At 37.8% G+C, this 72,089-nt stretch overlaps 2 protein-coding genes, 4 long non-coding RNA genes and 1 pseudogene across 16 annotated transcripts in view; 5 read left to right on the forward strand and 2 right to left on the reverse strand.

The window, feature by feature from the left end:
- Window positions 1-1,651, reverse strand: part of LOC122009970 — a 3,728-nt gene extending 2,077 nt beyond the window's left edge. For 2 of the 4 annotated variants that reach the window (XR_006119743.1, XR_006119741.1), the window contains exons 1-2: window positions 1,322-1,651; window positions 918-1,117 (exon numbers count right to left, since the gene is read on the reverse strand). This is a non-coding gene — a long non-coding RNA (uncharacterized LOC122009970). Of the gene's footprint in view, window positions 52-917; window positions 1,118-1,321 lie in introns of all 4 variants that reach the window. The other 2 variants (XR_006119742.1, XR_006119740.1) reach the window with 2 other exon arrangements.
- Window positions 1,652-2,518: 867 nt separating this feature from the next.
- On the forward strand, window positions 2,519-6,901 carry LOC122009969 (elongation factor-like GTPase 1). Of its 6 annotated transcripts, none has more exons than XM_042566295.1 (3): window positions 2,519-2,837; window positions 3,315-3,437; window positions 3,639-6,901. In XM_042566295.1, the coding sequence occupies exon 3, from the start codon at window positions 3,722-3,724 to the stop codon at window positions 6,812-6,814; it is 3,093 nt and encodes a 1,030-aa protein (XP_042422229.1). In that variant the 5' UTR covers window positions 2,519-2,837; window positions 3,315-3,437; window positions 3,639-3,721; the 3' UTR covers window positions 6,815-6,901. The 6 variants fall into 6 exon arrangements, with proteins under 6 accessions (XP_042422229.1, XP_042422228.1, XP_042422231.1 ...); XM_042566294.1 differs by having other exon boundaries at window positions 3,644-6,901; XM_042566297.1 differs by having other exon boundaries at window positions 3,337-3,437.
- An 18,193-nt stretch (window positions 6,902-25,094) lies between these two features.
- On the forward strand, window positions 25,095-26,146 carry LOC122009973. The gene is made up of 3 exons (XR_006119747.1): window positions 25,095-25,723; window positions 25,823-25,907; window positions 26,101-26,146. It is a non-coding gene; the product is annotated as an uncharacterized LOC122009973 (long non-coding RNA).
- Window positions 26,147-27,191: 1,045 nt separating this feature from the next.
- Window positions 27,192-30,009, forward strand: LOC122009971. Of its 3 annotated transcripts, none has more exons than XR_006119745.1 (5): window positions 27,192-27,996; window positions 28,081-28,209; window positions 28,342-28,402; window positions 28,576-28,626; window positions 29,837-30,009. It is a non-coding gene; the product is annotated as an uncharacterized LOC122009971 (long non-coding RNA). The 3 variants fall into 3 exon arrangements; XR_006119746.1 differs by having other exon boundaries at window positions 27,192-27,255; window positions 27,730-27,996; window positions 28,081-28,402; window positions 29,837-30,007; XR_006119744.1 differs by having other exon boundaries at window positions 28,081-28,402.
- A 1,059-nt stretch (window positions 30,010-31,068) lies between these two features.
- LOC122011139 lies at window positions 31,069-32,670 on the forward strand (annotated as a pseudogene).
- Window positions 32,671-33,219: 549 nt separating this feature from the next.
- LOC122012496 lies at window positions 33,220-34,354 on the forward strand. The gene is made up of 3 exons (XR_006120236.1): window positions 33,220-33,488; window positions 33,616-33,693; window positions 34,091-34,354. It is a non-coding gene; the product is annotated as an uncharacterized LOC122012496 (long non-coding RNA).
- A 9,330-nt stretch (window positions 34,355-43,684) lies between these two features.
- On the reverse strand, window positions 43,685-49,527 carry LOC122011140. The gene is made up of 3 exons (XM_042567565.1): window positions 49,214-49,527; window positions 44,664-44,903; window positions 43,685-44,573 (listed from the first exon to the last, which is right to left on the reverse strand). The coding sequence occupies exons 1-3, from the start codon at window positions 49,525-49,527 to the stop codon at window positions 43,685-43,687; spliced, it is 1,443 nt and encodes a 480-aa protein (XP_042423499.1).
- Window positions 49,528-72,089: the final 22,562 nt, after the last annotated feature.

A 72,089-nucleotide genomic window follows, 5' to 3' on the forward strand; every position in this document is an offset into this window, starting at 1 on the left:
CACCATATCCTCTTCAATACTGCAGAAATGCAATGTCGTAGGAAGTCTCATCTACAGTGAATGACAAGGTTATATATGAGAACGAAGCATACATGAAGGCTTGCATCAACTTCTAGTGCCAGATTGTCTAACCGTGAGAATCTAGAAAACTCAAGATACATAGTGTCAGAAAGAAAGTTTGCACTGTGATGTGAGGTTGATATAAAGTATAACTATTAAGTGATTAAATAGTTGCACATTGCAGCTTTGCCCATTTGCAATTTGGCAGACCATTTAAACGATTATTAAAAACATTATCAAAATGGGGCTAGAAAATTTGTTTATTCAAGATGATCAACAGACAGTATAGGGATCCTATTTCGGAGGTATGTCGCAACATCCTACAAAAGTATACCTTATTCAAGCAAAGCTTGACACATTTAAGCAATGCTTCTCGAGTATCAACTAAACATTGAGTATGGAGTTATGCTTCAATTCTTTCCTACAGAGATTTCCTATCGAGCTTGATACTTAATTAAGAGTATTATGCCTCTGAACAATTATTTATTCACCAAATCATTCAGGAATCATTTGGTGAGAAAATAAATATTCTAGGAACCAAATTAAAATAGGGAGGTTGAACAATTATCCCATTTCAACAAATTGCAATACTAATACATAGTTTGTTTTCAAGTTCAGGCACAATAATTACAATCATCAACCTTTGAGAGACAGTTTGTGCTTATTATATCATCAACATAGGAAAATAAAAGAAACACAACCAATACATATGAAAACAAAATAAATGGCATGTTACCAAGAAAAGTTTGGTTCTCTTTTTGATAGGAACCAAAGTACAAAATAAGAATTAGCAGCTAAAGTCTATGATTAAAGAAGAAGACCATTGGCCCGTAACTAAAATAGAAGATAGTTCTCACCCTCCAACATATTGTAAGAGTTCCTTCTGCTTTGGGGCCACTGCCTCCCTATCTCTTTGCTGGATAATGCCTTCAAGCTCTTGCATCCCAACAGCCAGCTTTTCAAGCAATTCCTTCCCATGCTCTTTCTTTGTTTCAGATACACCTTTTAGAATCAAAGCCTTCCCTTGTCCTAGAGCACGAGAAGCTTGTCTCACATTCTACCAATAAAGTAGGGAAAAGAATTAGCAAGGAATCCATGAGCAAGAGATTACTTTGAATTAGATCCGCAAGCAAATCCAGACATCAAAATCATGAGTGCCTATATTTCTCATACAAATAAACACATCGCCGAAGTCGTGAGTTGCAGGATTGAAAGTAGCAAATTCAAATAAAACATAAATGCCTGTGCCAAATCAACTTACTCGCTCAGCCGTGTCCAATGCCCTAACGCTAGAAATCTTGAGAGGGCCAGTGCGAGTAGAAGGGTGCGTGCACCGCGGCAGAGAGGGCCAGCACCACCCACAACACCGGCTGGAGTCACGCGTGCCATGACGAGGAGACGTAGCGGAGGTAATCGAGCGCTACATACGAGATCGCCACAAGGCCGAGACCGGCATGCCGGCGGTGAAGATGGAGGAGGATGAACGTCGACCGGCAGATTGAGGTCGACGTTCGGCATGAGAGGGGTGGCGACGTTCGACGTTCAATGTTCGGCGTGAGAGAGGAGACGCACGAAGAGAAGTTGTCTAAAGCCCTAGGCTTCTCTCTTCTCTTCTATAGTGTGACATCCAACGGTCCAGATCTTTCGAAATTTAAAAACATGGTCTTTGATAAAAAAAAAAAAAACATCAATAGACAATGCTTTCCACTCTTTGAAAAAAAAAATACAACTCTTTTCATTAAAAGCATTATAAAAAAGAAAATAATAACGTTTTTTAAAAAAATGTTATCTTTTAAATGTTATAAAATCTCAATTTCCTTGTAGTGAATATTTAATTATAGATTATAGCTTAGTTGGAATTTTTATTATTAATTTTTAATAAATAAATTAATATATTATATATATAAATATATATTATTACATGTTTGTTTGGCTCGACAAACTATCAGTCGGTAATAATTAAACTCAAGTTCGACTTGATTTCTAAAAGCTAGTTCAAATGTGGCTCGAGTTTGATCAACTTTGAGCTCGACTCAAGTTTTGACCGAGCTCTTACCAACGACTTAACTATTACAGATGTATATTATAATAATTATAAATTATAATTTGTACAGCATATAAGTATATAAGTATTGATTAAAGTTGAAGTGTTATTATAATACAATGTTAAGTGTTCATATTTGTTATGGTACAGTTTGTTTAGAATTGATCAGAGTTGCAGTGATGCTATAGTAATTATAACTATAACTATTACCATATCAATTATTTATATTGATTTCATGTTGTAAAAACAAGGATGCCTTTTTAATTTTTGTCAAACTTATTTGGAACTTTTTGCAAATAGTGTAGAATATTTATAGTATTACTTGAGGAATTAACTAAATAATTTTATGAAACTTAAAGAATAAAAAAACCCGGTTCAGCCCTCCGCTAAAATCCCTAATCCATTAGTGGAACGCCTACTTTTCCCCCTCCCCTCAACTCTATTTTGTTCTACAACGCCCCCTTCGCCGCCGCTGGTGGTGCGCCCCCACGCACGGTCCCGAGACGCCCCGTAATCGACCTCTCCTCTCCCTCTTTTGGTCTGCCTCACCTCCTCACTGCTTGAACTCGGCGGCGTTCACATCCATCCACGCGGTGGCGAGTTCGTGTCTGCGGCCACAGAATCGCTGTTGCACTTTTCCTCTATATTCCTTGTATTCATCTTCAGATCGCCGCCTATTTCCACTTGGGCAATCCCACTCACAGGAGAGATTCTGCGCGGGTGCCACTAGTTGGTAAAGCAAACTTCTGTTCTCTGTCACCGCTTCTTGCTTAAAATTTTCGAACATGATATTCTGAAAATTGATCATGGCTGTATGCGAAAATGATTTTTTTGACATTGTACCATTCAATTTTCGTCATCATGCTGAACTTCCAAAACACATCCAAACAATTCTGAGTTATTGAATTCATTGTATATAGTTAATTTCAGTTGATGTTTAAGACGTGACCTCAATTATTTGAAAATTCAGCTCAATTATGAACCAGCTTTGTAACAATCTACATTTCTTTTATATTTTTCTTTTCAATTTTTATTCAACAATGTTATAACTTTTTTTTTTTTTTCCATTTTTTTGTTTGCGTTTTCAGATTCTTTCTGATATAACAGACATTAAAATAATTATGAAAAATTTGGTAATGTACATCACCAGTTGACTTAGAACCACAATCAAACTACATGTTGAATTTACAAACATTACTCTTTCTTACAGATTTAAATTATGGGTTGTGTAGAGTTTAGCACATGCTGAGCAAGTAGTTGAGAAGCATTTTCTGATTTATACAGGAAGAAGCCCCACCTACAGTTTGCACAAGCATCTTAAGCGTCCAAGAAGGTACTCTCATATTGACTGAAGTTATTTGCTATATTGTTTCCCTTTGGATGCTTATTGATCAGAATTTCCATTTATTGTGATATGGCCAATCATCTTCCAAATTCTGTTCTTTTTTTTTTTGTCTCTGATTAACCTTAGATTTAGTTGAAAATATGGATATATATGAATACTTATTTAGCTCTCTGTTTTCATTGATTCAAGTGTAGTCTGCAGTTGAGAGAGGAAGCTGCTGTTGTTTTTCTGCTAATAATCCATATCAAGTCCTATTATTTAACTTCAGATAGATGGGTGATTTGAGCTGCAGTAAGATCCGAAACATTTGCATCCTTGCCCATGTTGATCATGGAAAGACAACCCTTGCTGACCATCTGATTGCTGCATGTGGTGGTGGGGTCCTCCACCCAAAGCTTGCCGGTCGACTGAGGTATATGGACTACCTTGATGAGGAGCAACGACGGGCTATCACTATGAAAAGTTCTTCCATTGCTCTCCACTACAAGGACTACAATATTAATCTTATTGACTCCCCTGGGCACATGGATTTCTGTAGTGAGGTATCAACGGCTGCACGTTTGAGTGATGGGGCCTTAGTTTTGGTTGATGCAGTTGAAGGAGTTCATATCCAGACACATGCAGTCCTTCGGCAGGCTTGGGTGGAGAAGTTGACTCCTTGCTTGGTCTTGAACAAGATTGACAGGCTAATTACTGAACTTAAATTGAGTCCAATGGAAGCTTATAACAGACTACAGAGGATAGTTCATGAAGTCAATGCAATAGTAAGTGCATATAAGTCTGAAAAGTATCTTTCTGATGTCGATTCTCTTCTTGCTGGGACATCTGGGGATGTGGATCAAGGGTTGGTTGAAGTGGAAGATGATGAGGAAGACATGTTCCAACCCCAAAAGGGGAACGTTGCATTTGTTTGTGCATTGGATGGTTGGGGTTTCTGCATAAACCATTTTGCTGAATTTTATGCTTCTAAGCTTCAATTCAGTATGTCAGCTTTGATAAAGGGGTTATGGGGACCATGGTATTACCATACAAAGAAAATGATGATCGTGGGGAAAAAGGGGATAGAAGGTGTTAGTAAAGATCCTCAACCAATGTTTGTGAAGTTTGTGCTTAACCCTCTGTGGCAGGTCTACCAGGCTGCTCTAGAAGCTGATGGAGATATAAGGATGCTTTCCAAGGTTATAAGTTCCTTCAATTTATCTGTACCACAAAGGGAGCTTGAAAACAAGGACAAAAAGGTGGTTCTTCAGGCTGTCATGAGCCGTTGGCTTCCGTTGTCGGACACAATTCTATCAATGGTAGTCAAGTGCATGCCTGACCCTGTTTCTGCCCAAGCCACTCGCATTTGCAGGTTGCTTCCTAAGAGGGAGTTAGTGATAAATAATTCCAGTCTATATGATATATTTTCTGAAGCCGAGAATGTGAGGAAATGTGTTGAGTATTGTGACTCTAGGGCTGATGCTCCATGTATGGCATTTGTTTCTAAAATGTTTGCTCTACCATTTAAGATGCTACCAACAAAGGGTCCAAATGGAGAGTTTTTAAACAATCAACTTACTGGTGAAGCCGGGGAATCTGGTGAGTGTTTCCTTGCATTTGCAAGAATTTTTAGTGGGGTACTGCACTCAGGGCAGAAAGTCTTTGTGCTCTCATCTGTATATGATCCGCTGAAAGGAGAATCCATGAACAGACATGTACAAGAGGCTGAGCTTCAATCTATGTATTTAATGATGGGCCAGGGTTTGTTACCAGTTTCATCAGCAAGTGCAGGAAATGTCATTGCAATTCAAGGACTAGGTCAATATATTTTGAAGAGTGCAACTCTCTCATCTACAAGAAACTGTTGGCCTTTTTCTAGTATGATGTTTCAAGTGGCACCTACTCTTAGGGTTGCTATTGAGCCTTCAAATCCAGCAGACATGGGTGCACTTTTGAAGGGACTAAAGCTTCTCAATCGTGCAGATCCTTTTGTAGAAATAACTGTTTCTTCCAGAGGTGAGCAAGTGCTTGCAGCCGCTGGAGAGGTTCACCTCGATAGATGCATAAAGGACTTGAAAGAAAGATTTGCCAAGGTTAGCTTGGAAGTTTCACCCCCTCTTGTCTCATTTAAAGAGACCATTGAAGGGGAGGGCATTAATTTAATAGAGAATTCAAAGGTCTCTTTATGTTCTACTGAATATGTTGAGAGAACTACCCCAAATGGTAGATGTGTTTTAAGGGTGCAAGTCATGAAACTTCCTAAAACTCTAACAAAGGTTCTTGAGGAATGTTCTGATATGTTGGGAGATTTTCTAGAAGGGCAATCTAGAAAGAGAGATGGAACCTTAGGCTCTCACATTGCTCAGGATGACGGTGAAGTTGTTGGAGTTGTCCGAAAGAGAATACTTGATGCTTTAGAAAGTGAATTAGGTGTTTCTGTGAAAAATGATCAAGATAGAGTTGAAAGGTATCGCAAAATGTGGTCTGAATATTTAGGGAGGTTATGGTCACTTGGTCCTTCACACGTGGGGCCAAATGTTCTTCTTGCACCAGATTCCAAAGCAAGCAACATTTCTAATGTCAGTCTAGGTCAAAAGGGTATTCTTATACAGGGTTCATGTGATGTTTCTAAAAGATTAGGGTTCTTTAGTGATGCTGGTCTAGAATCTGGTACAAGTTCTCTGAGTACTGAAGAAACAGCAGAGGAAACTGAGTCACTGTATCGAGAAGCAGAAGCTCTTAAAAGCAGCATCGTGTCTGGGTTTCAGTTAGCAACAGCTGCAGGGCCTTTATGTGATGAGCCCCTGTGGGGTTTGGCATTTCTAGTCGAGCCTTATCTCTTCCAAGAAAGCTCTGAGGCTTCCAGTCAGTCTGATCAGTATGGTATGTTGAGCGGGCAAGTGATGACTGCAGTTAAGGAAGCTTGTAGGGCAGCAGTACTTCAAAGCAAGCCTAGGCTTGTTGAAGCTTTGTACTTTTGTGAGTTGACTACGCCAACAGAATACTTAGGAGCAATGTATGGAGTTCTTGGAAAGATGCGTGCTAGAGTATTGAAGGAAGAAATGCAGGAAGGCTCCTCCTTGTTTACAGTGCACGCTTACGTCCCTGTTGCAGAAAGTTTTGGGTTCGCTGACGAACTCAGGAAAAGGACTTCAGGCGCTGCTAGTGCTCTGCTTGTTCTTAGTCATTGGGAGGAACTACCAGAAGACCCTTTTTTTGTTCCAAAGACGGAGGAAGAAATTGAGGAGTTTGGAGACGGCTCCAGTGTTCTTCCAAACATTGCAAGGAAGCTTATGAATTCTGTGAGGCGAAGGAAGGGCCTTCATGTGGAAGAAAAAGTTGTACAACATGCAACAAAGCAGAGGACACTAGCCCGGAAGGTGTGATCTGTAACATAATCTATTCGGTGATGATTGTTGTACAATTTCTACAAAATATTCTTGATCAATATATACAAGTGAACAATTAATTTATCTATACTGAGGTAGAAGAATTATGATATTGTCGAAGAAACCAATTTTGGTGATACATTACATCCAATCTTTTGTATTACTTTGAATCTAGTTATTATACACAAGCTTTAAAAGAAAATTGATGTTATATTGCACAATCTATTTGTTTGATTCATTTTATTGCACAATCTATTTAACTCATCTAACCTTCTTTAGAAATTTATTTGATTCATTTTAAGTAAACAATCTGTCCAGTTTAACTCATCTAACCTCCTTTTTTTTTCAACCAACTTACCAACTTAATAATTTAATATATTCGTTACACTTCAAACTTTTCCACTAGATTTATCCAACCCAAAAGCCTACTCCTTAGCTCGGTTAGCACTACGATCTGTTGAACCTGCTAAGCCGTATCAAAACGATCAACTTGCCTAGCTCACCAAGATCACAGGGCCTTGTTAACTTTATAAGCCCACTTGACTAGACGAATAATGAAGTTCAATAACCTCATTCAAATTGCCAAGATCATCTAACTCACCAAAGCTACTCACCTTTTGCAAGGAAGCCTAGTCACCTTTTGCCATCAAGATTACGCTAATCAAATGAAATTAATTAAATATTATAAAAAAACAAATATATTAAATGAAATGGCAATTACTGACAAGAAATTAAACGAAAGCATCTGAAATGGTAAAAAGAAAAAAAAAAAAACAAACAAAACAAAGTAGCACAACAAGATTAGCAATATAACTAGATTATATTATTTAGCAGACTTAAAAACTGCAACCTTGTTCATATATAAGAACAACAAGTATATCAGTTGTTGATTTCTTTCATCTTCTTCCGACCCTCTTCATCCGCAGTAATCAGCCATTACCCTTCTCATCCATCAAACCGAGCACAGCATTAGCTCTCGCAAAAACGCCTAATTCAGCGCTGTGCTCGAAGACAAAGCAGCATCAAGCAGATCAAGAACCTGAAACACGAACAAAGAAAGCAGCATCAATCTCATAGTCAGATGTGATGCAATTATAGCAACGGAAGATTGACCTCTTCTTTATCTATGCCCAACTCTGCCATTTTGACTGGTTCAGAGATTTCCCTTTGAAGTGAAATGACTGCTGTGAGAGAGAATGGGGTGACTACCAGTCCGTCGCTAACCATCTTCGTTAATTCCTTGTAGAAGCTTCCCTCAGGAAAATAATCCTTCGGGTGATGTTTTGGGATATATAAGCCGTGCCTGTTTTGCACGTCTCGACATATAGGCTATAGCAAGGTGAACAACAGGAGTCGCATAGTAACACGTTGCGCTTAGTTTGCAACGGTAGTCACAGGCATAGTACTAGACTTCTTCCTTCTCCACTTCTACAACAATGACTCGATTGTTGCAGTTGAAATATGGCGGAAGCTTAGGATTAAGTAGTCTCTGTTCGCAGCCTCCAACCATGTAACCTAACGTGCCCAATTGCGTTCCAATCCTACATCGACTTCCCAGTTGCTTTTAAAAGAGACATGATTGGACAGAAACTATGATAAAGGATGAAATAATAAAATTATTAATTGCTATGATTTATTCATAGACGATAATTTATAAATATTTATAAGATTCTGTTAATTGATAGAGTGATAAATAAAAATATATCATAAGATTCCTTCCATTGATGGAGTAATAATGAAAGGAATAATTAATAAGTTTTAATTTTATTTTAGCATATTGAATGATTCGTTTTTATCTTGACAAATTCAATGAGAGATCTTTAACGTTGAGTTTACTTCTTACCTTATTGAAACGTTGTTTGGATAATGGCTTAGTAAAAATATTAGTAATTTGATCTTATGTAGAAATAAAAGAAATCGATAATTGTTGAGTTGTTACACGTTATCGAACAAAATAAAAAACAATTTCCCCATGTTTTGTACGAGCATGAAAAATTTGATTTGCTGCGAGATATGTTGCTTCAATATTATCACACTAAATTTTTTGTGCAATATTTGCTACAAGATAAAGTTCAGAGAAAAGTGATTGAAATCAAATAATTTCAGATGTTGTATTTTCTATAGTTTTATATTCCGCCTTAGTGCTTGAACGAGATATCGTAGATTGTTTTTTTTGAATTCCATAAGATAAGATTTCATCCAAGAAATATTACATATTCACTAGTAGACCGACCGTCTGTCTTAAGGAGAGTTTGCTCAATCTGTATCACTATAGATATGTAAATCTCGAGACGATTAACAATATAAAAAAAGATCATATATAGAATAGTACCTTTGATATAGCGAAGTATTCTTTTCACACATTCCTAATTTTATTCAGTGGGAACATGCATGAACTAACAAACATGATTTACAATAAAGATAATACCATGACATATGATAGTGACATATTGTAAAACTTTAACAATGATTCAATAAATATGTGGATAAGACGTCATAGGAGAGGATAAAGTTGCAAATAAGTTGTTTATAGAATTGGTGGAGACCAGACGTGCTCCATCCATTTTAACTCTTTAAAGAAGCCTAGTAATGTATTTCCTTTGAGAGAGAAGATAGCTTTCTCATGTGGAATAAATTCAATACCAAGAAAAAAACAAGCATTACCCAAATCTCGAGTAGAAAATTCTTGATTGAGAAGACTTAATAAAGTTGTGATACCCTTGTGATTGTTGCCGGTTATTAGGATATCATCCATATAAATAAAAAAATATCATAGATCTATCATTATATTTGTGGAATGGATATGAGTCTGTTTGTGATCCAGAAAATCCTTGAGCTTGTAACCAATTGGATCATTAATAAAATCATGCACGAGGAGCTTGTCGAAGACCATATAAAGATTTTTTTGAGTTGACAAACAAGAGATGGAAATTATTGATGAATGAACCCAAGTGGTTGCTATTCCTCAAGATGACCATAAATAAATGCACTTGAAATGCCTAATTATTGTACAGACCAATTAGAACTAATAACAATAGTCTGAAGGATGTAATTTTGATGACTGAGCTAAAAGTATCATTGAAATCAATATCTGGTTGTCGACTAAATCTTTTGGCTACAAGTTGACATTTTGTGCCATTCAAGAGAAACATCAGTTCGATGCTTAAGACGGAATATCCATTTAGAGTCCCCAACATTCATGAAGGGAGTGCGTAGAACTAGGTTCTATATTTTATTGTGAAGATGTGCATCAAATTCTATAGTTATTGCACTATGCCAATTCAAATTTTTGTTCGCTTGTGTAAAACAAGTTGGTTCAATAGATTTTGAAGAGACCACTAGAGTTCATGGAAGGGGATGCCAAGTTGTCATTGGTGGGCAACGTGCATAGATGTCACTTAAAGGAAACATGCGACGAGGAGCATTATCATCTAAATCATTTGTTGATGGCGACGAGGAAGCATGTTGACTTGGTGATTTTGATGATGTACTTGTATTTTCTGAGGATCCAGAGTTAGAAAACATATTATATTCGATTGATAGGGCTTTTGAGATTGGAGCAACAACTTGAGGTGATTCCAATGGTATAGCGGAGTTATCAGAGAGTTCTGGTGCAGGACCTAATAAGCCATCACTTCCAACAAGGTTAGGTGGTATCAAGAATGTGCCACCTATATCTGGAGGAGAGATTGAAGAAGTAGTTGAAAAATGGAATAGAGACTCATCAAAAATAACATATTGTGAAATATATATCCGTCCTGTTAGTATGTACAAGCATCGATACCCATGGTGTAAATTACTATAACCAAGAAACACATTGTAGTGAACGAGAGTTAAAGTTGTGTTTATGGTAGGGTGTAACCATAGATAACATGCATAACCAAATATTCGAAGAAAGGTATAGTCCGGAGTTTGATTATAAAATTTTTCCAAAGGACACTTATGATTGAGTAATAGAGTAGGAAGTCAATTTATGAGATATACTGTAGTGCAAATAGTTTCATCCTAAAATTTATGTGGAACTGATGCATGATGAAGAATAACTAAGGTATTTTCAACTATATGTCTATGTTTGCTCTCAACAAAGTCATTTTGTTATGAAGTGTAAGAACAAGAGACTCGATGAACAATTCCACAAGAGATAAGATGACGATGGAGAGCATGATATTCGTCTCCCTAATCAGAATGAAGAGAGAATATTTTATGATTAAAATATCATTCAACTTAATTTTAAAAATTATAGAATATATCTAATAAATCAGATTTCCTTCTTATAGGGTAAGCTAAGTATATTTACTAAAATGATCAATGAAGGTAACATAATATTGAAAATCTTAGTTAGATAAAATAGGTGTAGGCCCCCAAATATCCTAATGAATTATTTCAAGTAGAAAATTAGAAATATGATCGAATGAACAAAAATGTAGCTTATAACTTTTAGATTCCATACAGGTCCCACATGAATGAGATGGAGAGGAGGTAAAAGAAGTAGGTAAACTGAACCATACCTATTGATGATTGACTAAACCATGCGAAGAGAAGGATGACCAAGTCGAGCATATGCTAAGCTGGTTTATTTGTACGCCCACCAACAAAGGCTTTGATTGAAGAACTTTGAAAATAGTAGAGGCCATTTTTATTCTCCCCAAAAATACAATAGTCTATCTTTTATAAGATAATGATTATGATGAAATTAAAAAAATCATTGTTATCAAAACAAAACTAACGTGTGGATAATAAATTTTTAGTAATAGATGGAACATGAAAGATTTTGTGCATGTGAAAAGTACGATTGGATAAATGGATATATGTGTTTCCAAGATTAGTAATTTACAAACCTAAATCATCGCCTAATTGAACTGTATCTGAGCCATAATATAATATTACATCTATAAGTATATTATAATCTGATGTGACATAATGAGTTATTGTAGTGTTAATATACCATTGAGTAGATGAAAACTCTGGTGTTTACTAGGAGTAGGCATAGATGAGAGGACTTTGGGATAGACTTGTGAAGCAGTTGACTGTTTTGAAGTTGTATGACCATCAATGAAATTTGAATCAAATCGTTTAGGACATTGAATACTAATGTATCTAATTTTGAGACAAATTTGACATTTTCTTCTGAGTATATGACCAATCAAATTTTTTAGAGTATTGATTTTCAGTATGTCCATTGATGTGATAGATTTGACATTATTTTGAACTTTGCCTTTGGCTATGATATTGTTCATTATCTGACATCGTAAATAAAATAAAAAAGGAACAAAGGGATGGGAAAGAGGGCAGCTAGTGGCAGAAAGGGGTGATTTTTGAGGTGGGATTGAAACGGTGAAGACTTCGTTACTTTTTTTTTTGGAAAAGAAAGAAAAGAGAAAAAAACAAGGAGGGATTTAGAAGAAGATTAATAAAGGAAAAAAAACAGAGAATAAGGAAAGAAAAAAAATGAGAAATTTAAAAAAGAATAGAGAGGATGACTTAGCCGGTAAGAAAATAAACTTTGGGAATGATGGAGAGAAAGGGAGAAGAGGAGATTAGTAGCCACCGGCCTCCTCTTTCAAGTGGCAACGATGACAACATGAGGAAGAAGAAAGGTGTTACAATAATGAAATTTGAGTCATTCCAAGAAATCTAGAATTCCAACGATTCATGTGCGAGATCTGTAGAACTTGAAGAAACCAATGGAAAAGACCTTGAGGAGTGTCGTGAAGAAGAAGAGTTTTGACTTTGATACCATGAAAAAGGTGAGATTGAACAGAAATGATGAAGGATGAAATAATAAAATTATTGATTGTTATGGTTTATCCATAAATGGAGAATTTATAAATACATTATAAGACTCCGTCAATTAATATGGTAATAAACAAAGAAAATATTATAAGGCTCTGTCAACTGACATAGTAATAAATGAAAGAAATAATTACTGAATTTCATCTAAGAAATTAATAATGGATTTGTAAAATTTCATGATTTTTTAATTTTTATTGGTTTCTTTATCACTGGTGCCATAATCCTTTAAGATTGTATACTTTGATGAAATGATTGGGGTGGGGGGTGCATACTTCCTGAACTCTTAATTACTATAATGTTGTGTTAATCCACATGGATGCTCCCCGACCCTAAAAGTTCGTCTGAATGTATTTCTGTTTTGAAATGTTCAGGTGTCATTTCATCAAAATCAATGAATTTCTATTAAATAAGATTTGGTGTAACAATGGTTGAGGGTTATGTGATTTATAATTCTGTTCCTTTCTATCCGTTATTCTGATTAGTTAATGTGAGTATAATTTTGATGCATATTGAAGAAGGTTTCAATTTTACTCTTTAACATTTCTGCTGCTCCAAGAATAATAAATTAACCAAGTGGGATGAAACAATATATACAGATTATGGCAACAAGGGGTGGAGGGATGAACCAATCTTCGATGCAGGTAGATTATGGCAACAATGGGGTGTAACAAAGAAGGTAATGTAGAGTTGGTGCTTAATAAAGGTAGTGAATTGATTCCCCAAAACATTATAATATGAATAATTTAGATAGTTTAGTTTTAATTAGCCTAAATAATTCAATTAATAATTATTTCCTAATACACTTCACAGGAACTCCATCACAAATCTAGAAATCAAACAATTATTCTATAATTTGGTCTAGTCCTAGGAATAATATCACTGGAGTTCCTTCCAAAATAATTGATCTTCAAATTGAGAAGGTATGCATACAAAACAAAAAGGCCATTTTTTTTTTATAGATTCATTTATATGTAAAACTTCCTTGAATCATTTTAATTAGTCTTCTTGTTCATTTCACTTTCTTTTCCCTTTCTTTGTTTTTTTCCAGGAAGAAACTGTTATCTTTTTTATGCATTACTTCATTTCTCTAAGTGGTCAACTTTTTGTAGTGTTCTTACTTTGTTCCCACTAAATTATTTTGTTACTTTTGGATTGTGTAAGTATATAATTGTTTCTATTAGTAATTGTTGTTTTACTTGCTGTAGGTTCCAATTGGTGCAATCCCAACATCGAAGAAGTGCGCTATTCATGTATTTATATGACATAATATCAAAATCTATCAAGATAAAGAGAGAGAATATAAACTTTCTTCAATATGTGATAAATCTAAGCAGAGGGAGGGTAGAAAATCATGCGTACTTTTTAGTTAACTGTGAGAGTAGGTTTTTTTTCAATTATTTCTAATGTTATATTAGCTTTGGATGTAAAAGATTTATCATTAGTATTTTATTTATAAAATTGACTCAAATATTTATTAGATGAATAAAAATTATATATTTGCATTTTGATTGGATTTGGAAAATCTTTATTTCTATTTTATTTGATGAATTAATTGTGATAATGACTCAATTTTAAATTTAAATTATATATTTTAAATAAATATTAATGATAATTGTATCACATTGATAATTATATATGGTTAATGTGGCATCCTAACTGCAGCGTATAGTGTGCGTTGCGAATGCTCTTAACCGCAACGCACATTGTGCGTTGCAAATGCTCTTAACTGCATCGCATGGTGCACGTTGCGAATGCACTTAACCAAAGCACATGGTGAGTGTTATGATTGCTCTTAACCACGGTGTGCAGCATGCACTACGAATGCTCTTAACCGCAACGCGGAACGCACGTTGTTGATGTCTTATGACTTTCAATAGCTTAAAGTTATACATCGTGTGATGCGTGCTGTAGATAACATAATTACGTGTTGCAGAAAGTCAAATTTATTGTATTGATCGTTCAACTTGATTTTAAAAATTATAGAATATATCTAATAAATCAAATTTCCTTCTCATAGGGTAGAGTCAAGTATATTTACTAAAATGATTAATGAAGGTAATGTTGATGCAATCAACCTCCAAGGTTTTAATGTCTGACAAATATGTTTAAATGAGCTTGATCAAGGGAAGTCCTAGTTGCGGCTAGACAAGGGAAATCTCGGTAGATCGTAGAAACCAGGTGGCCAGATTCGATAGGTCTGGAGGACCCGATATCGAATCCCTAGTGGACCGATCCAATGCTGAGTATTGGTGAGTGAAGCCAGGTGGAGAAAACCCTAGGGGGAGTGTTACGTCACCGCAAGTGCACTGTTACGTCGTCAGTAATATAAAAGATTATCGATCCCACAAGAACTGTTGATTAAGCACTAGTTAACTTCGCACGACGAATTATCTAGACAAACGTAAGATTGGTTGGAAAAGAGAGAGTGAAGAAAAGAGATAATGTAAAGAGTAGAGAAAGAGGGAGAGTTGGATTTGGGGATGGATAGATACTAGGATTTCGTTTTCGTTGTGATGCAAGTTAATGTCCCTATGCATTGCTCATCTCCCTAACTCCATGCTTACACTCGTGTAGGAGTTCTAACTAGAGTCCTGTACAATCCAGTGAAAATTACACCGAAGAGTTTACCCAAGTTCTACCGCCATTAAGTAGAAGAGGTAATTTAGGAAGTCCGATTATAAAGAACATCCTCTTGTCACAAGGGCCCACGGTCCACATTCCTAGATTACTCAGATCACTTCCTAACAGTAGATTAATGCAATTAAGTAAAAGAAGTAATTTAGAAAGTCCGATTATAGGGAACATCCTTTTCACACAAGGGCCTATGGTCCACGTTCTTAGATTACACAAGTCACTTCCTAACATTAATTTGGGAGAACCCTCTAAACTCTAATTAATCTTCCTAACAAGAATTTATCCCTATTTTAAGGAACTACTATAGAAAGTAAAGGATACCTTCTGTCACAAGGTCTCATGATCTTACATTCCAAGGCTCTTCCTCTACATGGTGATCTAACCCAACATCTATATAGATTTAGCTCACACACATTTCGTCAAATGCATACAAGACACAACACACATAGATGATGATATAAACACTTCATTGCATAGGAAAATATCCAAATACATAGTTCATACATTCACAATCACATCACAGCTACTTTCTACATCCTAGATTTAGAGATCTACTCCATAGCAAAGAATTTACAAATAAGAGACAAGAAATTAAACATTCCACACTCCAAAACAAGAGATAGAGAAGAGAGGAATGCTTATCTATGTGCCGCCGGTCTTCTTACTTGCAACCCTTGCTCCGGAGGTGGATGGATCGACGAAGATGGAAGATCTGATGTCCCCCCAAGGGGGAGAACCCTTCTCCAAGGAATGGGGATCAGACCCAAGACAAAGATTAGTGAAAAGAGAAGAAAAACCACTTTTATAGAGCAGGACATGGGCACCACACGGCTCATGGCACGACCGTGTGGATCCACACGAACTCATACATTTTGCTCTCGGCCAGAGTGACACGACTGTATGGCTCACATGACCATATTCTTCTTTAGTTCTGGATGGATTCCCACGGCTGTGTGGCTCACATGACCATGTTCTACTTTAGTTCTTGATGGATTCACACAGTCGTGTGGCTCACACGGCCTGACATTGCTTGGCCTCTGGAAATGTTGCACTGCCGTGTGGCTCACACGGCCAACCATTGCTTACTTTCTGGAAATATTGCATGGTCGTGTGGCTCACACGACCATGTGGCTTACACGGCCATGTGGCTCACACGGACATGTGGCTCACACGACCTAGCTCTTTTTGGTCGTGTGTCAAGGATATGTAGACTTGTAGACCATTTTATCACCTTTTATCTTGGTATTCTTGAGTTTTAGTCTTCAAAAAACTTGTATATCTTGAAGTTATCTATGATTTGGTATAAAGAACAGCCAAAAACTCCAACTGAGCACAACGTTATGCCCATTTTACTCTTGGTGTGCAGTGTAGGATTTGACACACCGTGTCTCATATAAACGCATTTTAGGCCTTTAAGACGTGCTTTTCTCTGGTTGAAGTATTCATAAGAGTTGTAGATCTTGAAGTTATTTACATTTTGATATAAAGAACAGCTCATAAATCCAATCTAGTAGAAAGTTATGGTCATTTTACTTTTGGTCTGCAGTGCTAAAAATGACATGGCCGTGTGGAATTGACACACCCATGTGAAATTGACACGGCCGTGTGGACCTTGTTTTGTGCCATATTTTCACACATCCATACCTCATAAGCACAACTTGAGTATTTTGGAAGCTCTAGACTCCATTTAAGCTCTGTTTTTACTCCAAATCACGTCCTATTAATCAAAATATGCAATGAGTAGATCTCCAAACAAAATATAATAGAAGTATGACATTATAATGAAATAGGATGCAATAAACATAGATTATGCTCATTAAATATAAGTAGATGTGCGTCAAAGTATGCATAAAAGTGTATATAATCTACGCACATCACACCCCTAGATTTAAACCTTTGCTTGTCATAAAGCAAAATTCGTAATCTAGATTTATGTGCGTAGATGACATGTAATAATCCCTAATGAATCAATATAAACCTATCATATAGTTTCATTGATGAGCATGATACAAAAATTGTATGAGTGTGGCCCAAGTAGAAGTTCTCTGTGTTCAGTGAGATAAGTGGCTTAACTTTTTCAAGTGTTAATCTCTAAGTCTAGTTATTTTTCATTTAACCGTGTTCCTCATACTTCCGGCGATAGACACTTACCTGCCACACGCAAGGTTCATTCCCCACAAAAAAAAATGCTATGCATCGTCTACACAAGATTCTGGGCCGTGTAGAGAAGTTGCTTGGGCCGTGTAGATCTATACGACTAGGTTCTGGTCATGCTTGCTGGGATGACGCGACCTGGATCTAACGCATAAGATCAATGTATCTAAATATATCTGTATAATGAATACACATACCCAATCTAGATCTAACGCATAAGATCATGATCAGTCATGACAATATAAACATACAATCCCAATCTATATCTAACACATAAGGTCAAGATCGAAAATGACATAATAAATACACATATCCAATATGGAATCGACACATATAGTATAATGATCAGTAAAGTCACCGAGGATCAGCAACATATCTACTGGTAACAATTGAGCAATATAACTAACAGTATATACATGTATAATAGATAACATGTATGAAGCATGACAACCATATGCAACAATCATAGCTCAAATAAGTGCAACATATCATAATCACATGTAGCTAGTATCTACTAGACATGTATGCAAATATATCCCCACAGATGCACCGTGCATCATATGTAAATGCGCATGCATACCACATGGTCACCCTCATCATCTCTCAAGACACCACGACCCTTGTATGATTAAGAGGCTTAGGTATGTGACAACTGTACTACCCTCTAGTCACTATATAGCGATTGAGACGGACAGTTCGCTAAGTAGTTATCTAACTACATAGCATCAGGGTCCCTAACTGCTCACAACACCGGATATCACTCCCCCCTGAGTGGCCGAGTGGCATGACAAGATTAACTCCACTCCAAGCTACCACTCTCCACAGTGGCCGAATGGCAGCTAACATAACTAACAACTAGCTTATACCAAAAGGGAGCAATGGTCAAAAAAAATAGCCCATACCACATGAGAGCAATGGTCGTCAGTATGCATATGTATATATGAATGTCAACTAGCTCGTACCACAAGGGAGCAATGGTTGTCAGCATGCAGTGCAATGATGAACATGATGTAATAATCATGATACTGACACGATCATCATCAAAGCAACCTCTCAATCATCATAAATATCTCCAGTACAATGATCCATCTAACACCTATATCTATAGATATGGGTAGCTCCAATTGGTGTCTACTAAATAACAAATATAATAAGTAGCAACACCAGACATGTACACAACATGCATGTATGCACCCTACAACATAGGTATAATCAACATGATACCTCCAAATCACACCAGTCACACAAGATCACCAACATAGACACTATCAACATGATTCCTCTAATAGTATACATCAGACACATATGCACACAATCACATAGGTATAATTAACAAGAAACCTTCAATAGTCATACTAGACACGTGGCTCACCCAACATGCAAATGGATAATCAACAAGGTAACCCCTATAGCACATACTAAATATGTGTACACTCATCAACATATGCATAATTAACATGTTAACTCAATCAATAAGACATCACCTACAATACATACTTTACATATGTATACACAACAAAGTATAGATATTCAAAACTAAGACTGTATATGAAATAACTGGATCATATCTAAGGTCAAACACATAACTATCAAGCAGGATAACAATATAAATGGATTTAAGTTAAAGCAGCCTAAACTATCATATAACAACCATGCACTAAGTTCAAAGAACTATATAGAGGTCAAGGAAGAAATACTCACCTTTATTGTAGATCGATCATGATAAAACAATCCCATGTCGCGATGACCGTCTCGAATCAATGTCCTGCAATTTACATGATGTACAATTTAGCTAATCACATATACAACAATTAGCTAAACCCCAAAGCCCATCCTAATTAGGGGAAACCCTAATTGAGACAATTAACCTTGATACTCCCAAATCCACATATTGATTAGATTTAACCCCCAATTAACCTTAACCATGTCATATTATCAACCAATGAATCAACGCATTCCAATATCAATTTAATAATTCTGATAACGATCATGAACTCATCTAAATCAACCAATCAACAAATAACCATCATGAATCAATCACTAACTAATCCATCACCGAAATGAAAACTAATCTACATACATAACTTACCTTAATATGGTTGCTCCCTTGTTAACTCACAGCTGAAGACCTTTCTGCCAGAATGGGTGGCCGACATTAGGTGGAGCTGCTGTCATCCAAACCTAATAGCCAAATCAACTCTAAATCTAGATCCAATAATTAACCTTCATCATACCATAACCTAATTAAATTAGGGTTTACAACCATGGCTTACCCCAAAACTCACCCAAATCCAAGGTGACCGCTGGTGGAACATGACTAGAGGGATTCACTGCCGAAACAAGATCGCTAGAATTGTGGATCACAGGCGAACAGTACAAGCTACAATGACCAACCCAGCATCAAATCTCCACATTCCAATATAAAAATGGGAATCAGATTGCTACAAATCTGATGTGAACTATACCTTACCCTGATACTATGTCGAAAGTCTGTCCCACTCTAAGGTTCAGCAGCCGATCTATGTCAGCGAGGAAGAGGAATCAAAATCTGGTGCAGAGGAGGAGGTGATGGACCTCCCTGATGGCAACCACCTCTGCTCTGCTCAGATCCACCAAAGAGAGGGAGAGTACGCCCTAGCCCCCCTGTGTTGATCCTGTTGGTGTGGGAAGCATCAGATGATCGAACCTGAGTTTTGATAATGGCAAAGGATTCAAAGTTAAGGTTATTTGTGGTCTAACGAGTTTGAATGAGATTGCAGGAAAGTCCTAAGTGTTCTTAGGCAAAAGTCCTAGCTGCGGTTACGTAGGTGGAAAACCCTAGGGGGTGGTAACCCTAAGTAGAAAGTCTTGGCGGGTCGAGAGTTTCAGGTAAAATCCTAGAGTCAGGAACTCTAGGTTGAAATCCTAGTATCGTGAACCGGGTGGAAGTCTTGACAAGTCATGGAGCGGACGCCCAGTATGAAGACTGGAAGCTTCAGACACTAACTAAAAGTCTAGTTGGTCTAGAGGATCAGTCTGGCAATAGGTAAACTCTCTTGAGAGGAGTAGGTGAGGATGCGTTCCTCGGTGAGGGAACAGTAGGCGTCGATTCAACCTAGGGTTTTCAAGAAACTCGAAGTCAGAACCGAACAGTCTAAAGACTATCAAATTCTTTATTTTTCATGTCTATATTGTGCTAACTTTGTTTTACAGGGTATGGTTGGTTTCTTGGACTACCATATTTTACAGGAAGTGAATTAGGCATTTTTGGCTTGGATGAACAGTGGTCGAGGCGCCTCTGGGGCTGTTGAAGACGCCTCGGCCGCCTTGGCTGCAGTTGCATTGGAAGCAGGCAGAAGGGGCCTTCCAAGGACGCTGAAGGCGCCTTGGATAGCTGATGGAAGGCGCCTTCCATAGACGCTGAAGGCGCCTTCGGGTGGATAATCAGCGACCACAGTGGAGCCTATGGACGACCGAGATTTGGAGGATAAGATTTCGTTGAAGGCGCCTTCCAAGGAGCTTGAAGGTGCCTTCAACGACCCTATATAAGCAGGGTCACAAATTGATGCATAACAACACTTTCGATTGCGATCCTTCTACTGTGCACTACTCTACACGACGAACTTGCTAGTCGGTAACACAACTCCGGTAACACCATGAATTTTGTATGCCATGTTAGTGTGGACGTATATAAATTCAAACATTTGTAAGAGGGGGTTTTACCTAACTTTATGATAAATTAATAATTGGTTTTTCTTCGGTCTCACAAATAATATCAGTGACTCCGATGGGGAGGATACTATTAAATGTGCGTAAGTGTATACCATTACTTGATACTACGTTCACTAAATAGAATTGTGCCCCTTCAGTTGGAGAAGATCACACACATCCTAAATAATTTCCTATAATCATCCATTAAGGAAGTTTGATGTAGTGATCCGCAAACAAACTCATCCGATGTGGAGGGATGCACTCAGAGCCAACGCACAAGTTTGTTGCGTCACTTACTAACAGTAATGGAGACCGTGGAATTTATTTATAAATCCCTCTCCCACTTAGTTATTTAAGATGAGGATTTTAACACACATAAACACACATCACAGCAAATAAAAGCAACAAATATGGAAAAACAATTTTCTAACTATTATGGCCTTTTCCATCACTGTCCTCCGTGTGCTGCCAACCCTAGCTGCTGCCATCTTTAGCCACCACAATCGGGTCTCGTCGTCACATCTATCTTGCTTCCTTTTCCACTGCGCCTCTGATCCTCAAAAAGCACCACGCCTCGCATGGATACGATCCGCAACAAAAATAGAATTTTACATTTATCGATCCTATATTCCATGAAGGAATCTACATGTAATCTAGATCGAACAAAAAGTAAAATCCTAAAACTAATACAGCTCCTGCTGTATTTAATAAATACAATCATGCACACACACATCAAATGCCCTCGACATGTCCGAGGGTCCAATCACACACAATCACAGTAGGTCATAATAGTAGGAGCCTGCAACCACAGAGTTAATCTATTTACACATCCTACTATTATCCTGCCTAAAATATGTATGACATGTGCATAATTAACTAAAACCAAACACACAGAGGTTAAAACCTAGCTCTAATATCAATTGTTGGTTGCTACTCAGAATACCGTTCTAGTTCCCCTGTATAAAAATTTGTACAAGCATAGAACTATCCTAGCTACTCATGTGTTCTACTAAAGTTAAATTTGGATTACAAACGATGCTTAACATTATTAATCCAAATTTTCCCTTTAGAAGTTAAACTTTAATTGGGAACGAAACTTAACATTCTTACTTCAAGTTCAACCGATGTGATCTTCCTAAGTTAAATCATATTACAGAAGTTGATCAAATATCTATTTCAAGGATCGGCTTCCAGGTCAAATATGGTGACGCACTAGGCCTTCTTGGGTATGGGATCATCCACCACTACTTAGACAAAGCCTTTCAAAGAAATCAGATATTTAAACTTCTCACAGTAAACTAGGTTTAACTACAGAGACCTCAATAGAAATACATTATCGAAACATGAAATTGAAACGAATATCGATAACAAAATGATAACTAAAATCGATAGCCTCTTGTGTTTGGTTTTCAAGATCTATACAAAGAAAACTAGTATGATGCGGAATAAGATAACTAGTTATATCTTACTTTGTAGCTAAAGACCTCTTGATATTCTGTTGTATTCTTCACCTCCTCTTGGACGTCGTGTGGACGACGATCTACCAAGATGAATTCCACCAGGACCACTTCTTCTTCTCCAAGACTCTTGAGCCATGAAGGGTTCCAAAATAGGAAACTTCCTTCCACTACAACAAAAATGTTAAAAGACTACACCCCTACAACAACAGTTTTAAGAGAAAGCGTTGCGTATTTGCTCAAAGACAATGGTTTTTGCCAAAACCGTTGTCTTTGAACTCCCCATTAAATATAAAAGACAACGGTTTTGTGAAAATTGTTGTCATTGAGCGACTTCTTTTTAAAATGACAACACTTTTACAACGGTTTTACAAACCGTTATCTTTATCCGTGTTTTTAGAGGTTACAACAACAGTTTTGATAAAACCGTTGTATTTGACTTTGGTCTCTTTTCCCCTAGCGCGCAGTTTTTGCTTTCCCTCTCTCTGAATATCTTTTCAACGCCATGTCTTCCCCTTCGCGTTCAACCCTAGCCATTTTCTTTCCCTCTCCTCATACAATCTCTTCACGCCGCCGTCGACCGATCGTCCGCCTCTACTGGATCTTCCTCCCTCTCTCGATCCTGCCCAAAACACTACTAGGTTTCGCTCTCACCGAGCCATCTTCACTGCCGTTGGAAGAGGAGGAGGAGGAGTTGATTTGTCCGCTGAAACGACCAAGGAGGATATTTAGCAGCTCGCGCTCAACGCGCCACAGGTGGAGCATTTTTATTTATTTTAATTTTATGTTCTATGATTTGTGTTCGATTTCGTTGGGTTGTTCCAATTTCTCGTAGAAAGCCATAAAACCATGCAGTTGTCGATGTTGGGCAGGGAACTTCGGCAGGGAACTTCGATCGATATATTTTAGTAGTGTTTAGGTTTTCTTGAAACCAATTAGATTTATTTGGTTTTCCCGGAGTGGGGCTAGGCGTCCGTCTCCAAGTTTTGATCTTTTATTTATTCTTTGATTTGGATCGATGAATTTGTTTGCCAAAGATTTGTTTGTTCTTCTACCTGGGTTTTCATGAGGCTAACGTGAAGGTAAAAAAATCCATTTACTGTACTCCGACTCATCTTCTTTTCCTAAACGCTGAAAAAGACACTGTTAATGTACCAGCGGATGTCTTTCATGAGCAAATAGTAGGAAAATACAAAAATGAAAAGGAAAATATTGGACAAGTGGTCGTGCTTGATTTTTTTTTACTGTAAGATTTAGAGTGAAGATGTGTCTTTTTTTTTCCACTCTCCGTCCATTTATCAAAATTTAAGGCAACAGCAAAGCCTTAAATTCTGTTCTTATATTTACGTCTATGCATTTCTTCCTCAGTGCTACTTCTTTTATTAGAAAGAAGAAATCATAGCAGGAGAGACTCCTACCTTATACTGTTATTTTGTTCATCTTCTCCCCCTTAGTCATAATATCTCTACGTTTTCAGCCAACACACCCAAAGACCAACCTTTTTGTAAGCTACAAGCCACGTGATTAAGGAGGTAATTCTATTGTGTTTACTTTCAACTCTACAATAGAGGCTATGTAGATGTAAAATGGAAGAACTCATGTGGATTTCTATTTTTAATGTTTTTCTTCTTTTAGTTGTGTTACAAAGATGATTGATGCAGAAGAGATATCCCAATTGTGGAGTCCATTTCTTAATTATCTCATCAAATTAGAGAAGGAGCTGAAATGCTTCATATGGTAGTGTTATTCAGTCATTCTAAGGCTTCAATTCTCTAGCTTCAGTGATAAGAATAATTTTCTTTTCATTTGAGAGTTTATTTAGAATGAAATAATATGTCTTATTATCGTTTATTTTCTTGCAGCAATGGTTTGCTTAGAACACCAAAATTATTACCTTGTAATCACATAGTTTGCAGGTATTTGTGTTCATTTGTGTGTTATTCCAAATCTAATGATAGATAATACTAAATGGAAAGTTATTGCTCTGAGCGTATTCAGCGACTATATTATCACTCCTTTAACTAGTGAACGTTCTGTTTGCCTTTCTTGTCAAAACCCTTTTCGATACGAAGGTATAAATTTGTTACAATTAACAACTTTTACATAGCTCTGAAATTATAAATCATTTCATGTGTTAGCCTTTCTTCTAAATATTTGTAGACACTAGGCATGCTTTTCACGTAGAAAGGATGGTGATCCTTTTTCAAGAGATGGATGCTGCTATTGGAAGCATTATTCAACATAGACCATCACCTAAAAATGTGCTTATTATGCAAAATTCTCAACTTAGGATGAAACGTCCTAGTTTGTGATGTTTGTAGCTGCAACACTGTAAAATACCGGAAAATAGGCGAATATTAATAAGGGATTTTTCCGGAATTTTTGGAGATTTTCGGGAATTTTTCGGAGCTCGTACGGACGAGTTGACGGGGATAGAAACGGGGTCCGGAAAAGCCTGTTTAGGCTACCCCGTTTTAACGAGGAAAAGTTTTAATTATTTATTTTCTATTTCCTTTTTCTTATTTGTTTTATCCTGTTACTGTGCCGTGCGTTTTCCCTTCTTTTTCGACACTGTGTGCCGACTCTTCATCCTCGCCGAAACCTCTCGTGCATTAACCGCACGAGCGGTTCCCTTCTCTCCCGACCTCTTCTCTTCCTCCTCTCGTCACTGCCTTAGCTATAGCCGACGGTGCTCTTTTCCCTCTTGCGCCGAGTGGCCGACTCCTTGTGCTCACGAGACACTGCCGGTCAATGGAAAACAGCGCCGTCGCCGTGCCCTAGCCGGCCGATGCCATCTCCTTCCTCTTCTCCTTTGCCGATGCCGGCGACCCAATCTCTGCCTTAGTTGAGAGCCACCGTCGACCACCCGGAGCCCTAGTCCTTGCCGTGGAGTTCCTAGCGCCGGCTGTTACTTTTTGTGCCCTAACCCGACGCCAGCCACTTGAGAAGCGCCGGCCACCCCGTTTCCGGCACCCGCGTACCACTATTGGTTTCACTGTGCCCTAGCCGACACTTGCTCCCGAGCCACTCCGACCACCACCGACTGTTGATTGAGCAGCACTGCTGCAAATCCTTTCCGGTACCTCTATCCTTCCGAGCAGTGCAGAGCTTGGATATTCTTTTCTGTTATTGATCAATCCTTCCTTGTGGTGGATCAACAAACACAACTATGAGTTAGGTAAGGATTTTTGTTAACGTCAATAGTGTTATGGATGGAGGTATGCTATTATAAGGTTTTCTATTAAGTTGGATTTGGAATTTGTTTTCCAATTGGCAGTGAACGGTCTGAAGTTGCTGGATTTCGGTCTTTCCGTTGTGAATCGGGTCCGTTGCCATCACAGACGACTGAAGGAGAGTTAGAGGTAAGGTTTATGGTTTTGATCTTTGTGGTAGATTGTTGCTAGATGTATTAGCAATAATTATTGACGTAAGTCTAGAAGTTATATAACGGTGTAATTGGGGTTAATGAAACTAACCCTAACTGGTCGGTGGATTTGAAATTAGTTTAGCTATTTGGTTATAATTAATTTAGCTAAACTATACGGTTTATTACAGGACTTTGATTCGAGACGAGCATCTCGACGCCTGAGTTGGACCATTTCGATTGGAGGCGGGTACTTTGACTTATGTCTTTGATATGCATGATAAATTGTTTAACAAATAACAATAATTGTGTTACTCTTTGTTTCGGTTGGTCACTACATGATTATAGCATGTTGTTTGTTTATTTATTCTGCTCTGCATATTATCTATATGATCATATATGTTTGAGTAGTGACCCAACCACATGATATGCTATGTTCTAGACTTAGGGTTTGTTTGATGCCCTATTTGGTTGTGTACCATTTATTTGACACATCTTTCAGTGGTACACACTTGTATTTATTTATATGGACCATGCCATGTTTTAGTGTCATGCATCATGATTGCATGCTGTACGATTGTCGGCTCTACTATGGTTGAGCCCATCGTCAGTTACATGTACTGCACACACCACCCATGGATTAGTTGTATATCTGGCTGGAGTGTGGCGGTTCTGCTGTTTGGCTCCGTTGGTCAGGTGACTCAGCGTGGTAGCCGGCAGTCAGTTCCGCTCTGTTTGGCTCCGTTGGCATTTAGGATAGCAGCGTGGTAGCCGGCAGATGGTGGACTCTGTTTGGCTCCGTTAGTCAGGAGACAGCGTGGTAGCCGGCAGAGATTTCCTCCCCGTCATTGTGCACCGGGAGATGAGAGCATTGAGCTCCCCCATTTATGATTTGGGGTCAGAGGACAGGAGTACTCCGACAGCATCCCATTCACTCGATCACGCTGCAGGAGCAGTGATGTCAGGGTGCATGGTGATCATATGCACATATTGCATTTATTATTTGTGATTGCTGCATTTACTTGCTGCATTTGTATGGATGCATTTGACTGACATGCATACAGGACTATGACTCACTCGGTCTGACGACCAGTTATTTTTATACTTGATCCCGGTCAGTACAGTTATCTTCTGATTTCATTTCAGTTGCATTTATCCTCCTTATATTCAGGAGACTGTACGCATGATTAGTGTTGTATGTTATTTGTTTTATTATGCATATCAGTTGTACCTGCTGAGTTTTGGACTCACCCCGCCTCCATTGTTGATTATTTTCAGGTTGAGGCTGTCCGGAGCAGTTCCAGTCGCTGGCCCCCCCATCAGCACGTAGAGCCAGTTCTCTGCTGGTTTGAGTCTTATTGATATTTTGGCTTTTTCCATATAGAACGTTGTCTTATTCTGGTTTTGGATCTTTATTTATGGAATGTGTATGGATTATTTTTGTTTGATGAACTCTTGATGTGATTTTTGGATTCTATTCTACTACGTACCTGCCTGGACGGCAGAAGAGGTGAGTTCGTCGGTTTTGAGCTTTACGAGTGTAGTGGAGTAGGGTGGATTTCGAGTCAGAGTATATTTATTTTATGTTGCTATTATCAACTGCGTGGTTGTGGCAGCCAGAGGCTGATTTTACATATAAACTGCGTGTGTATGTTTTTTTTTATTTACAGTTATGATTCCAGCCGCCTGTGGCTGAGTATTTAGTGCTTGTAGAATTTTTTGATTGTCCGCCGTACAGGGGAGGTGCTGCCGAAATTTTCTCGGTCAGGGACTCCTCTGGGGGCGTGACAAACACACTCTAATAAATATTTCACTTGCAGGTGATAAACCACAAGGAGCACATAATGTACAAGATAAATCATGCCATTCACCCCTCTCCAAAAAAGTTTCACTTATAGGAGATGAACCATCAGAAGTACATAATGGGCAAGATAAACCAAGCCATTCGTGCCTCTCTAAAAAAGTTTCACTTGCAGGAGATGAACTGGCAGGAGTACATGATGCACAAGATAAACCAAGCCATTCACTCCTCTCTAAACTTGCAGGAGATAAACCAAGCCATTCACTCCTCTCTGAAACTGTGCCTGGTATGCAAAATTCTCAACTTAGGATGAAGCGTCCTAGCTTGTGATGTCTGTAGTTGCAACACACTAATAAATTTTCACTTGCAGGTGATAAGCCAAGTCATTCACGCCTCACTATACAAGCACATCTTCGTCCATTTATCACTTGCAGGCAAAAGTTTCTAGGAATTGATATGTTCCATTCCTTTAGTTGTATCACCTAGAAGAATCATCAAGGTAGGAGTAGGTAGAAAGTTAATTTAGATACTAACCTCACTATGCAAGTTATCGGGACTGCAACAAATGGTGAATGGCTCTTCTTACTGTACACAATGCATTAGTAGCTGATTTTGTTTACATTCCTTGCAGTAGTACCATTCGTGCTCTATTCGGCATGAAGATCTACGCATTCTGTTGCTTGAAATAGCGGGTGAGCATCGATAACTTAGATTGTAGATTCAATAATTCAGTGATACTAATCTGATCAAACTGTCTTTTGGTTAAGACCTTCATAAAGATGCATAGAAACTGTTCTCATAGAATATTTTAAGGGTTTTTTTCGATATATTGTTCTTGATGATGCTTGTTTTTCTTTCTTTGTAGGTTGTTGTATCGACATCCAGAGCATAAGAAATCAATACTTCCATTTGCTCAGTTAGTTGTCTCTCTTCCATTTGCTTTGTTTCTTAATTGAAGAGATAATTGTTATAACAATACTTCTAACAGATAACATTACTTGTTTCCTTGTGTAATTCTAATAGTCGGGTTCTCTAATTGTTTGTTTCCTTGAACCTTCCATAGATTATTATTTTTTCTCTACAACACAGAGAATTTGTATTAAAGTTCGCATATATATTTTGAATGTTGATAGTGAACTTAATTGATTTTAATTTCCTTGTCTGTTTTCAACATTTGCCTAGACAAGTTCTTGTCATTTTGTCAATCCTGCCTATAACTCAACAAGTCTGCATCCTAAATCAATGTTTAGATGCATTTTCCGCAGGTTTAGTTAATTTCTTATTGCCACGAGTATCTTTTAAGAATATTTTTGACTGATTATTTAGAAACTCAATGGCAAGGTCAATGACATTCATTGATCTAATAGACAGGCACAGGTAGAGTAAACTTATTCTATGAATTTAAATCTATGTGCATAAGTTTTCCAATGGAAGTTACCAAGATAACTCTTAAGTTGGTTAAATTGCTTGTATTTTATTAGTTTGTATTGTATTAGTTTGTATTGCATTAGTTTGTATTGCATAAGTTACATTCTAAGACTATAAGTTGGTTACATTGCTTGTATTTTATGTAGATTTATATGAATAAATCTAATTCTGGAATTCTGGAAATGAGTGTTGTCCTGGAATTGTTTTATATTAGACCTATGCAAAATCATGGAATTGCTTGTATTGCATAAGTTTGTATTTCATAAGTTAAATTTTGAGACTATAAGTTGGTTATATTGCTTGTATTTTATGTAGATTTATATGAATAAATCTAAATCAGAATTCTGGAATTTTGGTATTGACCATTGTCATTGAATTGCTTTATATTAGAGCTATGTGAAATCCTGGAATTGCTTGTATTGCATAAGTTAAATTCTGAGACTATAAGTTGGTTATATTGTTTGTATTTTATGTAGATTTATATAAATAAATCTAAATCAGAATTCTGGAATTCTGGTATTGCCCGTTGTCATGGAATTGTTTTATATTAGAGCTATGCGAAATCCTGGAATTGCTTATATTGCATAAGTTTTATTTCTTAGGCCATAAGTTGGTTATATTGCTTGTTTTTTATGTAGATTTATATGAATAAATCTAAATATGGAATTGATAAGTTTTGTTTAATTTTTCTGTTGCAGGTACGTAACTCAGTCAATTCGTGTAGCTTGAGACTTTTGATGCAATGAGTGAGCTTTGTTAGGTTGTAAATTGCCTTTCTAATGTGTAAAAGTCATATGGAGAACAGTACTAGAAAACATGTGATTTATGCATGCACTACAACAAAAACTGCAAACGACAACACCCCTACGACAACGGTTTTAAGAGAAAGCGTTGCATATTTGCTCAAAGACAACGGTTTTTGCCAAAACCGTTGTCTTTGAACTTCCCATTAAATATAAAAGACAATGGTTTTGGCAAAACTGTTGTCATTGAGCGATTTTTTTTTTAAAACGACAACACTTTTTACAACGGTTTTATAAACCGTTGTCTTTATCCGCGTTTTTAGTGGCTACGACAACAGTTTTGAAAAAAACCGTTGTAATTGAATTTGGTCATTTCCCCCTTCGCTTTTTTCCTTTCCCTCGCTGTTTTCTTTTCGGCGCCGTGTTTTCACGTTCCCAAACCTAAGCCATTTATCTTTCCCTCTCCTCATACGACGTTGTGCTCCTTCTCGTTTCATGGTGAGCGGAGGCGTTCTCCAATGGGCTGTCGAAGATCCAGACGCACAAGAGGGAGAAACCGGAGAACGCCGCAGATTCCTTGAGCTGCAGATTCCTTGAGCCGTCTCTCGATTCTGAAGAAATCGCAGTTTAGTGGCGCTGGCTTCTTCGATCCTTTTTCCTTCGCTTCTGGATCTGCTCCGGTAAGCAGTTTGTTCCTCCGCCTTCGGATTCATAGTCTGCTTCTCATGGATCTGCGCTATTTCTGTATCGCCCGTGTAAGAATGTGTTTTCCTCCTTCAAATCTCTGTTAATTTTTCCAAATCGATGTTCAATCGCTTCGGAATTTGCCATGCAACCATATGATGAATCGCTCGGGAGTTTTGTGTTGTTTTATTGGATTCATTGGATCCGGAGAGTTCGTTGCTTTACTTCGTGGAGTGTTTTCGATCTGGAGATTACTATATTGTTTTTTTATATAAAAAAAGTGTATTTTGAAGTGATTACCAGAGGCGGCGATACTAACTGATCCATTGTCTCGTGCTTTTAGGGTAGAATTGCAATCGATTCCTGGAAGCCTATGGGTGGTTGGAGCTCACAGCTCCTCTTGTTATATCTGGCTGTTCTTTGCTCTGCGAATTATGTTTTATGTGGGAGTACAAGTCCATACGTACGTTCAGAATATCCATCTACCGATATCCCTCTAGATAATGAAGCGTTTGTTATTCCGGAAGGTTTCAACTCCCCGCAGCAGGTATAGCCATGCAAGTGCAATAACAATCATATTTATCAACATACTCATATTTTCTTCATCTTGTTGCTTTTCTGTGGTTTCCATATCTGTCCGATACTCAATCTTCCTAGTTGTATTCAGGTTAGTGTGTTTTGTAGATTTATATTCAACTTACAGGAGATAAATATGTCATGGTAATAGTATCACTCTGTGCGTGATAGAACCGAGATTGATGGAAATAGGGAGCGAGGTATATAATTTTGTGTTGGGGAAGCATAATAAGAATCATTCACATAAGTATGTTTACTATCTCATGTGTGGAACAAAAATGTTAACCTGGATCTATAGCATTTCAAACTATGCATTTTGAGCATGGGATTTAAAACAGAGATAGACTACCTTATTCCACTGTCTTCTTCGAAGGTGGTGGAAATTGCTTAGAGATGCTAGAACTACATTTTCATGTAAAGCTCATCTTCCAACAAGGTAAATTCATTTCTCTAGCATATCAGCAAGATTTGCCTGCAAAATCTTGAAATTTTGTTACACTTCACCCTCTCACACTTATCCATTCAGAAACTTTGATCTTTATATTTATATGTATAGTGTTGTCGAGCTCCATTCTATTTTAGTTTTCATAGAATTGTCTCTCAATAAAGTGGAAACATCGCATTTGATCTAATGCGACATGCAACTGAACTTGTCCATTATTCATTTTTTTCCGAATTTAGGTGCTACTTGCTAGATAGTGGCACAAGCATCATCCCTGTTTCTATGCTTTTCTGAACTTGTAGTATTTTGACGTGCCTTATGACATATATTTGCACATCTGAATTTACATAAATATGATATGACTGACTTGGCACAGAATATGCTAATGTTCTAGACAAATTTCATTGTCTGCAAAAGGGAGATGTTTTTATATGTTCTGATTATTAATCTGTTCTCCTCCGTGATGTAGAATCAAGCAAGAATGGCAATTGGCACTTGTCAATGTCCTTACTGCAATGACTTGTAATGGAATAATTGTTTGGTCCCTTGCACCTTGTCGTTCATATGGGAATACATTCCGCTTTGACTTGGAAAATACAATTCAGAAACTTCCCAATAATATTTTTGAGAATAGCTATCCTATGAGAGAATTTGACTTGCAGAAGAGAATTTACTCTTTCTTCTACAAAGCAGCAGAATTTTCTTTACTGGGACTAGCTGCAGGGACAATTCAAGGTGCTATAACAAAAGATTTTGCTGCCAAGAAGGAGGGAAGGTTAGTGTTTTCTATTTTTCCCCCTTTTATTGTGAATAACTCTTTGAAGATAATTTAATTATATGGTTTCTTAACTCAATTTTATGGTAGGTTATCAGTGACAATTCCTTCTGCAAGTAGCAATGCTCTTGGTTATGGTGCTTTTTAGGATTATATGCAAACATGCGCTATCAACTTTTAAATGGGATTGATAGAACTATGCTCAACCACTTCGATGTTCTTGGAGTTGCAATCTTCTTTAGTACAACATTGAGGTATTCCTATCTGGCTGATGCACTTGATTTTTTTTTTTTGTGAACTTCTAAGTTTTTTCTATATAGTATCTTAAAGTGCTAGTAGTATGTTTTATTTTAATGATACCATTACAACTTGCTAATGGATGCTTGCACATTACTTAACATTACCATAGTTCTCTTTGTTTAGTCTTTTTCGATAGGTGTTCTCTATGTTTCCAATAGCTAATTTATGGTCTTGACATCATCACTCTGGTTTTATTTGTTATTTTTTCCTTGATTTATCCAAGTTAAGCAACTGCAGTTTCATAATAATTATATATCAATTGTTGAAATTATCGGTAATTGGATCTACATCAGTTTGGAAACTTTCTATATGCAGATCATGTTGGTATATTTGAGCCAAATGATGCCATCACATTGGAATGTTTTTTCTCTAAGAAATCCTTTTTTCCTTCTACTAAATTTCTAAATATCTTTCCTTTCCCTTTTTTTTTTCTTGATGAAGTTTTGATCCGCCCAAAGAGGTTTACTGGTTATACAAGACTTGCCATTGTTGTTGTTGCTGTTGTTATTGAAATTCTGGTCCGATTTACAACTAGAATACGTAATGCACTATTGCCTTGGGCTGAAACGGATCTCTTTTGCTTCACAATTTACAATGCTGGCCAGTTTCCATGTAATCGATACACACACTACATGACTACCTCCACCAGCATTGATCTTAATCTTGATAGGAAAGAAATGGTCATCCTTGGCACACAGTATGCCGGGGAGATGAAGAAGGTTTGTTCGGTGTGATGCACTATCTAATGCCTAAAAGAAACATTCTCTCCCTGCACTCTAGCAACAATATGGGCAAAGATGGTGATGTTGCCCTCTTCTTTGGACTATCAGGTAAGTGTTGGTCACACTACTTCCACATTCTTCCATTCTTTGGATTCAGCAAAATCACAACTTGTTGCTCATTTTCTTCTCAAAATTTAAACTTTATTTTCCTAATTGTTGTGAATTTGGATCCCAGTACTGTTATCCAGGTATATGGCTAACAAATTTGACAAGGGCAAGGTATGAAGTGAGGGAGAAGACATGCACGAGGAAGGTATCCATTTCCGTCCACTTGCTTCCATTCTTCTAAATCTCATGCTCTGATATTTGTTTCATCTTAATTTTCAACATTTTCTACCTTTTTTGATTGCTTTCACTGCTGTTGTGCTGCATGATAGTATTCAACCATTTTCTTCTATTATTAATTTTGACAATATTCCTTGGTTTTCCTTCATTGTTGCATGTCTTTAATGCAGCATGTCTTTGTTGGCCCTTTCGAGCGGGTCCATGTATGTTATGTTCCATTGGTGCAGTGGCTCGCTCTCCACTTATTGTTCATTTTTCCCCTCTTGATCACCTTGAAATATCTATATCTATTCTAGCAATTACATCGGTATTATATTTTCTATTGAGAAACATTTATTTAGTATCTTTTTATTGGTTTTGAACAGAAGAAGAAGAGGCGAAGAGGGTTGAAGGGAATGGAGAGTATGGACTCGGATTCAAAGTGAAGGGGAATAAGAAGGGACAATTTCGTTTGTTTTTTTCTCCCTTTTTTCTTTGATGTAGTTTTTCTTTCTTCTGAATTTGGATTTTAATGTGAGTAGTTGTCAATGGTAATATTTGACATATTCTCAATTTTCTCAAATAATTTCTTTTATTTGACTTTGCTTCTTTATTATTGATTTTTTTTACTAATATAATCTGGGTTTGTTAACAGTTCATGAAAACAATTTACTCCAACGAAGAAATTGACGAAGTGCGATCCGAATGAGCGGATTGCGTACTAGACTATATTCATTACTAGGTATAAATTACTAGACTTCAAAAGATGGTTGAACACTTTGTTTGTGACTCCATGACTTATTGATTTTGATTCCTTAGTGCTAATAATTTGTTTGTTCACAGCTAGCTATCTCCTTTGCTCAATACTTCATTCTTGCATTTCTACCATGAGCAGAATTAGCTGACATTTCCCTTATTTATTGCCTCTCTTTGTGGTCCAAAATTAATAATAGCTGGGTTGTGTGAGTAGCTTATTTAGTTGTTTTCGAATTATGCAAGGACTGACAATGTGGAAGTTATCTCTTTGTGAATTGTTAGATGATGACCTTTTTGTATCTTATGAGTTGCTCTACAAATTTCTTGTTTGTACTCTCCTTATGGTTTTCATCTATATGTCATGACTTAATCTTGTTTTTCCTCCTATAATTTATTATTTTTTCTTGTTTGTACTCTCCTTATGTCAATTTGCAGCTCCTGGCAACTTGTTACTTCCAAAATGGAAAAGCATATTATGCCTACCAGGTCTTAAAGGTAATGCAGTCTAGAAAATGACACAGAAAATTGCATGAATATTTTGTTTCAAGATGTTAATGGATGTAATGCGCTTTGCATGGATTCTATTGATCTTGGATGATAGTTCACTTAAATAATGTTAGCTGCATGTAGTGCTAATTATTTAATAAACTATGTTAAGCTAGGTATCACTGCTCCTAGTAGATTCCATGTACTGTTATTCTCTAATAAACACCTCTTTTTGTTTCCTTCATTTGGTTTGATTTTGCCTTCTATGCACTACAAATTGGTTAATTACATTCTCCTTTTGGAATTCTGGAATTTGATAAGTTTTGTTAAATTTTCTCTTGCAGGTCGGGCAATTCGTGAGGCTTGAGTTTTTTTGATGCAAGAAGTGAGTTTTGTTAGGATGTAGCTTGCCTTGCTAATTTGTAAATTAAAAGCCATATGGAGAACATCAAATGGAAAACATGTAATTTAATGTATATGGAGAGTAATGGAAAACATGTGTATTTTGATGAGTAACAACTCATTTTGTATATTTTTGTATATGTGGCTACAAGATGAATTATATACGAATGTTTATTTTGGATTTAATGTAGTAAATATTTAGTTTTGCATTGGTGGTTTGCTTATAGTAAAATAAGATTGGTTGTTTGGTATTAATGAACATTAAAGACAACAGTTAAAAATGTTGTAAAAATCAGGTAAACCACAACGAAATTTTTTTGTAAAAAGTGATAAAAGACAACGATTTTATCCGTTGTAAAATATATTAAAACTGTTGTAAAAAAAATAAAATGTGTCAAATATTCTCTACCACAACAGTTTATATCCGTTGTAAAAAATGTCTACCACAACGGTTTATTTCTGTTGTTAAAATTATCTACCACAATGGTTTTAAAACGTTGTCGTATCCTTCGTAGCCAAATTTTGGGCATATAAATAACAACGGATAAAAACCGTTGTCAAATGTCTACAAAGACAACGGATTCAAAACCGTTGTCGTAGGGCAATACATTCTACAACACCCTCAGTTACAACGGTTTTTTGACCCTACGACAACGGATAATATCCGTTGTCGTTTGCTGTTTTTGTTGTAGTGATGGTTTGATACTACTCATCTTGTATATGTGTGGCTACAAGATGAATTATATATGGATGTTTATTTTGGATTTAATTTAGTGAATATTTAGTTTTGTATTGGTGGTTTGCTTATAGTAAAATAAGATTGGTTGTTTGGTATTAATGAACATTAAAGACAACAGTTAAAAATGTTGTAAAAACTAGGTAAACCACAACGTAATTTTTTTGTAAAAAGTGATAAAAGACAATGGTTTTATCCATTGTAAAATATATTAAAACTATTGTAAAAAAAAACAAAACGTGCCAAATATTATCTACCACAACAGTTTATATCTGTTGTAAAAAATGTCTACCACAACGATTTATTTCTGTTGTTGAAATTATCTACCACAACGATTTTAAAACGTTGTCGTATCCTTCGTAGCTAAATTTTGGACATATAAACAACAATGGATAAAAACCGTTGTCATATGTCTACAAAGACAACGGATTCAAAACCGTTGTCGTAGGACAATACATTCTACAACACTCTCAGTTACAACGATTTTTTGACCCTACGACAACGGATAATATCTGTTGTCATTTGCAGTTTTTGTTGTAGTGTTCTTCTTCTTCTCCTTCAAGCAACCGGCCACCAAGTGCTTCTCCTCTTCTTCTTCTTCCTCTCCAAGCAACTGGCCACAAGGATATAGCAACCCTTGATGTCGCTCGTCCTAAGGAAGCAAAAGAGATGACATGATGAAGGTGGTGCCGCCAGCCATAAGAAAGAAGAAAGGAAAGGAGCATGGCCGACCACCAAGGAAATAGAGAGGGAATAAGAATAGGTTGTCTTGTACATGAGGCACCCTCTCCTCCTCTTTTATAATCTTTGGTCTTAGTAAAAAAAGGAAAGTTTAATTAAAACTTCCTTTTAATCTTCATATGGCCGGCCACATCATGGTATACCAAAAAGGAAAAATTTTTACAACAAAAATTAAAGCTTCCTTTTAAACCATGATGTTTACAAAAAGGAAAGTTTTAAACATAATTAAAACTTCCTTATTTATGACCTCCCTTTAAAAGAGGAAATTTTAATAACAATTAAAATCTCTCTTTTTAAATTTTCTATTATACATGGCAATAAAAGAAAGTTTTAAAATTAATTAATCTCTCTCTTTTAAAACATGTAGACAACTACAAAAAAGGAAAGATTAATTAAAACTTCTCTTTTTAAATCATGGTTACATAAAAGGAAAGTTTTATAAAAAAAATAAAACCTTTCTTTTAAATATTATAGATAACTACAAATAAGAAAAGATTTAACAAAATTAAAATCTCTCTTTAATCTTTTGTAGATAGCTATAAAAGGAAAAAATTTTAAAATCTAAAACTCTCTTTTTAAAATCATGAGGAAGACTATAAAAGGAAATTTTAAAAATAAAATTTCTCTTTTAAATCCCTTTCATGAATGACTATAAAAGGAAAGATTTTAACAAAAATTAAAATCTCCTTTAATCCTTATGTGGTCGGCCCCATGCTTGGACACAAAGCATGATTTGGCCGACCACTACTTGGCCTCCAAGCCTATACTTGGCCGGCCCCCTTGCTCCAAGCAAGGTGTGTCCGACCCATTATGTTGGTGCAGTAAGCATCCGACGATCGAACCTCAGTTTTGATAATAGCAAAGGGATTCAAAGTTAAGATTCCTTGTTATCTAACGTGGTTAAATAAGGTTTCAGGAGAGTCCTAACTGCGGTTAGGCAAGGGAAAATCCTAAGGGGGGGTAATCTTAGGTCCTAGGGGGTGGTAACCCTAGGTGAAGGAAAATCCTAAGGGGGGGGTAACCTTAGGTCCTAGGGGGCGGTAACCCTAGGTAAAGGAAAAATCCTAAGGGGGGGCAACCTAAGGTCCTAGGGGGTGGTAACCCTAGGTGGAGGAAAACCCTAAGGGGCTGCAACCTTAGGTCCTAGGGGGCGGTAACCCTAGGTGGAGAAAAACCCTAGGGGGCGGTAACCCTAGGTCCTAGGGGGTGGTAACCCTAGGTGGAAAGTCTAGTCGGTCTGGAGGACCGGACTGGCATCAGGTAAATCTCCTGAGTGGAGTAGGTGAGGACGCGTTCCCCGCAGAGGGAACAGTAGGCGTCGGGTTGACCTAGGGTTTCCGGTTGGAAACCCGAAGTCAGACTCGGACAGTCCGGAGACTGTCATTATCATTTCTATTATGCTTTATGTGCTAATTTTGTGCTGCAGGGTATATTTGGGATTAATGTATCTTGCAGGGACCAAAGTGCAAAGATTAACCTCGGATGAACAGTGTCCGAGGCGCCTCCATGGAGCTTGGAGGCGCCTCGGGTGCAAAACCTGAGCTGGCTGCGAAGCAAGCTTCAAGGCGCCTTGGAGAGGCTGAAGGCGCATTGAACAAGCTGATGAAGGCGCTTTGGAGAGGTTGAAGGCGCCTTGAATAAGATAAAGTTCGACCAGGTCAGTTCTGATCCACGCGGGTGACGCGGCCAGCCTGGAGGCGCCTTGGAGGGGTTTAAGGCACCTTGAACACCCTTTATAAGAAGGGTTCGAGCAGCAGCAAAAGACAACGAAAGAAAAAGCTTCCTCGTGCTGTGTTCTGCTCAAGTATTGCTTCCGAAGTGCTGCAACATTCCGACGACCCGGAGCTCAGATTTTTCTACCATTGTTGTCGGTATAACTTTAATTACAGTTACATTTGTAATTAGTTTGTAATAATTATACGAGCTTATAGTTGTTGCCCACGGAAAGCGATCAAGGATCGCGGGCCTTCGAGTAGGAGTCGCCTTAGGCTCCGAATGAAGTAAATCCTCCTGTCTCTGTGTGTTTGTCTTCTTTATTCCGCTGCGTTTTTACTCGAGTGTTTTACGAATCAAACGAAATAGCCGCGAGCGCTATTCACCCCCCCCCCCTCTAGCTCGTCTCGATCCAACACATTACTTGGATAAGAAGTGGACTTAGTGGATACAAGGTTTTATAGAGGCTACAACAGGGACCGAGAGGAGAAATTGGTTTTGGTCTCCCGATGAGCTTGAGCTTCCTGTGTTCGCCCCGAACACCCAGCTGAAGTTCATCAATAATAACTCATACCACTAAAGAGTTATTATTGAACTACCACACCAATCCCAAATTACATTATGGGCTCCTTCTTATTATGAGTGCATTAGTCTCCCTGTGTTTAAGATATCGAATGTCCATTAATTAAATGAGTTACTGACAACTCACTTAATTAATATCTAGCTCCAAGAGTAGTACCACTCAACTTCATTATCATGTTGGACTAGGTCCACCTACAGTGTTTACATGACAATCCTTATGAGCTTCTCAAGGGGACATCATCAACCTAGATTACTAGGACATAATTTCATTCTATAATCAACAACACACCATATAAATAATATCATTTCCCAACTTATCAGGCCTATTGATTTAACGAGCTAAATCACACCCTTTGATTAATCAAAGAAATAAATATTAAGTATACGTGCTTATTATTATATCATGATTAAGAGCACACACTTCCATAATAACAGAGGTATTATTCTTTTATATAGTTAGTATAAAAAGATACTACCTCAAATGGTCTTGCTCAATACACTCATAGTGTATTAATGTAATTTTTTAGTCCAGATAAACTAATACCTAATTACACTACAACCACTCCAATGGTTTGTCCCATTCCATCTTGGTTGTGAGCAACTGTTTATAATTTATAAGAAACTGATAACATGAACTTCTGTGTGTCTCCTCACACCATGTTATCTACAATATAAATTAAATGGACAACTACACTTAGCATAAATATTGACATTTGACCAATGTGATTCTTATTTCTAAATAAATGTTTATATAAAAGTTAGATTTTTAGTATACATTCCAACAATTATAATGTGCAGTATCTACTTGGACAGTTAGTTGCTGCACGTTGTTGTACCTAACTGTCCAAGTAGCTGCTACACGTTATAGCAGTTAAGTATCCAAGTATCCGCTACACATTATGGTAGCTAAGTAGCTAACTATCCAAGTAGCTGCTACATGTTATGGTAGCTAACTATCCAAGTAGTTACTACAAAGTGTAGCAACTAACTGTCCAAGTAGCTGCTATATGTTGTAGTAGCTAGGGTTTGTACATTATGGTAGCTAACTGTCCAAGTAGCTACTATATGTTATAGTAGCTAGGGTTTATACGTTGTAGCTGCTAACTGTCTAAGTAGATGCTACACGTTGTGGCAGCTAAGTAGCCAAATGTCTAAGTAGCTACTAAACGTTATTGCAGCTAACTGTCCAAGTAGTTGCTACAATATGTAGCAGCTAACTGTACAAGCAAGTTTTACATGTTGTAGCAGCTAGAGCTTTTATGTTGTAGCATAAATCTTAATAAAAATTATTGTACAGTGTTGAAAAATAATTAGTGGACTAGACATGCTTACAATCAAAAATAGAGAGGGGTGCTAAGCAACGTGTAGCGTCGACTTTGTTTGCAAGGGCAGTTTGGGGTGCTTCTAGCCAACTCGAGAACAAGCACGCAGATATAATGTGCTTAGATTGCCTCTCCTTTACTTTTCTTGCCGATAAGAGCTAGAGCAACGGAAGACGACAGCGAAGGAAGGAGCCAGAGCTAGATTTGGGAAAGTTGAGAGTTTAAAAATCCAGAATGGAGAGGGGTGTTGAGCAACGTGTAGCGTCAACTTTATTTGTGGTGGTAGTTTGTGGAGCTTCCAGCCAACTCAAGAACAAGCATGCGGCTGTATGTTGTGTTTAGCTTGCCTCTCCTTTGCTTTTCTTACTTGTAGGAGCGAGAGCGACTAAAGACGGTGACGAAGGAAGGAGCGAGAGCGAGGGAAATTTAGATTTAGAAAAGTCGAGAGATTAAAAATGAGTCACGAGTTTTGAATAGAGGGCTGAAGAGAAGAGAGAATAAATGGAATTTAATAATGTAAATAAATTGCGTTGGAAAAGCCACATAAACGCATCACTCACGGTCGCACAGGAGGCATCGGGCAGCATATATATTCCTCTCCATGGAATAAGAGAGATTAAGGGTTTTATTCTTTTCTCTCTTCCTCTTGTTACCACTGCCTAACCTAACTTGTCATCCACCTTGTGCCATCGGCCAAAAGGTTTGGCCAAACCTCCATGTGTCGCTAGCTTCCTTCATGTACCGTCAGGCAACCTCCAAGAGAAGTCGGCCAAAAGGTTTGGTCGGATCTTGTGCCGCTAGGTGAGCTAGGTGATGCCCTTTCCTCTAAAGGTCATAAGAAAGGTACAACTCTTAAACTACCATTATAAATCTACAATTATTGTTGTGTCCAAAAGAATTAACATATATTCACAATGATATGATATTATCCACTTTAGGCCTAAGCCTTTATGGTTTTATTTTTGGGCTTTACCCAAAAGGTCTTATACCAATGGAGATATCTTCATCCCTTTTAAACCCTTGATCTTTTTCATGTCTTTTCAATGTGAGACTTTGATTATATTTCTAACAATCTTCCCCTTAAATAAAGGACCATCATTACTTTCATGGTCTGGTCTCCCTGCAAGCATCCGATCACTCTTGACCTACTTCGGGCCTTCCCACAATCATTCGGTCACCTTGACCTACTCTGGGCCTCCCTGAAAGCATGCGACCACCCTGACATGCTTCAGACCTCCCCTCAACTTCATTCAAGGTCACTCCATATAACATCTAGTCTAGACTATGACTTTGATACTATTTGTTAGGACACTTGAAAGCTAAGGGGAAGGGGGGTGAATAGCTTCTTTTATTTCGTTGATGATATATTGTGGCAAAAACATAAAGCAATATTAACTTGTTGGATTTTACTTGGTCTCCGTCTCTTTAAGGTCACTAATCTAAGGGTCCACTCTCCTCACTCATAGATGTACTATGAAACCTCCTTTAGGTGGAGAAACCTCATACAAACTCGAATACAAGAAATGCAACATAAGTTTCATAAGAAATAAAAAATGATTATAACAATGAACCTTACTTTACGCGCTCTTTTCTTGCTTGAAATAGACCCTTGATGCTTGGAAAGTGCAACAACACTTCTCTTCCAAACCCTCAAGAATTGGCATGAACAGTGATTTTGAGTTGTGCCTTCAAACCTTCACGAAAACCCTTTTCTAGGGTTTACTCGACATCACCAATCAATTCAACGTTTTCCTAATCGATTGTCACGTCAGTCGACCATTCGAACACTTGCAGAACATCTCTTTTTCAAATCTCAAATTGATTGGTGAGTCATACCAATCGATTTGTCAGCTTTTAATTGATTGGCTAATCAATTCAAAAGTTTATTGTTCACTTACAAACTCTTACCAATTGATTAGGCAAACTCCTAATCAATTTGGCCTCTTCGCGAATAACTCAATCGATTGGGCACCTTCCCAATCGATTTAGCACATGTGCTTCATGAAAATCACACTTCAATCGATTAGAGATTATGCTGATTGATTACCTAATCAATCCAGAACATTCTATTTCGTGAGAAAATGCTCCCAATCGATTACCTGATTGATTGACTTTAGCCTTAATAGATTACCTGATTGATCCAGAACCCTTCTATTTCACAAGGAAAAGCTCTCAATCGATCACCTGATTGATTGGATTTGGCCTTGATCAATTACCCAATCAATTGCCCAGAGCTAATCCCCTAAATCTAGTTTTAGGGTTCCTTTACCCAACCCGAAGCCTTCCATGAAATGTTGAGACTTATCATTGCCTAGCATATAGTCAATTTTGACCTGCCAGGACTTCTTTACTAAGTGTCCGATCAACCTTTAACCAATTTGTATTTTCTGTGTTGTATCAACTTTCTGTTGGACTTTCAATCACCAAGTGTGGTTCTCCTTGACCCACTTAGATTTATCTCTTACCTAACTTAGTTAGGGTTTTCCCTTTTCTAATCACAGTTATAACTTTCCTTTGTCAATGTGTGATCCTCCTTTACTCACTTGGATTTTCCTTTGCAGAACTTCAGTTAAGACTAGTCACTTAGTAGACTTCCACCTTGTCTAACATCTAATTAGGACTTTTCCTTACCTAACCACACTAAGAATTTCACACCAAGTATCTGGTCTTTCTTGACCGACCTGAATTTTCCTTTAGATAATCTTTCTGTTGGACTTCCCTTTGTCTAACCCTCACAAGAAGTAATGAATAATGAAGGTCAACAACCTCACTCAAATTGCATAGATCATCCAACTCAACAAAGCTACTCGGCTCAACCTAAACCATCCTACCTATTAGACTCATTTTACAATCCAAGCCTAACACTGCTCATCAAAACCAGCCCCCACTCATTCTGCCTTGTTGAAATTAACCAATTCGATAAACACAATAAACTTGTCTCGCTTACAAAATTACACTAATCAAATGAAATTAATAATTAAATATTATTGAAAATTATAAAAACAAATAGATGAAATGGAATGACAACATTACTGACAAAAAAAATTAAACGAAAGTATCTGAAATGGTAAAATGAAAAAAAAAAAGGAAAAGCCCAACAAGATTAATATAGTTCATGTTATTATAAAACTAGATTTAGGATTTAGCAGATTTAATAACTGTAAGCTTGTCCATAGATAAAGAGTAACAAGTCAGTCAGTTATTGATTTCGTTCATCTTCTTCCGACCCTCTTCATCAGCCCTCATTCACCCTTCTCATCGACCAAATAGAGCGCCGCATTAGCTCTATCAAAAAATGCTTCTGTCAGCGCTGTGCTAGAAGACAAAGCAGCATCAAGCAAATCAAGAACCTGAAACACGAACAAAGAAAGCAGCATCAATCTCACAGTTAGATGTAATGCAATTGTAGCAACAGAAGATAGACAGACCTCTTCTTTATCTATGCCCAACTCTACCATCTTGACTGGTTCAGAGATTTGCCTGCGAAGTGAAAAGAGTGATGTGAAGGAGAACGGGGTGACTACCAGTTCGTCGCTAACAATGTACGTTAATTTCTTGCAGAAGCTTCCCTTAGGAAAATCTAATCCCTTGGGTGATGTTTTGGGATCTAGTAGCAGTGCCCGTTTTGCCTTTCTACCATAATGGAAAGGCGAGGAGCAGTAGTACCTCGTTGAGCTTAGTCTGCAGCGGTAGTCACATGCGTAGTACATTTCTTCCCTCGCCACCTCTACTTCAATAGCTCGATTGTTGCAGTTAAAATATGGCGGAAGCTTAGGATTAAGTAGTCTCTCTTCGCAGCCTGGAACCATGCAGCCTAACGTGTGCAATTGTCTTGCACTGTCATACAAGTTATTAAGACATGTAATCCTACATCGACCGCCCAGCTGCTTCTTTAAAGTACCCAATGGGAATGTGAGGAAACTGAAAATTTCATTAACAAAATCCTGACTAGCTTCAGCATACAGCACCTTGTTCCCCACAAGAGACAGCTTGATTCTGTATATAATCTTCTTCTTGTCTAACGCCTCGATTGCGACTGTTTTTTTTACAGGAGGAACTGAAAACTTGGGGGAGATATCTCCCTCCTTGCGCAATAAGACATCAGTCAGTGGAGTGTCGGAAACGAGGGATCTTTTAAGAATATGCAAAACCAGCATGCATTGAATTTATAGGAATGGTGATTCTTCCTTGATAATTCTCAGTTAGAGAATGAAAATTAACTGTGCTCGTTTTATTCCTATCGATCTCTCTTCGAGGCCAGTCCAGTCACCACAGCAACCGAAAAAAGACGACGTGGCGTGCTCAATTGATGCTACCAAAAGAGCATCAGTAACAAGAAATTTATCCCCCCTGATGAATACGCCACGACACTCTTCGTAATTAACATTGTCTTGATTCAGATCGTAGCTAATTGCCTCGTCCATGCCCTCACCACAATGGCATTCGAGGCTTGAATAATAGCTGAGCGCACGAAAAGAGCAAACTTGGGTTGTATCGTATGTGTATAATGTAAAGAGAAGAAGAGAGAGAGAGAGAGAGGAAGGAATAAGATGAGAATAATAAAATCAATTGTTCATTGATATTTGCCCTAAGGACAATACAATATATATAATGTTCAAAAGTACTTGGTCAAATAACTAATTAATAAATAACAGAATTATTCTAAGAATAATTCTGAGAATAATTATAACAGAACTATTTGAATAATCCAAATACTAATATGATTTGATTTGGTAATTTGATCCGGTCAATTTGGATAATTCTGTTATATCTCTTTTACCCCCCGACAAACTCAACGGGAGATCTCTGACGTTGAGTTTGCTTGCTAACTTGTTGAAGCGTTGTCTGGATAGTGGCTTGGTAAAGATATCAGCGATTTGATCTTCAGTAGAAATATAAGAGACGGATAACTGCTGAGTTGCCACACGTTCACGAACAAAATGAAAATCAATTTCCACATGTTTTGTACGAGCATGAAAGACTGGATTTGCTGTGAGATATGTTGCTCCAATATTGTCGCACTAAATTTTTGGTGCAATATTTGATGCAAGATGAAGTTCGGAGAGAAGTGATTGAAGCCAAATAATTTCTGACGTTGTATTTGCTATAACTTTATATTCTGCCTCAGTGCTTGAACGAGATACCGTTGGTTGCTTTTTCGAATTCCATGAGATAAGATTTCGTCCAAGAAATATTGCATATCCACTAGTAGAGCGTCTATCTTCAGGAGAACTTGCCCAATCTGCATCACTATATGCATGTAAATCTCGAGACGATTGGCGATATAAAAGAAGACCATGTAGAATAGTACCTTTGAGATAGCGAAGTATTCTTTTTACATTATCCCAATTTTGTTCAGTTGGAGCATGCATGAATTGACAAGCACGATTTACCGCAAAAGTAATATCAGGGCGTGTGATAGTGGATCAGATAGAGCAGGAGAGGATGAAGTTGAAGAGTTGTTTATAGCAATTGGTGTAGAGACCGGACGTGCTCCATCCATTTTGGCTTTTTGAAGAAGTCTAGTAATGTATTTGCTCTGAGAGAGAAGATAGCCATCCTCATGTGGAATAAGCTCAATACCAAGAAAAAAATGAGCAATACCCAAATCTCTAGTAGGAAATTCTTGATTGAGAAGACTTAATAAAGTTGTGATACCCTTGTGATCATTGCCGGTTATCAGAATGTCATCCACATAAATAAGAAAAAATATCATATTTTCATCATTATATTTGTGAAATAGAGACGAGTCAGTCTTTGATCCAGAAAATCCTTGAGCTTGTAACCATTTAGATAGTCGATGAAACCATGCACGAGGAGCTTGTCGAAGACCATATAAGGATTTCTTGAGTTAGCAAACATGAGATGGAAATTGTGGATGAATGAAACCAGGTGGTTGCTCCATAAATATAGTTTCCTCAAGATGACCATGGAGAAATGCATTTGAAATATCCAATTGTCGTACAAGCCAATTAGAACTAACAGCTATTGATAATAATAGTCTGACAGATGTAATTTTGATGACTGGGCTGAAAGTGTCATTAAAGTCAATACCTGGCTGTTGACTAAATCCTTTAGCTACAAGTCGAGCTTTGTATCTTTCAAGAGAACCATCAGCTCGATGCTTAAGACGAAATACCCATTTAGAGCCCACAACATTCATTGAGGGAGTGCGCGGAACTAGAGTCCATGTTCCATTGCGAAGAAGTGCATCAAATTCTGTAGCCATTGCACTACGCCAGTTTGGATCCTTGTTTGCTTGTGTAAAACAGGTTGGTTCAATAGATTTGGAAGAAACCACTAGAGCTCGTGGAAGGGGATATCGAGTTGCATTTGGTGGGCAACGCTCATAAATATCACTAATGGGAAGCATGCGACGAGGAGCATTATCATTTGAATCACTTGTTGATGACGACGAGGAAGTAGGCTGACATGGTGATGTAGATGACGGACTTGCATTATCCGAGGAACCAGAGAGCATATTATCTTCGATCGGCGAGACTTCTAAGATTGGAGCAGCAACCGGAGGTGATTCTGATGATATAGGAGAGTTATTAGAGAGCTCCGGAGCAGGACCTAGAATTCCATCACTTCTGATAATATTAGGTGGCATTAAGAAGGTGCCACTTGTATCTGGAGGAGAGATTGAAGAAGCTACCGAAAAAGGGAATAAAGACTCATCAAAAGTAACATGTCGTGAAATATAAATTCGTCCTGTTGGTATATGCAAGCAACGATAACCATGGTGCAAATTGCTATAACCAAGAAAAACACATTGTAGTGAACGAGAGTCAAGTTTGTGTTTAGAATAGGGGCGTAACCATGGATAACATGCGCAACCAAAAATTCGAAGGAAAGTGTAATCAGGGGTTTGCTTATAAAGTTTTTCAAAAGGACATTTATGATTGAGCAATGGTGTAGGAAGTCGATTTATGAGATATACTGCAGTGCTAACAGCTTCATCCCAAAATTTGCGCGGAACTGATGCATGATGAAGAAGAGCTAAGGCAGTTTCAATTATATGTCTATGTTTTCTCTCAGCAGAGCCATTTTGTTCTGGAGTGTGAGGACAAGAAACTCGATGAACAATTCCACAAGAGACAAAATGACGATGGAGAGCTTGATATTCACCTCCCCAATCAGAATGAAAAGAGAGTATTTTACGATTAAAAGATCGTTCAACTTGAATTTGAAAATTACAAAATATATCAAATAAATCAGATTTCCTTCTCATAGGATAAAGCCAAATATATTTACTAAAATGATCAATGAATGTAACATAATATTGGAAACCTTGATTAGACAAAATAGGTGCAGGGCCCCAAACATCAGAATGGATTATTTCAAGTGGAAAATTAGAAACATGATCGGATAAAAAGAAAGGTAGCTTATGACTTTTAGATTCCATGCAGGCCCTACATGAATAAGATGGAGAGGAGGTAATAGAAGTAGGTAAACCATACCTATTGATGATTGACTGAACAATACGAAGGGAAGGATGACCAAGTCGAGCATGCCAAGCTGGTTTATTTGTGCGTTCACCAACAAAAGCTTTGATTGAAGAACTCTGAAGACAATAGAGGCCATTTTTGATTCTCCTATAAAACACAATAGCATTTGTTCCTCTATCCTTTATAAGATAATGATTATGATGAAATTCAAAAATGACATTGTTATCAAGACAAAACTGGCGTGTAGAAAGTAAATTTTTAGTGATAGATGGAACATGAAAGACATTGCGCATGTGAAAAGCTCGATTAGATAAATGAACATATGTGTTTCCAAGATTAACAATTTGCAAACCTGAACCATCGCCTACTTGCACCATATCTGAGCCATAATATGACATTACGTCTGTAAGGATATTATAATCTGATGTGACATGATGAGTTGTTCCAGTGTCAATATACTAATCAGTAGATGAGAACTCTGGGTTTTTACCACAAGTAGGCACAGACGAAAGAACTTTAGGATATACTTGTGAAATAGATGGTTGTCTTGAGGCTGTAGGACCACCAATGAAATTTGAATCAAATGGACTAGGACATTGAATACCAAAATGTCCAATTCCAAGACAAATTTGACATTTTACCCTAGACCAATCAAGTCTTTTAGGGCATATATTTCCAGTATGACCAACGATGTGACAAATTTGACATCGGTTTGGACTTTGCTTTTGTCCTCTTTGATGTCGTCGAGTATTTGACATCTAAAGTAAAAAATAACTTGTCCGGTGGTGGTAAAAAAAAAAAGATTAAGGAAGAGGAAAGAGAAGCAAAGGGGTTGGCAACGGAAGAAAATAAGTATTTTTTGTTTGTTCTGAAAAATAGAGAAGAATAAGAAAATTAAAACACGTAGGAGAAAATAAGAGGCTTGAGGGAAAAATTTAAAAATTCGCCGTTTATACGATCTCCGCCCCAAGAGGTTGAGGGAAGATAAAAAAGAGAGATGGCTCTGATACCATGTAAAGAGAAGAATAGAGAGAGAGAGGAAGGAATAAGATGAGAATAATAAAATCTATTGTTCATTGATATTTGCCCTAAGGACAATACAATATATATAATGTTCAAAAGTACTTGGTCAAATAACTAATTAATAAATAACAGAATTATTCTAAGAATAATTCTGAGAATAATTATAACAGAATTATTAGAATAATTCTGAGAATAATTATAACAGAATTATTTGAATAATCCAAATACTAATATGATTTGATTTGGTAATTTGATCCGATCAATTTGGATAATTTTGTTATATCTCTTTTATATAACTCTCCCATATCATCAATATTAATCTTTAACTTCTGGCATGTTACTCCAGATGAATTCACCGGCTTCGTCAACATCGATCTGCACGCTTCCGTGGCAAGGTATTTCTTGTCGAGACGTTCGACGCCTTGGTAAAGCTTATCGAAGCAACCCAAGGACGACCGCTTGTTGAGAAGGCGGACGACGGTGCCGACAGGGAGCGTGAGGAAGCTGAGTAGAACATCCACGAAATCCAAGTCCGATTCGACAAAAGCAACGCAGTCCTTGGTCTTGTTCACAAAGACTTTGAGGGTGATTTTCTGCTCATCAGTGGCCATGTCGAATTAGCTCAGGCAACGTCGGAGGAGGAGATAGAACAGAGAACTTGTTTGAATCTTGTGTAAATACTGCGGAATATTTATGGTAGTAACTTGCCATGCCGATTACTTAAGGAGTTAACTAAAGAAATTTATGGGGCTTTAAATTTTTTTTGGAGTTGCCGCGCGTGGTTTAAGTGCAATTATCACGGAGAATTCTGAACGTCAATAATTGCTTAGGAATGGGGCTCAATAATTGCTTAGGAATGTGTCGCCACTTATTAGAAAATTAATTAAATGTATGGATTAGTTATATTTTTAATGCTACAAAATTATTATCGAATTATATAAATTATTTAAAGTAAATAATTAATTATTTAGAAGACTAATTTACTGATTTAGCGTTTGATTGGGGTTGTGAATTAATTATTCAAGGGGGTAATCCTCACTTCAGGGACTGTCCTATATAATTTAAAAGACAGATAATTCATGAAAAGTTTCGCATAACACATCGGTCATATGACTTGCGAGATATTGCACATACCCCCAGGCCTATTATAATAATATCGCGTACAAGATCAACTGTGCTAGTGATAGAAAAGGTTGTTATAGTATATAAATGTAATTATTTAAGATAATTAATTTTTATTTTACTTTTGAACTAATAGTATGAATTTGTGTCAAACAAATTGTTTTTACAGGGTAGCTTTATCGGATCCCACGAAAAATTACTGCTTCTTAGACTAGTTACATTTATGTTCTATTTGTTTAGGAGGAAGAAAATAAAAATTATGAAAAAAAATATATATTATGATTTCTTTTTGACTTTGTGAAAAAAACGATAAATTATATTTCTTACCCTTATTGACTCATTTTCCTTTCTTTTATTTACCTAATGAACACATATATTTATAAATCTATCGATCTATCATTTTTTCATTATGTTTGCTTCCGTCCAAATAAGGAGGAAAGTAATTCCGTCCTTCCACATTTCAAAGTCCACTACTATTTCTCGAAGTAGCCACTGACCTCATACCATTGTGACATCCTCTTCCTTCGAGATGTCCTTTTCCTATCGGTGGCCACGTGAGGGTCCAGTTCGGATCCTCTGTTCCGAACCTTCTCTATCCCCATATCCCACTATCGATCGGACGGTCCAGATTACATCTCAAGGTATCATGACATCTTTAAGATGTGTGCAGTATCCTTGTGATGTGCAAGACATCCTTGAGATGTAATCTGGACCGTCCGATAGACAGTGGGACAGAGAGGATTCGGGACAGAGGATCCAAACTAACGAGGGCCCTGCGCACGACAGGGAGGAGGTGGCCCAACGAGATCAAGCAACCTCGGAGGTTGCGTGTGCTCAGAGGTAGCTTGTGGGGCCGACGGTCCTCCAAGGGCGAGAACAACCGACTAATCTTCTTTGATGATTGTACTTTGCTTTTGATCTAGAAGATCTGCTAGGGGTTGCTAAGGTTTTAGGCAAGGGGCATTTGGAACTCCATACAAAGCAGTGTTGGAGGACACAACAACGATAGTGGTGAACTAGTTAAAGGATGCTAGGTCGGCTAGAGAGATTTAGTAGCTGACGGAGGTAGTAGGGAGAATAAAACATGAGAATGTGGTGCTGAAAGGATACCACTACTCCAAAGGCGAGAAGCTTACCGTGTATGAGTACTATAGCTAGAGGATTTGTAAGAAAATAATCCAGACATGATAAGATTAAATCCTCACGTCGCTAGTTTATTTTTTTATTTATTTTCTTGATAATTTCTTATTACTCGATCTTCCTATTTTTATGGATCTAGTCCTAGCCGATCCTATTTTTATGGATCTCGTAATCTTTGTTTTTATCATTTGTGGTATATTTAAAGGGTCGTAGAGGCGTGTAGAAAGCATTTCGATGCAAGATTTTCTTTCATAAGTTAAATTTCTATTTGTCCTATTCTTTTTGTGTGTTGTGTGCTTTGGGTGTGCTATCCTATCTGATTATAGACCAACATCCGGTATCAGAGCTTTGACATTATAGAACATCCAAGAATCTACGATTCCATAAAAATATCTGGCATCCCACAAGTTGTTGCGAAGGAGAACGGCGGAGTGTCATTTCCCTATCCGATGCTAACCACTCATAATTACACTGTGTGGGCAATAAAAACAGAGGCGATTTTTGATGCCCAAGGAGTCTGGGAGGCGGTGGAGATAGCGGAAGGAGCCCAAGTAGATATAAAAAAAGGACAAAAAGGCACGTGCATACATCTTGCAATGTATCCCCGAAGACATCCTTCTCTAGATTGTAAAAAAGAAGACGATGAGGGAAGTTTGGGACAGCCTCAAGACTAGGTACCTTGGTGTGATCGGGTGAAGAAGGCACGCGTACAAACGTTGAAGAGCGAGTTTGACGCCCTCCGGATGAAGGAGACTGAGACGATTGATGAGTTTGTTGGCAAACTCAACTCCATGAGCAGCAAGTTCTCCACTCTTGGTGCCACGCTTGAAGTTTCCTCTTTGGTAAAGAAGTTGCTTGATTCTGTCCCTGATAAGTTCTTCCCTATTGTTGCCGGTATTGAACAGTTTCACGATCTTGAGACGATACCATTTGAGGAGACTATTGGGTGATTGATAGCGTACGAGGAACGAACACTACGATTATGCGGCAACACCAACGACATTGAAGGTGAGCTCCTACTTACTCATGCCGAATGACAAATGCGACAAAAGGGGAGCAACGTGGACACTTCGTCAGGAGGCAAGGGGTGTGGGTCCAGCAGCCCTAGTCATGGCAAATGGCACGGGGATGGGTGGGGGCGCGGTCGTGGCCGTGGTACGCCGAGCCAAGATAGTGTAGGAGGCACTAACAGCAACGGCAGAGGCACTCTTGACAAGAGTCGTATAAAGTGTTTCAATTGTGAGAAAATGAGGCATTATGCATCCGAATGCTACAACAAGCATCGTGATGATGATGCTCACCTCACTTGCGCCACCGATGAAGAGCCAGCACTGATGATGACCGTATCCCACGAGGAGTCTGACACTAGGCGTGAGCGGCAGGATATCATTCTGCTCAGTGAAGATAGGTTGCTACCGAAGATGTACCGCGACGTTAATAAAAGAGATAAAGATGTCTGGTACCTTGATAACGGTGCCAGCAACCACATGACTGGCCATCGCGAGAAGTTTCAAAAACTAGATGAAACCATCACCGGGAGGGTGAGGTTTGGCGATGGATCAACCATTGAGATCATGGGCAAGGGGACGGTTGTATTCGAATGCAGGAACGACGATCGGAAGGCTCTCCATGAGGTATACTACATTCCGAAACTTTGTAGTAATATCATAAGTCTCGGTCAATTGACAGAAATTGGGAATGAGGTGCACATAGAAAGAGATACCATGAAGGTGATTGATAGGAGCGGGAAACTCTTGATGCTGGTAAAGCGAACACAAAATCGCTTGTACAAGATAACCTTGAAGACATTCAAGCAAGTTTGTCTCCTAGCAAGCCTAGAAGACCCAACTTGGTTATGACATACAAGGCTCGGACATGTCAATTCCCATGACTTGAAGCTATTAGGGGAGAAGAAATTGGTGGTTGATGTGCCTTTATTGCCCCAACCGAACAAGCTTTGCGAGGTGTGTGTGATCGCCAAGCATGCAAGGTCGCCATTCCCGTGCCAAGCAAACTTTAGAGCGGAGAAGCCGTTGGAACTTATCCATGCTGATATTTGTGGGTCAATCTCATCATGTACACTAGCCGGTAACAAGTACTTCCTTCTAATTGTTGATGATTTCACAAGGTGGATGTGAGTGTTTATATTGGCAACAAAGAATGATGCATTCCGAGCATTCAAGAAGTTCAAATTATTGACGGAGAATAAGACTAAATACAAGATCAAAACACACTGGACAGATCGGGGCGGCGAGTTTCTATCCACGGAGTTCACTCAGTTCTGTGAAAATGAAGGAATCGAGCGACATCTTATGGCTCCCTACACACCCCAACAAAATGGTGTTGTGGAGCGTCGTAATCGCACCGTGATGGCCATGGCAAGATCTCTCCTCAAGGGTACACATATGCCGGCAAAGCTCTGGGGAGAGGCGGTTAGGTATGTTGTCTATCTGTTAAACCGTCTCTCAACTAAGGCGCTAGGAGAGCGCACGTCATTTGAAGCTTGGATGGGGAGAAAGTCACATCTCGCCCACTTGAGAGTGTTTGGTTGTGCTGCATATGTAAAAAATGCAACCCCTCACCTTAAGAACCCTAATGACAGAAGCTCACCCATGGTATACTTGGGTGTCGAGGAAGGTTGCAAAGCTCATCGTCTATTTAATCCAAGGCATGACAAGCTACAAGTAATTAGACATGTGATGTTTCGAGAAAATTGTGAATGGACATGGAATGCAAGTGCTAACAATGAAGAAAAGGTACCAGTGTTTATGGTGGTGGATGCATTAGGCACCGACGAAGTGATTGTTGCAGCAAACATTGAGGCCATAGTGGAATATGTCACGACAACGACAGTAGCTGTGGTACCCATGACATGAGCGTCAAGTCCATCTACACCATCATCGAACACCCATACAGTTTCCTCGCCTTCGATAACAAACTCACCCGAGTCTTATGAAGGACTAGTCCGTTTTAGAACCATTGCTAATATCTACACCAACACTGAGGAAGTGGTTGGTATTGATGAAGAAGAGGGTGAGGTGATGATGGTGATATCTGAAGAGCCGACATGTTATCAAGAAGCTGCAACCGAGGCTTGCTGGTATGAAGCAATGGAGAAAGAGCTTAAATCTATTGAGATGAACAATACCTGGAACCTAACTGAGCTCCCATTAGGCCACAAGCCTATCGGCCTAAAGTGGGTGTTTAAATTGAAGAAAAATTCAGATGGGAAAGTCGTTAAGCACAAAGCAAGATTAGTGGCTAAAGTCTTTGTACAAAGACAAGGCATCGACTTTGAAGAAGTGTTTGCGCCTGTTGTTAGACTTGACACTATTCGAGTCATTCTTGCGCTTGCGGCAAATCAAAGCTGGGAGGTACACCATCTAGATGTGAAGTCAGCATTTCTTAACGGAGAGTTAGAAGAAAAAATATATGTCACTCAACCAGAAGGGTTTGAAGTACAAAATCAGAAACATAAGGTATACAGGTTGTCCAAGGCCCTCTATGGACTGCGGCAAGATCCAAGAGCTTGGAACATGCGTTTGAACAGGAGTCTGGAAGAGCTTGGCTTCAAAAAATGTACTCAAGAACATGCAGTATATACAAGAGGTGAAGGAGAAGCAAGTATACTTGTTGGAGTGTATGTCGACGATCTCATCGTGACAAAAAGTAGCATAGAGAAAATCAACAAGTTCAAACAACAAATGATGACAGAATTTGAGATGAGTGATTTGGGTCTTTTCTCCTACTACTTAGGGATTGAAGTGGAGCAACAGAAGAGTCGAATTTTACTTAGACAATCAGCTTATGCCAAGAAAATTCTATCTCAGTTCAAGATGGCAGACTGCAATGCCACAAAGCATCTAATGGAACCCAAGACACAGTTGCATAAGGACTTTGAAGGGACTCCAGTTGACGCCATAGAGTACAGGCGTATTATTGGTTGTCTTAGATATTTGCTACACACATGGCCGGATCTCTCATACTCTATTGGAATGACGAGCAGATACATGGAGAGGCCTATGATCATGCATCGCAAGGCGGTTAAATAGATTCTCAGGTATTTGAAAGGTACAATTTATTTTGGGCTTGTTTATATAAAGGGATCCCAGGAAATTGGTATATTCGGCTACTCGGACAATGATTTAGCCGGCGATCTCGATGGGAGGAAAATCACAAGTGGAATGACTTTCTATTTTAATGAAAGTTTGGTGTCCTGGAATTCACAGAAGCAGAAGACAGTGGCGCTCTCATCGTGTGAGGCAGAGTTCATGGCAGCCGCAACTGCGGCCTGCCATGCTTTGTGGTTGAGGAGCCTTGACAGCGAATTAACCGATGTAGAGCCAAAGCCGGTAACTTTGTTTGTTAACAACAAATCTGCCATAGCTCTCATGAAGAATCCGGTATTCCATGATAGAATCAAGCATATAGATACTAGGTTTCATTTTATCAGAGAATGTATTGAAAGGGGACAGATTGTGGTTGAGTTCGTTAACATCGGAGAACAGCGAGCTGATGCGTTAACTAAAGCATTGCCAGGAGTGAAGTTAGCTGTCATGCGACAACCACTCTGCGTCCGTGATTTATAACCATGTCAGGATTAGGGGGAGTAATGTGAGAAAATAATCCAGACATGATAAGGTTAAATTCCTACGTCGCTAGTTTATTTTTTAAATTTATTTTCTTGATAATTTCTTATTACTCGATCTTCCTGTTGAGTTTTGAGATTAATTCAAACTATTTCTTTGCTTATTGTAATGCATAGATGTAAGCATTTAGTCCCACATTGCTAAGCAAAGAAAGGTTGGAAGGCCTTATATATGGAGCCCTTCCATCCTTGCTTAGCAATGTTAAGGGGACCTACACGCATGCGCGGGTCGAGCCCAAATCAGGTGGTTTTGGGGGGTTCGAGTCGGAAATCCATAAACCGGGTACGACGCAGGCGATCATCGCGCGCGCGCGGGGGGGGGGGGGGATGCAAATCCCCAGCTCGTGGGCCTCGTGCTTGCAGGCGGTCTGGTTTGTTTTTGCCAGTCTCTAGTTTGCTCTGGTTCTGTCCCGAGTGTGATAAAGTGCACTTGGGTTTGGTCCGCGCGTGAGGAAGTGGAGCATCTGCCCGCGCGTAAGGAAGCAGCGCACTTGCCCGCGCGTGAAGGAAGCGACGCACCCTCACGTTAGGAAGCGGAAGCGATGCACGCTTTGCTTCGTACACTGCTTCAGAGTGTATAAATACACTGCCTCTGTTCCTGGTTCAAAACACACCAAAGCAGTCTGCTTTCTCTCCTTCCCTCTCTCTTTATTCTTCTTCCTTGCCGAGAGTTTGTCCTGAGGCTTGGTTTATAGCGATCTGAGGTTGAGTCCGAGTGCAACGTTCGTCTTGGAGTGCACCTACGGACGAAGCGAGTGGTTGTCGGATCTTGGGAGAATTTTTCCGGAGAGCCTCTGCACCGTGGGCGGCAATAAATTCTCTAAAGACAGTCGGCACGCCGACGCTTCAACCGGAGATACATTTTCTCGACCTCTCTTTTATTTACCTATTTACTGCATGCTTGCTGTTTTGGTGCAATTTTACTACTATTAGTGCTCTCATTATTTACAACAATTTTAGAGAATTTATTGTAAGCATCAGTAGACATAATGAATGATAGGGTAATGAAGTCTGATGAGGCTAGTGCCAGACCCGAGAAATTTTTCGGACAAAACTTCAGACGTTGGCAACAACGGATGAAATTTTTGCTTACTACACTATGGCTATTCTCCGTTATAGAAATAGATCCTCCTTCACCTAATGAAGAGGAACCTTCCTATAGTGCTGCCTTACAGAGGTTTAAGCAAAGGGATTATCTCTGCCATGGGAGGATCCTGTCTGCCCTCTCAGAGGCACTATTTGATGTGTACTGCTCAACGGCTTCGGCTAAAGAGCTATGGAAATCTTTGGATAAAAAATACAATTCCGAATATTCTAGTTTAGAAAAGTACACTGTGGTTAAATTCCTAAACTTCAAAATGGTTGTAGGGAAATCTGTGGTTGAGCAGACATATGAATTCCAAGTTCAAATTCATGGTCTTGCTGAAGGAGATATGTCATTACCCGAAAAATTTCAGGTCTTGTCTATCATCGAAAATTGCCTCTGAGTTGGGAAGATTTTGGCATGACTCTTAAACATAGAAGAGGTAAAATCTCTCTAGAAGATTTGATGATTGCCTTAAATATCGAAGAAGAACATCGGAAGCAACATAAAAATGATGATATAAAAATGCCTATGGATTTCATTCCAAAGGCAAACGTAGTAGTCTCATTTGACAAGAAAATATTCAAAAATCAGAAAATGAAGAACAAGATGAAACCCAAACCAAAGATTCAAAAGAAAAATGGAACCAAGCCGTGCTAGGCATGTGGACAAGTTGGACATTATGCCAAATTCTGCCCCATGAAGAAGAACCAGAGCAATATGTCCAACACCAAGGCACAAGTAAATGTTGTGACTGCTAGTGACAACACCAGCGATAGGTTTGTTACCTTCAAACCCGAACTAAACTTGATCTATCAACCCAATGAATGGTTAGTTGATACAGGTGCTAATGTGCACTGTTGTGCTGATCGCTCTGCCTTCCTTACTTATCAGGTAATTGAAGGCACTTCTGTGACCATGGGGAACCATTTTGCAGCCAGGGTGTTTGGGATAGGACAAGTTGACTTGAGGTTCACCTCTGGAAAAGTCCTATCACTGCATGAGGTGCATCATGTTCCAGCGGTCCGTCAGAATTTGATTAGCGGATCAAAGTTAGTCCGCGTTGGTTATGAGTTGAACTTTAAATGCAATAAAGTTGTAATATTACATTTAGGAACTTTTATTGGAAAAGGTTACCTTAATAAAGGTTTATTTAAACTCAATGTAGAAAATGCTACCTTAAATAAATCTACTGATATTGGTTGTTCATATAACATTGAGTCTTATGATATATGGCATGATAGATTAGGACATGTCAATTTTAATACCGTAAAAAGAATGATGAATCTATACATGATTCCTAAGCATGCTATAAGTGATAAGAAAAATTGTGAAGTTTGTGTGCAATATAAACAACCCCGTAAACCTTTCAAATCAGTTGATAGAAATTCTGATATTTTAGAATTGATTCATACTGACTGTTGTGAGTTTAACGGTGTAATAATGAAAGACCATAAATGATATTTCATTACCTTCATTGATGATCACTCTCGTTATTGTTATGTTTATTTGCTAAAAACTAAGGATGAAGTTTTAGATAAATTTATGATTTTTAAATCTGAAGCTGAGAATCAAATAAATAAATCTATTAAGAGGTTAAGGTCTGATAGGGGTAGAGAGTTTACCTCGAACCTATTTCAAAAATTTTGTCGAGATGCAGGTATAATTCACGAGGTAACTACTCCATATAGTCCTCAATCCAACGGTTTAGAAGAACGAAAAAATTGAACCCTTGAAGATATGATTAATTCCATGTTAGGTAGTTCTGGGTTACCCAACTTCATGTGAGGGGAGACTCTATATACTGCATGCCATGTGTTAAATAGAGTCCCCATGAGGTCTAGGGATAAAAGCCCATATGAGCTTTGGAAAGGCCGGAGGACAAGTTTGAAATACCTTAAAGTGTGGGGGTGCCTTGCAAAGGTACTAGTACCTGAACACAGAAGGAAAAAACTTGGTCCAAAGACCATAGATAATATCTTCTTGGGTTATGCTCAAAATAGTATTGCATATAGGTTTCTGATTATTAAATCTGAAATTTCTGGAATAGATGCAAATACTATTGTAGAACTTCGTGATGCTACATTTTTTGAGGATATATTTCTTATGAAGACGAGAACACGTCAGTCTATATCTGGTATTCCTACTAGTGATATGCCTGCTTCCGTTGAGGCCCCATTATCCGTAGAAGGTACACCTTCCTCAAGTCACTCTAGACTAGATGAATCTAGAAAGCATACAGAACTGAGAAGGAGCAAGAGGCAACGGTGTCTACGGATTTAGGCCAGGACTTTATCACCTATAATATAGAAGGTGACCTTGTGATATATAGAGATGCTATGGCTTTTCCTGAAGCTAAACACTGGAAAGAGACCATTAAAAGTGAAATGGACTCTATTATCTCTAATGCCACTTGGGAGTTGGTAGATTTAGCTCCTGGGTGTACCACTATAGGATGTAAATGGGTGTTTAAGAGAAAACTAAAACCTGATGGGTCAGTAGATAAATTCAAAGCCCGCCTAGTTGCTAAGGGATTCAAATAGAAAGAAGAGATTGACTATTTTGACACTTATTCTCCTGTTACCAGAATTACTACAATCCGAGTGTTAATAGCATTGACATCCATATATCATCTTGAGATCCATCAAATGGATGTCAAAACGACATTCCTAAATGGAGATCTTGAAGAAGAGATATATATGGATCAGCCTGAGGGACATATAGTCTCTGGAAATGAAAATAAAGTCTGTAGGTTAGTCAAATCTCTTTATGGTTTGAAGCAAGCCCCAAAGTAGTGGCACGAAAAATTTGATAGAGCTATGCTATCGTTTGACTTTTAAATGAATGACTCTGATAAATGTGTATATACTAAAATGAAAGGTGATAATTGTATTATCTTTTGTTTATACGTAGATGATATTCTACTTTTTGGTTCTAACCTTTCTATTATTAATGAGACTAAGGCCCTCTTATGTGGTAAGTTTGATATGAAGGATATGGGTTGTGCTGACATGATTTTAGGGCTAAAGTTGACTCGTTCAACTGATGGAATAGCAATTTCTCAGTCACTCTATGTTGAGAGAGTATTAGAGAAATATGGCTATAGCCAAGTTAAATTTGTCGTCACACCCTATCATCCTTCAAAAACTCTCCACAAGAATAAGAGTGGTGTGGCAGTGTCTCAATTAAGATACTCACAAATCATAGGTAGTCTAATGTATTTAGCAAATTGTTCTAGACCTGATATTTCTTTTGCTATAACGAAATTGAGCAGGTTTACCAGCTGTCTAGACAGAACGCATTGGGATGCATTAGACAGAGTACTCAGATACCTAAAAGGTACTATATCCTGGAGGAATATAGTGATGCTAGTTGGATAGCTGACACTGCTGAGTGTAAAGGCGTTACTGGTTATGCCTTTACACTTGCAGGCGGTGCAGTTGCTTGGAGGTCTGTTAAACAGACGATTATAACTCGTTCTACATCTGAGGTAGAATTGTGTGCTTTGGATACCACAGTAACTGAAGCTGATTGGCTTAAGGTTCTTCTTTCTGAAATTCCCTTGATGATGAAGTCAATACCTTCTATTTCAGTACACTGTGATAATCAAACAACAATAGCTCAGATTAGAAGCTCCAAGTATAATCAGAAACAGAAGAGACATGTACGAATAAGATTAAAGTCTATTCGTGAGTTAGTGTCTCTTGGAGTGGTGTCATTGGACTTTGTAAGTTCAAAAGACAATATTGCTGATCCACTCACTAAAGGACTTGATTCTGAGAAAATCAAGAGATCCAGTAAGGGAATGGGACTGAGGCCTATCCTGGATTCACCTATAGCAACAACCCAACCAATCTGATTGGAGATCCTAAGAAGTAGGTTCAATGTGGTATAAACAAGTTATAAGGGTGAATCGTAAGCATCAAATTGATTGAGATGTAATCTCATAGTCTCTTCCCTGGATAGATGCTTGACTGCTAGTAAGGATGAGCTTAAGAGCTCTTAATGAGTTCAAGATCTTAATGACAGGATGCTCGCAGTACATCCTTGGAGAACTCACCTATGTAAGTGTAACTGTGTGGCCGCAATGTGGGGGGTCTAGGCAACTCTCCTTAGCACTTATGAAATAAGATTCGGTGGCATGGCCGTAATGCACCAACCTAGAAGGATTCAACCGTCGCCCGTGATGAGTTGTTACCAATTGATTTTCACATATAAAAGGTTTAAGTTCAAGACTGAGTTCACTTTAAACCTATGTGAATAAGATTGGTGTACTTAGGTGAAAATTCAAACCGGAAGGTATTTTCACTAAAAGCTCATTGCAACCAAGTCTCAGGACAAGTCTCTATTTTTTGACCAAAATAATTTGAATTAGTGGGGGATTGTTGAGTTTTGAGTTTAATTCAAACTATTTCTTTGCTTATTGTAATGCATAGATGTATGCATTTAGTCCCATATTGCTAAGCAAAGAAAGGTTGGAAGGCCTTATATATGGAGCCCTTCCATCCTTGCTTAGCAATGTTAAGGGGACCTACACGCATGCGCGGGCCGAGCCCAAATCAGGTGGTTTCGGGGGGTTCGATCCGGAAATCCATAAATCGGGCGCGACGCACGCGATCATCACGCGCAAGGGGGGGGGGGGGGGTGCAAATCCCCAACTCATGGGCCTCGCGCTTGCAGGCGGTCTGGTTTGTTTTTGCCAGTCTCTGGTTTGGTCTGGTTTTGTCTCGAGCGTGAGAAAGCGCACTCTTGTAAGGAAGCAGTGCACCTGCCCGCGCGTGAAGGAAGCGACGCACGCTTTGCTTCGTGCACTGCTTCAGAGTGTATAAATACAAAATACACTGCCTCTGTTCCTGGTTCAAAACACACCAAAGTAGTTTGCTTTCTCTCCTTCCCTCTCTTTGTATTCTTCTTCCTTGCCGAGAGTTTGTCCTAAGGCTTGGTTTATAGCGATCTGAGGTTGAGTCTGAGTGCAACGTTCATCTTGGAGTGCACCTATGGACGACGCGAGTGGTTGTCAGATCTTGGGAGAATTTTGCCGGAGAGCCTCTGCACTGTGGGCGGCAATAAATTCTCTAAAGACAGTCAGCACGCTGACGCTTCAACCGGAGATACATTTTCTCAACCTCTCTTTTATTTACATGTTTACTGCATGCTTGCTGTTTTGGTGCAATTTTATTACTGTTAGTGCTCTCATTATTTACAACATATTTAAAGGGTCATAGAGGCGTGTAGAAAGCATCTCGATGTAAGGTTTTCTTTCATAAGTTAAATTTCTATTTGTCCTATTCTTCTTGTGTGTTGTGTGCTTTGGTTGTGCTATCCTATTCGATTCTAGGCCAACAGGATTGTCTCTAAGATTGAGGTTGCTTGTGGTTGGAGGTAACCTCGAGCCTACGATTCTCTTTTTTTTTTCTTTTTATTTTCTTTCCATCTCTTTCCCTTCCTTCCGTGCATCCAAGCTATTTCTATTTTCCGTCCTTGGATACTTTTCTTTTCTCTTACCCTTTTCTGTGAATTCTTTCTCCACCATGAATTCCTTTCCTTCCCTTTTCTTTTCCATAAGTAAACATAGTTAAAATTACGATGTATCAATAATAAACTAAAGGATGCATCTACAATATGATCTAGTTATCATCAATCTTTAAAATAATATTAAAAACCAAAACAATAGCTAGCGAAGAGTTGACCTGAATCCATCGCAAAGGACTATTGTTTATTACTTGTTGCCAAAGATCTTACAAACACAGTGGAAGTCTTCCACAGGATTAAGTCGGCAACCTTATGTCCTTCTCAATGAGGGAGAAGAATCAAGAGGAAGAGAGCACGATTCAACATGTCCTAAAAAACCTCATCTCTTCCTTTATATACCCGACCCAATTTATAGAGACTATCCATCACAAAATTTATCCCTCATTAACAACTAATTAATGTTAATGAACCAGATTAATGGATCTATATATTGAATCCACATCTAATAATCTCAACCCCTTCATGTTATAAGCATAGATCACTTAATTGGGGTTTAATTTCTTAATGAAAATTAGTTGTGTGTGTGTTAATCAAGTGTAAGCCCACCTTATGAAAATTAAGCCCACTCATGTGGACTTAAGCGATTGAGTCCATCCATGTGGACTTAATCCTTCAATATCCCAATTAGGTTATACTTGATCCCTTATACACCACAAACCCCTAGTTGAACTCAACATGTTAAAACTTTATGGTTAAATACTCCTTTAAACAATCTAGTCTATTAAATCAATTAGTACAAGACTAAAGAAGTCATAACTACTACAACTATAACAAGACCCAACAGTATTCACAGTACTAATATCATAAATAACATAGATCAAATGTGGATGTGTAGTACAAAATATCACGAAATGTGATCTATAAGTGTCCATTCTTAATAAGTCCTCTTTATGATCAAAACTTAGTCAAAATCATATTTATCAAAATCTTGTGCTAAACTATAGTGCTAAATCATGATTCAACCTTGAGACTCCAAATGGAGTCCTTATCATATTTATAACAATCAAATGTAAAACCGTAACAGTAAATATGATATTCATATGTCAAAGAGAGTCAAAATCATGCACGCATATAGAAAATCTATAATATATACAATGAGCCAAAATATGTGTTCATGAATATAAAACATCTTACAAAATACAGATTCTTACATAATGGGTACTTTATCAAAAGGAAGAACCCCCATATTCAGCATATGTTGATGAAACACCTTGGGTGACAAACCCTTAGTGAGTGAATACGCTAACATGGAATATATCCTTAAATGCTCTATCGTTATTTGACCATTCTGAACTCTTTGTTTAACTATCAGAAACTTTATATCAATGTATTTAGACTTCGACGAACTGTGGTTGTTCTTGGAATACAATTTTATAGCTTTGTTATCATAGTTGATCGACAATAGCCTGTCAATGCTCCCCATGATCTGTAAACCTGTGATAAGGTGTTGTATCCATATCCCGTGGTCGGAAGCTTCATAATAGGCTATAAACTTTGTCCCCAATGACCTAGGACATTGTTCACCTAATTCGTCAGATTTACCATAGTATTCACCACCACTATCTAATCTTACGACCTTTATATTTTTACCAATTTGATTTTCAACTTCGATTTTGATGGTTTTGAACATATCCAGAGATTACGACTTCTCATGAATAAGGTATAAGTATCCGTATCGTCAATAGTCATCTATAAAGCTTATAAAATATGTTTGACCATTCTAAGAAGCCTTAGGGAATGATCCACATATATCCGTATGTATACGCTCTAAGACATCATTACTCAACCTTGAACCCTATTACTTTTGTTAGTCATTTTTCCCTTGATACACTCAATGCAGGTTCCAAAATCTGACATATCGAGGGAATAGAGAATTCCTAATAACATTAACCTTTCTAGGAATTGTTTAAAGATGTGCCCTGAACACCTATGCCATAATATGGATGAATTCACATTTGTCACACCACGGTTCACACCTATACTATGCATCACAAGATTATTCATATGAGTTTCAGTGTGGAATCTATAAAGTTTTTTAATCAAGAAACTAGATGAACAAATGTATCTGGATTTGTCCAAACATGAAATATTAAGTTTTGCCTAAAAGATGACACTATAAATATATTTTTCAAATTCAAAGTACATTATTCCCTAAACAAACTCTAAAGACACTTATTGCCTCTACTTTTGATTTCTTTCCTATTTTCGTATATATTAATCTTATAGTATCAATTGTCTTTCGGCTCTTAAGACAACCCTGTATAGTTATACTTATGAGAGCAGTTGCACCAGTATCTATCTAACAAGTGTTATTAGGTATAATAGATAGGTTGACTTCTAAATTAACAAAGTTGGGAAGTTTACATTTCTTGATACGCCAGTTGATGTATCTGGGGAAATTCTTCTTTAGATGACCTTTCTTTTTACAAAAGAAATAAGTTGGGTCTAGATCTTATTGGTTTTGTACCTTATGCTTGAAGCCTAGTCATTGCAAGTTGTTTACCATTATCCTTTTTATTCTTCTTGTTCAAATACTAAGATAAGGATGCATAGTGATCACTATGAGATGTGTCACTCAATCTCTCTTCTTCCTATACACACTGAGATATAAGCTCATTTAGTATCCACTTATCCTTTTGAGTGTTGTAACTAATCTTAAAGGTAGTAAACTATGTAGGCAGAGAGATTAGGATAAGGTTTATAATGACACTTTCAGACATGCCCAACTTTAGTGTCTTAAGCCTTGTTACCAAGTTTGACATCTCCATGATGTACTCTCAAATGTTACCCTTCCCATTGTACCACATGGACACTAACTTTGTGAAAAGTTTAGTAGTCTTAACCTTTTCATTTAAAGTGAATCGGTCTGTCAACTCCCTATTGAAGATTTTAGCATCCATATTTTTAGTAATTGAACCTCTAAGTTATTTTAGAATAGGCATCTTCATGATAATTAGACTCATATGATTTGATCACTCCCACTTGTCAAAGATCACATTTTGATCCGCAGTGGAATCATTAGTTAGAAGTGTAGGGCGATCATGCCTAAATGCAAAGTCTAAATTCATACACCCCAACAAAACTATAATATGCACTTTCCATTATCCAGAGTTTGTGTTGATAAACATAGAGATGTTGTTCAGATTTGCAGACATTGTGAGTACTACATAAACAAAAGAAAAGAACATGTTACTATATGGCATTAATAGAGATACCTAGTACAACATTACATCAAGTCTTTGAATTAAATTGTAACTTGCTATTAGTACTGCCCAAACAACTCATAATTTCTTTCATCCTCCACATAACTCACCTTCCTTCGGGTCAACATATTATGAACCTGATACTTTATTTATGAGCTTCCTTAGTTAGCTTATGTTTTCAACTCTCACTCACAATACTTCTAATTAGTCACATAGTGTCCCTTTCTTTGGGTTGACACACTATGTGCATAACTTAGAATCTTAACTTAATTTGTGAGCTTCCTTAAACATATATCTAACATAAGAATGACTTTTGTTTGGGTTAATCATCCTTAGCATGGGCATACATCCCTCTATGCTAATCCTCCTGACGGAATTTAGGATTCCATTGGTAGTTATCGATGACATTTTATATTCCATCGGTAATTAGCATTATGGGAATAGGTTTCCATTCACTAATACCTATGGAATCATAACTTCCATTGGTATTTACTGACAAGAACACTAATTTTGTAACTAAATGTACTAACACAATTTAGAATTGTGTGGATGCATTTAGCTATGAAAACTTATTATTGTAATAACCTAAATTTCCTCATTTCGAGTCCCAAAAGTAATTTAAAAATATTTAAAAATGCTATAGAAATATTCTAGGGATTTTTAGAAATTTTTAGAGTATTTTTATGTAATTTTTGGAGGTCGTTTGGTATTTTTCCTAGACGAAAGAAGTTTTGACAAAAAAATGTGCAAGCCGAGATTCGAACCCGCGACCTCCGACCGAACCAAGTTTTAAGCAGATTCAGCTGACCAAGTGGGCAAGCGGATGGTGCTGACCAAGTACGGGATGAATTATATTTATGTAATAGTATCTAACGGAAATAATTAAGTTAAGAGGAGAAGGAGATTAATCTCCTGTGCCATAAATCCTTCTCTTCTCCCTCTCGTGCGTGTGGCGGCTGTTCTCGGGTGAAGACGCAGCTGGGAGCTAGGGCATTGTCTTCCGGCGGCTGACCAAGGTCTTCCGAGGGGTTTTCTCCACGCCATCACGATCCTTCGTCGAGGAGGACCCGTGAGCACGAAGAGGAGGCCAAGATCTCAGCCAACCGAAACCTTAGAGCTCTTCTCCTTCGGTTTGAATCCAAGAATCGTTGTAAGTAGCTCTTCACCTGTGGTAAGAGTAGCTATGGAGTTGTTCTTCTTGTTAGTTTCTTGTTGTAACGCCCGCCCTGTTTCTTGTTGTAACGCCCGCCCTCCCTGCTAACCCTAAGGGACGGGGCTACGATACTCTACGTACATATTACAGCGGAAGACTTAAAAACATTTTCTTAGTTTAATAAAAACCGAACTACACTAATATGGTTTCCATAACATGATAACAAGATAAATAAAATATAACATCAAGTCAACCATATAGTACTACAATTTACGAAACCAAAGCGTAATTCTTAAAAGGTTCTTAAGCAGGTTCTTATTTGGTTGCCTAGCCACCGCCACACACATCTCTTTGCCTCTCCTGCTGCTCCTTTAGCTCATCCAGCTTTTTCCTTTATCTGTGGTACAAGGAAAGTAAGCTATGAGCACTCATGGCTCAGTAAGTTCCTTTCCAACTCACTAAAACCAAAAATCATTACATAATCAAAGAATATATCAACATAACATGATCTCAACTAGTCATGGCATAACATATCATACTCTTTAAGCATATCATGCAACATAACAAAATCATAATTAGTCATGGCATATCATCTCTTAATGCATAGCATGAAATATAACATAATCATATCTAATCATGGCATCTCATCTCTTAAAGCATAGCGTGAAACATATCATAGTCATATCTAATCATGGCATATCATAAATCATAGCATTATCACAACATGATCATAAAGTATATGCAATATGATTTTGAAAACATGTATCCGAAAAACATGTGTATGTCTCATGATCTTTAAAACCATTTCTTCTTACATATATACTTGAACATAATATCAACATATTCAGGGCCCCGGCTTGTACCATACATACATAACATAAATGCGCGCGTCCTAAGTATATCCAAGGTAGCAAGTCTTGAATCATACTAGGAACTAGGTCAAGATCACAAAGCATGGCCTAGGGGCTTACTTAAAGAGTCCATCCCTTATCAGCCTAGATCACAAAGCAAGGCCTAGGGACGTACTAAGGAGCCCATCCCTTATTAGCCTAGATCACAAAGCAAGGCTTAGGGGCGTACTAAGGAGCTCATCCCTTATTAGCCTAGATCACAAAGCAAGGCCTATAGACTGATTAGGAGTCCACCTTTGGTACAAGCCTTACAAAGTAAAGTAGCATGTATAAAAATGCATCATTTAGTCACATAGCATAGCATAAAAGTATGCATCACTTAGGCATACATTATGTCATAAAAGTATGCATCACTTAGGCATACATCATATCATAAAAAGTATGCATCACTTAGGCATACATCATGTCTTGAGAAAGTATGCATCACTTAGGCATACATCATATCATAAAAAGTATGGATCACTTAGGCATACATCATGTCTTGATAAAGTATACATCACTTAGGCATACATCATATCATAAAAAGTATGCATCACTTAGGCATACATCATGTCTTAAGAAAGCATGCATATTTCTATCCACATAGCATATCATAAAAACAAGCATATTCCAAGCACATAGCATATCATTAAAGCATGCATATTTCTACTCACATAGCACATCATAAAAGTATGCATATTCTAAGCACATAGCATATCATTAAAGCATGCATATTTCTAAGCACATAACATATCATTAAAACATGCATATTTCTAAGCACATAACATATCATTAAAACATGCATATCTCTATCCACATATCATATCATAAAAATGTATAAATCACAAGCATACATGGTTAAGCATAAGGGTGTATCATGTGATTATACTATCATAAGAAACATGGTAACATAGTTAACTTGGGTTCTAAGCTTCCTAAACCCTTGGGTTCCTATCATGGCCGAACCCCCTTAGGTCTCAATTTAGGTAAAAACAACCTCCAAGCATGTGAAACCTAAATTATCATTATATGAATTTCATAGGAAGCATTATAAGTATGATTTACTTGGTTTCTAAGTTCTCCAAGTCCTTAAACTCATGTGGCCGAACCCTATCAGTATATAAACAAGGTCCCAAATGTCATGAAAGCATGGAAACCTTAAACCATATTTATAGCATTTTTTTTTCAAGTAACATAGTAAGCATATTGAGCTAGTTCCTAAGTCCTTCAAGCCCTTAACATATGTCATGGTCAAACTTTTAACAAGTGTTTATTAGGGCTAAAAACAAATATACAAGCATGTGAACTTGAACTAACATCATGTATAAATTCATAACAAGACATTATACAACATGTATGGCCGAAACTTACCCTAGCCTCAATTAGGTCATTAAACAACATATAGCATGGGAACTTTGTCTTTCTACTTATCATATTCCATGTAAAGTGACATAAGCATATTTAATTCTTGTTCTAGGGTTTCTAGGGCATCTATTCCTTCATGGCCGAAACATACAATGGTCCATTTAGGTCATGGAAAAATTATACAAGCATGTGACACAATCAACACATTATCCTATTTTCATAAGAAGCACTTTTAACACATTTGGTTTCATTTCTAAGGCCTCTAGGTCTTTTAAACCCTACTTGGCCGAAACTCAACAGTATATAAACTTGCTTCAAATAGCCTAAAAGCATAAGAAATCATACAAGTTTCATAGCATGTATAAAGACAAGCATAATAAACATACATGTGAATTGTGTCTTAGGCTTCCTAGGTTTCTTTCCCTTTTTCTTTTATTTTTCCTCATGGCCGAAACCTACCATTCTTTAAACTAGGTTTTAAGTGGTCTAAAGCATGGAAAACCTAAGTAAGTTTCATGGCAAAAATTACTAAGAACACCATATACAAAGTTGGTTCATAAACAAGCTAGGACCCTTGTGATCTTACATGTCATATATCATGTAACTAATTTTCTATACTCCAATTAAACATGAGAGCATTAAACAACTTTCATATCATAATATCACAGAGGTCTTGAGCATATTAGAATTTTGTTCAAGCTTTTCTAAACTATTCATCTTACCATGGCCGAAAATCTAAAATAAGAGTTCATGAATTTCTAGCAATGTTCAACATGCAATTCTTTAAGAGAACTCTATATTCTATCATACAAACATGGTTACTTAAATTTAAAGGTCTTCCTAACCCTAAGCCCTTTTCTTGGCCGAAACATATAAATGGATTTCTTTTGGTTCCAAGTAACATTCAAGCAAGAAAACCAATAAAAGACCCTTAGTAGTTCATGGAGGGAATCTTGTACTAGTTTGGTTACACAATGTTTTACCTAACCTCCTTAAAATATTTTTGGCCGAAATTCTAGGGTTAGGCACTCCTCTGATCAAGCATCAATTTGGTATAAAAACATGAAGAAAATCCTTCCTACATAGCATAGAAAACATATCATGAAATAAATACTTGTTTAAACCTTCCTAGATTTGAAAACCCTTTCTTTAGCCGAATTTTCTTAAATTCTTTCCTAGGTTTTCTAATCCTCATAAAATCCGAAAATCACATAAAAAGCCTTGTACCACAGGTGAGGGGAAGCTTACATCCTTTTCGCTTGTGGATCTAAGGTATGGTGATGAAAGAAGTAGCCTCTCCTTCTAGTTCCTTTCCCTTGATTCCCTTGCTAAGTCCTCCTTGTATCTTAGGCTTCTTAGGGGAAAAACCTTGGCTTTGGGGCCGAAGATGGAGGAGAGGGGACTGATGGTTTCGGTGAGGGAGAGGAAGAATGAGAGAAAATGAGAGAAAAATAAACTTCTCTTTTCTTGCTCCCTTTTGGGAAGAGGTAGCAAAATTGATTTTTGCTTTCCTTCTCCCTTAGCCTTTTTTTTTTCTATTTCCTATTTATTTTATTTATTCATTTATTCTTACCATTCATGATGAAATAAGGGGGATTGAATCCTCTTAATTCCCTCTTTAAATTTTCGGCAAAAACAAAGAGGAAGAAGGAGAGAAAGGGAGGAAGGCAAGTTGCCTTTCTCTTGCTCCTTTCTTGTTTTCTTTTGGCTAGCTTTTACTCTTACCTTTATCATGAGTTTCCCTCCTTTGTTATCAACATCTTCTCTCTATCCCAATTGGTTTCTACTAATTAATTCTATGAAATATAAGAGGTTCATGGTTCAATCCTTGACCTCCTCTTCTTTTTATTTCATTTTATTTCTTTTTGCTTCAACTCACTTCCTATTATTTTTCTAAGGAAAAATCCCACATTCATATATTTATCTTACAAGCTTAGTGGGTATTACACTTGTTTTCACGTAGAATGTTGTAAAGAACGGAGCTTTGAAGTTTTCTGCCGTGGATTGAAGTTTTCGGAGCTTGTAGGAAACCCTAGAGTGGTTTCAAGATTTGATTGCTCCTTTTTGTTTCCGATTGAAGCATGCTTGAAGAATTCAGTGGCCATATAAAATCTGTAGGATCTGTTGCTATACAAATAGGAGTTTTATTAAAACCTTTAGGTGATTATGAGTAGCTATAATAGAAAGAGACCAATATTTATTTTCTCTTTGCATTGCTGCTGTAGTATGCTTAAGATTTCAGTTGTCCTATGCCATTGGTTTCCTGTAGGTTGAAGAGCTCTATCCTCCGTGCTTCATGACCGGTTCTGTTTTTGAATTGTTACAGAATGTGTGTGGATTCAGCCGGATGTGTTTTGCTGTCGTGTTTAGCTGAGATGTAGGGAGTGTTCTTTGAAATGGTTGTTGGTTTGTTATTGCAATCATTGTCATTTTAATTCTTTTGAGATTCTTGAGCTTAGGACAGTACTTTGGGTTCTGTTTATTATTGAATGGTAGTTGGGTATCGAGTTCATGAGCTTGATGTTTTAGTCAGTTGAATGGAGCTTTGTGTTGTTTGTAAGGTGGATTATGATATGTCCTGTTGAACCTGAGCTTCTGACCTGAGATATTTTTCTTCTATACTTTCGGGATTGTTCATATGTTCGGAGTTCTTGGATCAATTAAGGTTTTAAGTGTTTACGTTGAGCGTTTTGGTCACATCTATGTTCTACGGGGCGTTTTCAGATTTAAAGAATTTAGTTGTGATAATTAGATTTGCAGATTTTTGATTGTTCAGCATGCAGATTTTTTATTGTTCAGCATGTAGATTTAAGTCTCTTTATTCTAGCATGCGGTTTGATTTCTTTTGTCACCGTACCAAGCTTGAGCTCTTTTATATATTAATAGTGCAGTTTTTGTTAAGTATCATAGTGCATATCTTGTTAAGTATTATGTACTTTGAGTTTAAGAACAGTATAAGAAAGATAAAGAAAAAAAAAGAAAAAGGCCAAGGCCTTAAGAAAATCCCAAAGTCAAGATTTTAGGGATTTTGGCACA

The sequence above is a fragment of the Zingiber officinale genome, chromosome 8A, assembly GCF_018446385.1.
Source record: "Zingiber officinale cultivar Zhangliang chromosome 8A, Zo_v1.1, whole genome shotgun sequence".
NCBI lineage: Eukaryota > Viridiplantae > Streptophyta > Magnoliopsida > Zingiberales > Zingiberaceae > Zingiber > Zingiber officinale.

Bases quoted from the DNA above. Each gene is read 5' to 3' on its own strand.
- LOC122009969 (XM_042566295.1), top strand. From the start codon at position 3,722: ATGGGTGATTTGAGCTGCAGTAAGATCCGAAACATTTGCATCCTTGCC.
- LOC122011140 (XM_042567565.1), bottom strand. From the start codon at position 49,527: ATGGCCACTGATGAGCAGAAAATCACCCTCAAAGTCTTTGTGAACAAG. The intron at 44,904-49,213 runs GTTATATAAAAG...TCGTGCGCTCAG, and splicing joins AATATTGATGATATGGGAGA to CTATTATTCAAGCCTCGAAT. The intron at 44,574-44,663 runs GTTAATTTTCAT...TATTCTTAAAAG, and splicing joins ATAGGAATAAAACGAGCACA to ATCCCTCGTTTCCGACACTC.